This window comes from Staurois parvus, unplaced genomic scaffold, assembly GCF_062004578.1.
Source record: "Staurois parvus isolate SC_StPar_1 unplaced genomic scaffold, SC_StPar_1.0 ptg000078l, whole genome shotgun sequence".
NCBI lineage: Eukaryota > Metazoa > Chordata > Amphibia > Anura > Ranidae > Staurois > Staurois parvus.
In genome coordinates, this window is record NW_028317874.1 from 5614690 (window position 1) to 5686778 (window position 72089).

Genomic DNA, 72089 nt, shown 5'->3' on the forward strand with positions numbered 1-72089 from the left:
GCTGCTAGACGGGTGATACCATAACTTTGGAAATCCTCTCTTATAAGCGATCTCTGAAATCAGGGAAATGGAATATCTTACAGCTCTAGTGGGTGAATACTCAAGTCATTTTCAATCTATTTGGGAACTATGGGATCATTCTCCCTTTCGTAGGCTTCCTTCCTCTCCCCTGCTCCCCCCCCCCTATATAGTCCAGACACCTCTTTATGTATTGAGCCTCTGACAAATAATGTAACCCAAGGATGTGCAGGCTTATGTCATTTTGTGCCTTTGTATTGTACAGTTTACCATGCTGTCTAATTATGTTCACATTTCTTCTGTTTTTGTTTTCTTTTATATTGATTGTGGTTTTCTTTTATGTTTACACCTAATGTTTACAATGTTTACACCTAAAGTGTTGTTTTAATCCTGAAAAAAATGGCTTTAGCCTTTAATAAAAATTTACAATAATTAAAAAAACATAAATAATAATATAAACAAATAAAATTAAAATGCAAAAAAAGTTGAAAAATTATAATTTTTGGTTATAAAATAATTTGGGTTATTTTTTTTTTACTAAAAAGATAGATGAATACATTTTGGGCAAGATTTATGAAGAATGATTATTTATTTGCTAAATTTTATAAGAAAAACACTTCTTTTTCAAAATTTTTGGACTTTTTCTTTTATATAGCAAAAAATAAAATCCCAGTGGTGAATGAATACCACCAAAATAAAGTTTTATCTGTCTAAAAAAAATGCTGAAAAATTCATATGGGTACAGTGTTGCATGACCACACAATTGTCATTCAAAATGTGATAGCACTGAAAGCAGAAAATTGGACTGGACTGGAAGGGGGTAAAAGTGTCCAGACTTGCAGTGGTTAAAGCACAGTTCCAGTGAAAATAGAAAAAAATAAGAGTCAACAGCTACAAAAATGTATCTACTGACTTTTAATAAAATGGACACTTACCTGTCCCTCAAACCCACGGTGTCCCCCCCACAGCCCGTTTTCACTTGCTGTCTGTGTTTCCAGCACCAGCATCTTCAGTGTGGGCACTCAGCTGTGACAGCTTGCAGCTTCACAGCTGGGTGCTCACTGCGCATACGCAAGTAGCGCTGCACTTTGTGAATGGTCCCGTAGTCTTCTGGGGGGGGTGATCGCCAATCGCCTAGGTGATTGCAGTGGAAGTGGGAGTGGGTAGAAGTCAATTTTGGATACCCACTCCCCAAAGGTGCCAATCCTTAACGGGGAACTGGGAATCAGTCCTTAAAGCGGAACTTCCCCTTTTGGGTGGAGCTCTGCTTTAAGTGTATGTAAATTGAGTATTTGTAATCCTTATGCTGTTAACATTAGTAAATAGATAGGAAAGTATATTTACTGGTTTCAAACTTTTTTTTTACATCTTTTCAGTTTCTTTCTGGCCAGTTTCAAGGCATAGGCAAATGATGCCTTACATCCCATGGGTTTTCAGAAAGGGAAGAGAGGAGGAGGGGGTCTTCTCAGCTAAGCACAATCTCTTGTCTGCATGCCTGAGCTAAGGATGCTAGGGTTTTTTTTCCAAAGTGATTTCTAAGCAAAATAAAGCATGGAGACATGGATGAATGAGTGAATTTGCTTTAAAGTATTACCATTAAATTGCATTTTTGGTTTGTGGTACTCAGATGCAGTGTAGTTCGGCAGTAAATTGTGAATGTGTAAAATTGTATATATATTAGGAAATATGTCAGAGACAGAAGGCGGTCTCCAGTGTGTATGTTTTTGGGCCCCTTTCCTATGTCACAAAAAGATAAGCTAAAGGAGGATTCACAGGTTTCCAGCTTATTAACGAAACATAATGTGGGCACTGTTGCATTATAGCTATGTTTTAATGTCTTATTAAATGGACACACATTTTTGGTTTTCTTTTGCACAACAGCAACTATTGGCGGTAGAGCTATTGCTAATATAGTATTTATTTTCTGTATTTTTGTGCTTTGGGCCCCCTATACCCTTAAACCCTCTCTCATATATCTGAGTTCCGCTATAAACAGAACCTGAGGTGTTTATCAAAAAATATATTTTGTCTTGTGGAAAGCTCAGAAAATGTAGCTTAGAGCACTAAGTTCTTTGAGGAGCCAATAGGTTCTGCATTAGTTTGGCATGTAAAGCATTCACATTTCCACAAACAACCTGCCCTGCGGAAATATGTAAAGGCTGCTTTTTTAAATTATGAGTGTTAGTCATCTTGCAACATTCTATAGAATATAGAAAAGTAAAACATAAGATTAAGTGATGCCCATAATATTCTAAAATCATCAATTTCAGCAGTAGGTAAATGTGTTTGATCTCTGCTTGCTTTAGACATCTAGCCACAGTCTTGGCAACAAACATTGGTAAATTCAAAGATAAATTCTAGGCCAAGCATCTTGGAACAGAAAACTCAACTATCTAATAAAGCTGCTGAAAACATATTGCTCACTATCATTAAATTCTAACAACCAACTTAAATAATAATAAAACTAAAGGAAAGCAGGCTTGGATTGTTTTTCACTAAAGCTGACTTTGCAATCTCCACTAGCTCATCACATAATAAATAATACATTTCTTTAATGGGCAGTATATAGGTGCTGGCCACAGAAGACATTAGCAATGTACAAAAGTATAACTGTCTGGATTGGTGGTCACGGTGGTTGTAAAGGCATAAGGTTTTAACTTTTATTCATTCTTTGCATTAAGGTGGAAACAAAATAGGGAATTTATTTACCTGAAGTGGTTGTGAACCCTTACATATATTCACTGAAGTGACTAGCCTCAGGTGACACACATAGATAAGACAAAACTTCCTGCATAAAGTATGTTGTACCTGTCTATCTGCAGCCATCTCTCCTCTACATCCATTTAAAGTCTAGAATTTACACAGCTTAAGCATCCAGAGGCAGAGTGCAGGGATCTGACATCACACACTGCACAGCTCAAAGAGGAGATCTGAGTGTAAACTGAGACCTGAGTGGAGATAATGGACACACCCCCTCTACGCATAGAGAAACATCCACAGGTGAGGATGTCAATCACAGGCTGCGTGTTGGAGCTCCAATCTTCCACCACGCCTGATCCCTTGGCATCAGCAAAACCTCACAGAAATGACTCATGCAGATAGCAGAGGAATGAAGAAGCAGACAGAAATCACACTCAGAGCTTTGGCTTTAGGTAAGTACACACACTATAAAAGGATATGCTTTGTTCATTTTTCATGTCATAGATTTAATGTGTAGATTCGGTGGTTTGGTACTGAGATTCTTTTAACCATTTTTGTCCTAGACACTGAGCTACTAGTGCCATTATAAAAATAGAGTGATGTTCTCTCATTCACTTTATACTCTGCAGGCTGTTATGGTCTTAGACCAAACAGTCTGCATTAACTACACTAGAGGAAAGAGAGGTCAGATTCTGTCTGTGCTGTCTGGCAGGAATGTTCATATTAGAAACATGTTGAAAGCAATTACTATTTGTTTGGCAGATAAAATAAATGTAAGTTTACGTGTTTGTATTTCAACTGTGTATTTGGATATTTATCCACACTCCCCACTTATATGTTGTGGCTGCTCTTTGCCCATTTGAAAATACATTTTCAGATTTTAATCTAAATTTTGCTATTGCATAGATATTTATGTCTCTCTTTCATAAGGTTTAGGACTTCTTCCACCTATATTTTCATTGAAGGAACCTGCCTTAATAACAGAAAGCCATTTGTGATCAGAAAAGGAAAACAAATTAGGAACACCTATAAATGAAGCAATCTTGAAATGCAAATGTTCTTTTTTCATATATAGGGGTACTTTTCAGTTTCATCCATGCATATGGCATATGCATATTTCCCATGCATATTTATTGCTGTACTTATTTCTCAAACTAGAGGTAAGAGCTATAGACAGAACACTATAGACAGAAGGGTCTGTTGAGCCTCCCTACCAGTTTAAACTTCCTTGTGGTTACATACATTATCAGGACCTCCCAACTCTCATAAACTACTGGCTGCAAATCCATTATAGCAGCTGAAAGCTCTTCTTAACTTTTCATATAGACTTTTGTGCTTCTAAATAAAAAGTAAATACATAGTATACATAATCAAATACATACATTCAGTACAGATTGTATCCTTGACTTGAATTCTCCCGTAAATAGTTTAGATAACCAGTATGGGATACACTTAGTAAAATTGGCCTGTTATTTTTACCAACTGTAGATATTTGTTATTTTAAAAGCAGAGTTTTCAAACTTTAGCTTTGCCTAAGAAATGTTTTAGACAGTGATTGATCGTAGCATTTATCTTTTCAGGAAGATTCTGCACTTTCATTGTCTGGCATGCCAATCACTTGCAAGTAACACTATTCTGGAACTTTATGGAGCAATGCTAACTTTTTGTTATTGAGAACTTGTACAATGTGTTACTGAGAACTTCAGTGGTCCTCATGTGCTTTTGCCTCTTGGTACTTAAAGTGTTTCCTAAAATTGTAAAAATATAAAGACATGCCATATTGAGGAATTTTGATGGATGTTTTCCAATGTATTGGGTGTATGTCACTGATAATAAGCTTTCTTTAGGCCAAAATATAAAACTTTTTTTTACCTTTGGAAAGAGTAGGAGAGGCTTATAATCCCCCTTGGGTTTTAATTGTTTTCTCTGTTATTTTTAGGAAGATTCAGCCTCTACATTTTTGAAAATGAGGGAAAATTCAAATTGTCTAGTTCTCGCCAGAGCAGTCAGAGAGGGAAAATCTTCCATTGGGACACTTTTTCTGGTGACCACTGCTTAAGAGGATTAAATTATGCAATTTCCTTTTGCTTTCTGGTGTGTCTACAGACTGAAAAGAAACCTGAGATTAGCTATTCTGTATTCTATTACAAATGTAAAAACAGTTTTGACTTTAATAGAGATGATACACACCATGGCCCAGATTTTATGTGTGGTCTGGCTTTGTTAGAGAATATGCTAACTTGTGTGATCTAGCTGTGAGAAATTCTAAAGAAATGTTGTTTTATGATGTGTACTCACTGTACATTTACACAAGTCAGAGGACTGCATGCTGGAACAGAGAGAAGTGCATCAGCCACTTTGAAAAAAGTAAGAAGAAGTGGGATCTTGTGGGTATGCTAGTGATTATGATTGTGTAAAAACATCTTGCATGGCTAATATAGTAGTATAGTACTTTAGGGTACGTATAACCCATGATACTACTTAATTGCACTCCATGTTGGTTTTGCACATGATTTAATTCTTAATTTATTGTGGTCAAGACTAAAATTTTAAATTAAAAAAACATATTTCTTTTAAGTAAGTATGAAATCATATCAATAATCAAATCAATATAATATCATACAAACATCATATCATAATGGACTACATAAATGAAATATTTCACAATATTATTATACACTCTCATTTTTTGCCAACAAGCTTTAGGCTCCTTTCCTCCTGCTGAAAAAAAGCCTGTTGTTAACAGAACTCAACAGCTAAAGCTGAAATTCACACATAATGGTGTCATTCAATACCTTGGAAGGTCTCATCTGATGAATCCATCATACAACCAATAAGAATCATCCATGTCACCATGGAGTAACATGGATGCCTAAAGAAAGACCCTTTCATGCTGAAGTCCAGAAGAACTTCACTATGATTTCAAGTAAGAAATCAGATCGTTACTTTACTTTTTTAAAATGTAACCTAGTAATTAGTTAGAAGGGGTGGATGTTAATAAGTAGTGTGTGTTTAACCCAGAGATAAGCTTCAAAGGATCAGTTCACCTTTCGTAATATGTTACATGTTAAACCCATATTCAGGGTGTAATGTATAACATGTTACTGTAGGAGAGGCCCCTACACCCACCCCTCCCACCCAATCCCCCATTGTGACAGCTAGCTGTCACAAATTTAAAAAAGAACAGCTTTGCTGGCCGAGTCATTCATTCACAGAGTACTGTGAAGGAGAAACTGCAAGTCGCCACAGCCTTTGTGACTGTTGGCTTGTAGTTTGCAATGAACTACCATGGTGTTGTTGAGTACTGTGGTAGTTCAGTGATTCTTCTGATAATGTAACACTACCTGTTCGTAAGAGGTATGAGCAGACAGATTACACTGACAGTCTGCAGGAGACCTGCATGGTACCAGAGATCTGATCGCTGGTACAATGCTTTTCAGGCTCCTAAAACAAAAAAATTGTAAAAGCATACATTTTTACCTGAAAAAAATGTGCATTTATTATTTTTTGTTTAACTTTTAAATACATATTTTCCAATACTTTTGCAGATTTGTCGTTCTTTGAAATCTGTAAATGAAAGCTGTCCACTAACAACATTACTACATTGGGAATTATTCTGTTAGTTACTTCCCAATTATTATCCTGTCACATTAAAGGGATCTTCTCCCAAGCAGTTCTGCATGTATTATAGGATCCACAAAACTTTATAATGGGTTCTTCAATGTGAAAGTACAAAGATTATAGGTACAGTGTTGCCATCTTCTATGGTGATTTTTAATTAATGAAAAATGTTTGAGTGAAAAGACCTTTTAACACTACCATATTCTTGTGAAAGAAGTATGTAGGTTTCCAATCCTGACATCCTTCTCAATATGCTACCGTATTTTTTGCCGTATAAGACGCACCTGACCATAAGACGCACCTAGGTTTTAGAGGCAGAAAACAGGGGGAAAAAAATTCTGAACTAATGGACTGCAGACACAGTACAGGAGATGACCAGAGACTGCGGACAGCACAGGGATGACCAGAGACTGCGGACAGCACAGGGATGACCAGAGACTGCGGACAGCACAGGGATGACCAGAGACTGCGGACAGTACAGATGACTGCTGACCTTTGGGGAGGTGGGGAGCGGGTACCTGAATTTGACAGGTACCCGCTCTTACTTCCGCAGAGTTTTTGTTTGATCTTACCTGTTCCTCGATCCAGCCGCGCGCTGTCTTCCCGGCTTCTGCAATGGCGCTCGGCATCACAACCGGGTGCCCAGTGCGCTTGAGCGAGAAGCACTTGCGCTTTGTGATTGGTCCGGTGGCTTCTGGGATCTGTCATGTGTCCCAGGTACCGCCTTACCATTCACAAAAAGCACCGCTTCTTGCGCATGCGCACTTGGCACCCGGCTGTCATGCCCAGTGCCCACACTACAGAAGCCGGGAAGACAGCACGCCGCTGGATAGAGGAACAGGTAAGGTCCCGCTGCAGAGCTGAGCGGCCGGCCCGGTATTCTGCACGGCCGCAGTGGAAATACCGGACCGGCCGTTCCATATTCGCCCTATAAGACGCACTGACATTTCCCCCCCAGTTTTGGGGAAGAAAATGTGCGTCTTATACGGCGAAAAATACGGTAGTTCTCTGACTGTCTTGCTGATTCAAAGGCTTCAATGTTTTTCCCACTCATGAACCCAAAGAAGTTCTGAATTCACTTGGAGAATGCTTGTTCAAGATCATTCAGATAATACTGAAGCAAGAAAAAGAAGGTCATTAAATACCTTGGAAATTATTTCTGTGTATTGGTAGGAATCCTCTTCCTCAGGAAAAAGCATGAAGTCATATTTGTTTTAGACCAGTGCCTCATTAAATAGTGAAACATAGACAAAAATGATGGGCCTGAACCATATATATATAGGTCAGAAATGCTAGTCCTTTGTGATACAGTCAGCTGTTGTTGAGCATGAGGCAGACATTAGAAGTTCAGCTTATTTATAAGGTTTATGTTACAAAATTGCCAATTTACCTGACTTTTCAACTATATTTTAAAGTCAGCATTATTAACCTAAGCAATTTAATACTTTCAAAACTAAAATCAAAAAACATTATCGCCTTAATGACTATTTACACTTAAAAGGAGCATGAGAGCTGGCAGACTGTTAAGTCGTATTTTAAAACAATATATTTTCATGCAGTGCAGAACTATTTCTTGGTTACCTTTTTTGTCACCACGCACCAACTACTGATTACCTCAAAGACATTCCATTAACAATGAAGAATACATGGGCCATAATATTAACAGTGATCTGGCAGTTTGTAATATATTTAATACAGCTGTTCTCCATGGATAAAAATTCTAATATTCAGAGACAATGCATGCAAATTGAATTTATGAAAAGCAGCTTTTAAGCTAAAATGCAATTTTCCAGCAATTTAAATAAATTGCTTTAGTTTTATAACAAATTATCTTCGAGTGCATGCGTTTCAAAAGCACACAAAATACTTGCTTTCCTTTTTCCATGTAAATATTTTAGACATGCCATTAATTCTTAACAGGAGCTGTTATTTTTTTAAGTAGTGAGCAGTTGCTTTTCTATAACTCTTGTCTGTTTGTAGATGTTTATTTCTTGCTTTGTTTACCATGCAGTAAATGTGTTTGTTGTGTGGTGGGCACACTATGACCACATTTACCAACTTATATCTATTGTTTACATAGAAATGATGTGATGTATTGAAATGTATGTTGAGCTGAACACAGAACATAGAATGTTTAACAAATACTCCAGATATGTGAGGTGGTATAAAAAAGGTTTTGATACTAGTTTTGTAATACACCAACAGATTGCAGAACAAAGCTGCATGTACAGTTACAGGGAGTATTGACTTTCATAAGTCAGTGTGCCAAAAGTCATCGTCCTGTGTACATCAGGAACTGTGCAACTGGTGGGTGCTATTCTGACCATGTGCGTTACTACGTCTGCTTTTTCATCATGTACAGCAAGTTAAAACAGAGAGCAAATGTGAAATTCTGCGTGAAACTGGGCAAATCTGCCACAGAGATGTTTGACATAATTCAGTAAGTTTACAGCGATTCTGCAATGAGTCGTTCGAGGTGTTTTAAGTGACGCGCATGCTTTGAGAATGGAAAAACATTACTGGAAGACAACTTGGGCTGTTCCAGACCCCCCAGACTGTCCAAGTTGCTCTAGTCCCGGGGGCCAGGTTGTCATTCTCAGTTATTCCTTTTTTTCCTTCTTCTATTCATTCCAGCTTTTATTTTTATTTTTTCCCTTTGTGTGACTTCTTCCCCTTCCCTTCCCTTTTTCCCCTGTCTCCTCTTTCTGGGTCCGCCCCCCTAGGATTTATCTTGTATTTTTATAAATTATTATCTGTACTCTGCAAGGATGTATCTTGTATTTTTTATAAATTATTATCTATACTCTGCAAGGATTTATCTTGTTTTTTTATAAATTATTATCTATACTCTGCAAGGATTTATTTTGTATTTTTATAAATGATAATCTATACACTGCATTCTATATATTAACAACTATTGTGATTTACATACTGACTACCTTTGTAGATTTACACCATTTTTGTATTATATTGTTATTGTCCACATATAGGTAAAGGATCAGGTGTTAGCTGCATCAATATAGGTATATTTAAACCTCTCAGCAGCGCAGGGGGATTTTCACAATATTTTTCACCCCCCCTCAGTGCTCCGCTTTAGATCAAATTTCCCTTAGCAGCCTTCCTACCTCCAACATGTGACCCCTAAATATTTTCACCCTGAACATCCAGGGTCTTAATATCCCCCAAAAGCGAAATAGGCCTTCCAATTTTTTGCATCTCAGAAAGCACATATCGTTTGCTTACAAGAAACCCACTTCACCCCCACTTCAATACCTACATTTTTTGACCCCCTCTACCCGCAAAATTTCACTGCTTCTGCGAAAACTAAGTGTAGGGGAGTCCTCGTTGCCTTTCATCGCACAGTCCCTTTTGTACTCCAAACTGAACTTGGAGATCCAGAAGGTCATTATCTTATCTTATCAGGATTGCTCTTGGACAATTTAGTTACAATAGTCTCATATTATGCCCCTAATCAGGATCCCCTCCCGTTCCTCTCCCACCTGCTGACTACTATAGACTACCACAAGCGCGGTACCCTGCTCATCTACGGAGACTCCAATCTAGCAATATACCCCTTTCTTGACAAATCTCCTCACCCATCCCTTCCTCCAGCCGCTTCACACTCTTTTCAACAACTTCAATCGCCACTCCCTAGTGGATTCTTGGAGAGAACTCCACCCGATAAAACGTAGATACACTCACTTACTATTTCCACCCTCATAAATCGTTCTCACGCATTGATTACATATTTATTACCGTTGGCACCTCCTCCAGACTTCTAATCTCTGACATTCTTCCTATTCCTTGGTCTGACCACTGCACAGTCTTTGCGTCCCTCTCATCCCTGTCCCCCCCAGCTTCTAACAGTGTTTGGGTAGTAATTAATGACAACTTACTCTCTCACCCTCAACATAGTCTTGACCTCAAGAATGCTCTTAAGGAATACTTAGATTTGAATTCTACCCCAGATATCTCCCCTGTCCTGTTATGGGAAGTGCATAAGCCCGTCGTCTGAGGGCTTTATATTAGTAAATCGTCTTTCCTCCGCAAAGAAAAGCAGCAAACTCGCCTCCGCCTTGAGGCGGCCTATAATCAGTCCCACCTCCTGTTTCAGACCAATCCTTCCCCTTCTCACCGCAAAGCTTTGGAACAAGCCTGCGTTGAACTCGACCTCTTTCTGACAGATCAAGCTGAACTCTCTCTGCGCAGGGCACGACACAAATACTACACCAAAGCAAATAAACCTGATACTTTCCTAGCTCTTTCACTTCGTAGATTAGACCATACCACCAAGACTATTCGCCCTAAAGTTTCCTGCCGGGATTATACCAGTAACCCTGTCCGCATACTCCACGTTTTCCGCAAACACTTAGCCTTACTGTACTCCCAGACTGAGCCTTTGGACTAATCTTGAGCTCAGAATCTTCTCGCCCACCTCTCTTTTACAACTTTAGCTGTTAAACACCTTGAAACACTGGAGAAGTCGATCTCGCAATCCGAAACTGTGTCCGCAATCAAAGACCATAAGCTCAGAAAACGCCCCGGCCCAGATGGCTTTTCTCTTACTACAAGACGTTCGCTCATTTAATTTCCCCTGTTCTCACCAAAGCTTTCAATGCCATCCTCTCAGGCCATTCCTTCACTCCAGAAACTGTCTCCGCCATCATAATGACTCCAATCTGTCCTTCCAGCCCCAGGTCCAATCACTGACAAACTCATGTAGACTCCACCTCCACAACATCTCCAAAATATGTCTGTTCCTAACCCCGGAAACTACTAAGCAACTCATTCACTCCTTTATCATATCACGACTTGACTACTGTAACTCCCTCCTCACGGGCCTACCTCACCACAGGCTATCCCCACTTCAGTCTATCCTGAATGCTGCAGCCAGACTCATCCACCTTACTAACCGCTTCGTATCCGCCACCCCCCTCTGCCAATCCCTCCACTGGCTTCCGATTGCCCAACGGATAAAATTCAAAATGCTAACACTGACGTTCAAAGCTGTCCATAACACTGCCCCAAACTACATCACCAACCTGATATCCAAATACCACCCAAAATGTACTCTCCGCTCCTCACAAGACCTCCTTCTCTCTAGTTCCCTGGTCTCCTCCTCCCATGCCCGTCTCCAGGACTTCTCCAGGGCTTCCCCCATTCTCTGGAACTCCCTACCCCAATCCATCAGCCTATCACCTACTCTTCTCTCCTTTAGGCGCACCCTGAAAACCCATCTCTTCAGGGAAGCCTACCCCACCCTCAGCTAATTGCCGATCTCCTCCACTCTTCCTACCACTCCATCCCCCACAGCTATTCCTCCCGTACCACTATCCCCTCCCTCCTAGATTGTAAGCTCCAAGGAGCAGGGCCCTCAAACCCCTCGTGTATCGCATTGTATTGTTATTGTACTGTCTCGTGTTTTTGCTCCCATTGTAATGTACAGCGCTGAGCAAACTGTTGGCGCTATATAAATACTGTGTAATAATAATGATGATACCTAAACCCCACTCCGATGACTCAGCCTGGTCCAATTATAGACTGATCTCCCTTCTTAATATTGACATTAAGCTCCTTGCCAAAATCCTCTCTAGTCGCTCAAATCCCATAATAGGCTCTCTAATTCATAATGATCAGACGGTTTTATTCCTTTCCGACAAGCTGGTGACAATATACGCCGTGCAGCTCTTCTTTCCCACATTGCACGCGCACGTAACATCCCTACTTGCTTCCTATTTTTAGATATTAGAAAAGCCTTTGACACTGTCTCCTGGCCCTTTCTTCATTTTATTTTACATCAATTGGGCTTTGGTCCTCATTTCCTGACTTGGATCTCTTCACTTTATTGCAATTCTTCCGCTCAGGCTCGTTACCTGGGGCATAAATCGGCCCCCTTCGTCAGGGATGCCCTGTCACGATATAAGGTCAGGTTCAGAGACCAGTTGCTATAGCAGTTGTAAGGCTTACCTGAAACCAGCAGGATAGGTACACCAGTGGATCCCCCTGGGAATGATGCAGGCTCACCTGAGGTGCGGGGTCTAAGTATTAACTGGTATTCACCAGAGCTCCTAATGGTGGAGATGGATTGGGCTGCGTGTTAATACCAGGTCGCAGATCTCAGGATCACCCCACCAGGGAATGAGCAGACTGGGAACCAATAGTGGATCAACAGGTTAGGGATCAGACGAAAGCAGAGTCAGTCACAAGCCAAGGGTCGGTCACAAATGGTAGCAGATCAATCGTAGTACGTTAGGATGAGATGAAATCGTGGTCAGGAACAAGCCAAAGGTCAGTAGCGGAGGTGTAGACAGCAGCAAGAACAGTAGCGGGATATTGGCTGGAAAGGCACACTAATCTGGCAAGGAGGAAGTACATGGACATGGCTTTTATAAGGAAGTTCATGGGAGGAGCAAGGAGTTCAAGGTTCAAGAGTAATCAAGGCACAAGGCAGGATTATCCAAGAATTGTCAAGAGAGCTGTCCAGCATTCCAGATAGCTCAGTGAGAACAGACATTGCCTCTCACTGCAGAAGGACCAGATTCAATCCCAGGCTCTGACATGCCCGCTCTCGCCAATTATTTTCCCCCTAGTAATTGAGCCATTAGCCCTACTGATTAGAGCAGACCCGGATATCCGAGGCCTAGAGGTTGGTGAGTCACATCACAAACTTTGCTTATTTGCGGACGATTTGCTTCTTTTCTTGACCTCGCCACTTACCTCTGCCCCGCCTCTGCTTCGGCTCCTTCATGATTTTGGTGCCATCTCAGGTCTCCAAGTTAATCCCCAAAAATCTACGGTCTTAAACATTTCTCTTTCACCCCAAGAATCCCTTCATCTTCAACAAGTTCTCCCCTTCCCATGGTCCCACCACGCTATTTCATATCTAGGTATTAAGTTGATGGCGTCTTTATCTGATCTATACTCCGCTAACTACCTTCCTATGCTTGCCCACCTTACTAGTTTAATGCGCAACTGGTCCTCTCTTCCGCTAGCATGGCTGGGTAGAATAGCAGTTGTTAAAATGTCTATTCTACCCAAGATCCTCTATCTTTTCAGAGTCTCCCCATTCGCAAGGACATCGCCACAACTCACACTCCCTCTCAACCCGTCCCCTCTCACTCAGCTACCCCCTCACCCCCCCTCTCCCTCGACATAACCCGCAGGGACTTCGTCACTGCTCAAACTCCCTCCAACCCCATTCCCGCTCACTCAGCTACCCCTTCATCACCCCTCTCCCACGGCCCCACCACTGCTCTGACCCCCACTTCCACCCCACCCTACATTCCTCATACTGAAGCCCCCCCAACACTCCACACCTTTGACCTTACTACCATCGAGGAAGTCTCCAAGATCTTCTCTGATGCCCGCCTCACCACCTGCCCCCTTGACCCTATCCCCTCACAACTCCTACGACCTCCCTCCCCCTCCATCCTACGCTCCCTCACCCACATCTTTAATCTCTCCCTCTCCTCTGGCACTTTCCCCTCCCCTGTGAAACATGCACACATCACCCCCATACTTAAAAATCCCTCCCTGGACCCCAATGACCCGAACAACCTCAGACCCATCTCCCTGCTCCCATTTACATCTAAACTCCTCGAGCACCTAGTCTACACCCGCCTAAGCTCTCACCTCAACGACAACAACCTCCTCGATCCCCTACAGTCCGGCTTCCGTCCTCTACACTCCACCGAAACTGCCTTACTCAAACTCTCCAACGACCTGCTAACCACCAAAGCTAATGGCCACTATTCAGTGCTCCTACTCCTTGACCTCTCTGCGGCCTTCGACACAGTCGACCACCCCCTCCTCCTCAAAAAACTACACTCCCTCGGCCTCAGAGATTCTGCTCTCTCCTGGCTCTCATCCTACCTGTCACAACGCTCTTTCAGCATTACCTATAATGCTACCACCTCCCCCTCACTCCCCCTCTCTGTTGGGGTCCCTCAAGGCTCTGTCCTCGGGCCCCTTCTCTTCTCCATCTACACCTCCTCCCTTGGCCAACTCATACACTCTCACGGCTTCAACTACCAACTCTATGCCGACGACACACAAATCTATCTCTCAACCCCCCACCTCACCCCCTCGGTCTCCGCCCGAATCACACACCTACTGAGCGACATATCAGACTGGATGTCGCTCCACTTCCTTAAACTGAACCTCTCCAAAACCGAGTTTCTTGTCTTCCCCCCAGCCCGGACACCACCCCCCATTGACTTCTCCATCACATCCAACAACGCCACCATCAAACCCGCCCCGCAGGCCAGAGTACTTGGTGTCATTCTGGACTCCAACCTATCCTTCCAGCCCCAAGTCCAATCTTTAACAAACTCGTGCAGATTCCACCTCCGCAACATCGCCAAAATACGCACGTTCCTAACCCCAGAAACCACTAAACAGCTCATCCACTCCCTCATCATATCACGACTCGACTACTGCAACTCCCTCCTCACTGGCCTGCCTCACCGCTGGCTATCCCCGCTTCAGTCGATCCTGAATACGGCTGCCAGACTCATTAACCTTTCCAACCGCTCCATTTCTGCCACCCCCCTCTGCCAATCCCTCCACTGGCTTCCGATTGCGCAACGGATCAAAATTCAAAATCCTACCACTGACGTACAAATCTGTCCACCATACTGCCCCGTACTATGTTCTGTCCCCCTTTGTAATGTACAGCGCTGAGCAAACCATTGGCACTTTATAAATACTGTATAATAATAATAATAATATCTGTCTCGGCACACTATCTCCGCGCACTTCAACGTCGAGCTCACACGTACATCTGGGGTTCCATTCGTCCCTGAGTTCCCCGTTCTACCATCCATATGCCAAAGTTAAAGGGGGGTCTGGCTCACCCAAATTTCACAAAATATTATCAAGCGGCCCACTTGGCACAACTGTCAAAATATCATGCATCCTTTGAAATCCCACAATGTAATGGGTAATCTTAGAGTCAATTGATATTGATCCCCTCTTATTAGCTAACCTACTCTGGCTCCACCCTTCTAATCGCCGCGCGATCCGGAATCCAATCACCTCCCACTTTGTAGCACTTTAGGACAGACTCAAATCCCAATACCCACTCCAATTGCCCCACAACCCTCTTCTCTCTCATCTTCGCAACCCAGCTTTCCCCCCTGCTTGGACTTCCCCACGTTCCTTTCAACTCTGGTCCTCAACTAATCTCCTTTGAGCCCACCACTTCTTGACTAACTCCGGGGTCTGTTCCTTCCCGTCCCTCCGAGAATCTCACATTCTTCCCACGTCAGAAATTTTCTGCTATCTCCAATTAAAGCACTTTTATTCCCCTCTTTCCACCACCACTAGCTCCACTAGATCTCTGACCCCTTTCGAAAGTGCATGCATAAAAGATCCGCATAGGCATGGTCTTATCTCTATTCTTTACGCTCAACTCTTGACTCCCGTATCTTCCCCTTGCCCCTCATACGTCACCAGGTGGGAGAGAGATCTGGCCTCACAACTGAGCTTCGAGGATTGAGATCATATTTGGCAGGCACCTAAATCCTCTTCGCAGAATGTAGTGGCAGTTGAGACGAACTACAAGGTTTTATCCCGATAGTATTTGGTCCCGACTAGGGTCGCTAAATATACACCCAGATACTCCCCTGATTGTTTTCGAGGCTGTGCAATGAGGGGCACCTACCTTCACATTTGGTGGTCCTGCCTGATAGCCCACACTTTCTGGGATGATATCTTCCACATGTTATCCACCCTTTTCCAAAAACCTATTGTACCAACACCAAACATCGCCTTGCTCAATTTCCGACCCCTCTCTATTTCTAAAACTCAGTTTAAGCTTCTCTTGCAGATCACAACCTTCGCTAAGCAAGTCATCAAAATCTTGGAAGACCTTATCTCTTAGCATACAGGCGGTTCGGAATAAGGTGATACAAGCCATGATACACGCTTAAGTGGAAGCCACCATCACAGACACAATTCCCAAATTTTTATTGACCTGGTCCCCCTGGGTTGACCACTTCCTCCCTCAGGATTTCGATAAGTTGCTGTTTCTTCCTTAATACTCCCCCACCCTGAAAGTTGCTCCGGAGCAATACTTCCCGACCCTGGAAGTCACACATTCTATCCATCCCCTTCTCTCTTCTTCCTTCTCTATTCTTCCTCACCTTTCTTATTCCTTCTTTCCCCTACTTTTTTTTCTGGTTATGTTATTCAGTTTTTAAAGTTGTTATAACCATACAGATGCTCAAAGGCCCCAGTGAAGCAACTGCTCATTAGCTACACAAGGAAAACAAAAAATTCCATGCTTAGCAGATAAACTGCTATAAATTCTTAACATTTTATTGTCTATTCTTTGCATTCTTATTAATATATGGTGGTTGTATGTGTACATTAGTCTTTTATATGAAACAAGCAAAATGTTCTTATGATGCAAAAACACACTCTGCACACATATCAGCAACCAATTTATTTCTCCCCAGACCCTTACCCATAACTCCAGCTAGTTGTTTATTACAGGTTAGAGAAAAGAGACAGCATGCTGTAGTTCAACTAATGGGATATTGCCTTTTAATTAACTCATCTAGTTTGGTTGTTTTGTGTAATGAGTTTCCAAGACTTATTTTAGCCACTTAATTTAAAAGGGCCACAGATATAAATTAGTGCAAATGAGATAAAGGATTAGAGAGTAGTTTGGGGAATATGTTGAATGATATATTATGTAAATGCAAAACAAGGTTACTGAGCTAATTCCCCCAATTTCACAGCAACCATAATTACCCAGAAGCATCAGAGCCTATCAAAGTGTATGTGCATCATGGATGTGGGGGAAATATGCCTTAGAAGCTTAGGTTACCCGGTCAAATAATATATTTCTTAAACATGCAATAAAATGCAGTAAAGCTGTCACAAACCTAGCCAATCATACAGCACATAGAATGAGAAAATACATAAGATGTGATTTTTTTAGTAGAAACTAAATGTCAAGCGATCCAGGAAAATAGAAGTTGAAGTTCTAAGCATATCTCAACTTTCCCTGGTACTAGGTCAGCCCAAGTCCCTTCTTGCCTCCCAAACTTTCCTGTTGGTCAGGTGAGACCACCCATCACAATAAAGAATGGATTGCTAAGATAAAAAAAAATATTAGAGGCTGGGGCCAAAGTTGACTTTTTACTGGATAAGTCACAATTTATATCTGTCTCTTGATCTTCTGACCAACTTCACTGAAGATAAGCTCTGTATTTGTTAATAAAATGCTTACACTAAATTTCTTTTCAAGCAGTTATAATTCATCATGAAATTTGCAGAGGAAGGATTTACAGATTAACAGTACTACTGTATGGTCACTATAGTCATCTGTAATGCAGCCTCTCTCTGGACTGCAATGAACAGAGCCTTCCAGGATTCCAGCCACAAACCTGCAAACAGACTTATTTCATCTGAGAGTACAAAATGCAGTGAAAATGTACATTGTGCACTAAATGTCATAACTTTGTTTTCATATCACTTTGCTACCCTGTTACATAACCCCTACTGTGTTTGGGGTTCTAGCAGCCATTACTGTTTGCCTATATTTCAGTAAAGGGTTTGCCCAGAGTTCAAGTCAGCATTTTGCACATAAGGCACACATCATCCATAATTCTACATTCATGGCTAGCCCACAGCAAGTATATAAATGTGCCATCTGCCAGTTTATAATTTGTTTTATTATTTTTGAACAGGCATCAGATTTAAGTTCCAGAAAGGGCAATACAGGTGTCTTTATTATGAGCACACTGATGTATGCAGCACAGTATTTTTTAACATTTATGCATTTCGGGTAGAATTTGCCATTTACATTACATTTGTTCTAATATTAAGGGCTTGAATGTTTAATCATTTATTATTTTTACAGGCACTTTGACCTTTTTAAGTACGTTCTGAATAGGTTACTGTCTCTATTATTGATGCAAAGAGGCCATCAGTGATAAAAAAGGTGTCATCATATAATGAAGCCAAATTTTTCAAATATATTGGGAAGTAAAGTGATGCCAAACATTGTGTGGTTTCACCTAGGGGATATTCATGATTTTGTGTTTGCATTTTTTTGCTAACAGTGGACATTTACCAGTAAATCCTGTGAAAAAGCAGCCTGAGAAACATAAACTAGTTACTAGTATTGCTTGTGGTTTCCCTGTAGCTGACCCTTCCCCAAATAAAAATATAAATAATAACACCCATCATTGCTGGCAGTGAGATAAAATAAGTCTCAAGTCCCAGAACTGGTGTCAGTGGAATTGAAACAAACTCCACCTCATTGGTATCATGGGATAAAACAAACTTCAAATGATTCCTGTCAGAGTGAGCAACAACTCAATTGGAAAGAGCTGTCACTTTCTGTAATATAGAAACTTCAATCTGCAGCTAAGACCTGACAAAAGTGTACTGCGCACATTTGCAGACTTACAATGCAATTTTGAGCTTCCCAAAACTGATTTGTACAAATATCTACTCCTCCGGTCCATCTTTATAAATCTTGTAACAAGAGAATTCCTCATTCCCAATAATATTGTCTTCTGTTAAGATAGCGCAACTCATAAAAGAAAGGGCATCTCCTTCTTCTACCGCACCATTTACCACATTCTCTGCTCATGTAAATCTTCCTCTATGACAGTCTGGGAATCTGATCTCTTGCAAACCTTTCCTTTGTCACAATGGCATAAAGCCTCTAATTTACTTCTGGCAAATGTGTCTCCCACTGAGAAACCTTCCTAAAAATTTTGCATCAATGTATTATTCTACCCCAGTCGAATTGTCAAAAATGTTCCCCTCTAATTCACCCAACTACTGGAGAGAATGTGGCAACACATCCATTTTGCACATCTGGTGGTCATGCCCTAAGGTACTTACCTCTCATCATAGCCAGAAGATCAATTGCCATAGCCTGGAAGCAATTATCACCCCTGAACTGGTCACTCTTCTTACAGCAATTTAACACGCAAACACAATTTGTGTTTACACAAGTGTAATAAAAGCGCCACACCCTTAATACTTTAAAGCAGCAATTCCACCTCAAAGAAACCAAATAAATTTCTTAGTGCTATAACTTAAATAAAGGAATGCGCTAAAACCACAAACTATTCCTAATTTAGTGTAGAAACATTAGTGCAAAAGATATATATATCTATTCTCAATTAATATCAAAAAATATCAAAATTATGTGCAAAACTATTTTTTAGTGCATAAGTAATTTAAATAATTAAATTTGTGAATATAAAAAAATGTCCAATTCTGAATTTCTTCAAATGTCCAAACAAATCCTTTTCAAATTCAGGTGCTCTCAAAGAAATTGTGCCAAAATCCACCACCAAAGTAAAGTTGGGTAACTCACCAGAGCTCTATGCTGATCAATCTCTAGATCAGCAAAAAACGCTTTTTGCTCTGGGAGCAGATGCAATGAATCAACTTCTCACGTGTGATGATCAATAACTACACAATCATCCATAAGGTAGGTATCCACCACTCAATATAATGGTTCCAGGAGCATTATATCACTCTCTCTTTTTATATCTCTCCACCGAGGTCATGTTTGGGAATGAAAGAGAAAATCATGGTGCAGCCAGTTTTTTTATAAAAGTATCCAACAATTTAATAAAGATTTACACTCACAAAAAGGGTGTCTTCACCGACACCAGTATAACAGCATAAAACAGCAAATGGTATAACAGTCTCCTGTTCCCCTCACACTCACTACAGCGCTCGTGGCTCAATTTTCTCCACAGACGTCAACATCCAGCAAGCCAAGCCCTACTAGTTTCGTCATAAATGACGTCTTCACCGCCCCTTGACGTCTTCAAGGGGCGGTGAAGACGTCATTTATGACGAAACTAGTAGGGCTTGGCTTGCTGGATGTTGACGTCTGTGGAGAAAATTGAGTCACGAGCGCTGTAGTGAGTGTGCCGGGAACAGGAGACTGTTATACCATTTGCTGTTTTATGCTGTTATACTGGTTTTGCACATAATTTTGATATTTTTTGATATTAATTGAGAATAGATATATATATCTTTTGCACTAATGTTTCTACACTAAATTAGGAATAGTTTGTGGTTTTAGCGCATTCCTTTATTTAAGTTATAGCACTAACAATTTGTGTTAATGTTTGCCATCAAAAACAGCAAAGGCAATTCCTTTCTGCAACAGTGGCGAACATAGTTGACCCATATGGTTGACCCACCGGACTGCATGGTGCATACCTAATTCTTACCTGTTATTGTTTTCATAGGTACTAGTTATGCTACGGTGAGGTTAACTGATAGTTATCTTCACTTATCCTAATATTTCCATTTGTGTACCCCTTAACTGTACATACCATATTCACATCTGCTTTTTTTCTCATTATAACCTGTTTTTGTTCACTTTACTATCACAAATTAATTTTATATGTGATTACCCAATTTACACAGCTTTATAGCCATACGTACAAATTTTTGTACAATTTGAGTCTTGTTGTGTACCTGCTTTTGCTCATTTTTTTGCCAAAGTTATGTAGTTCTCCCTTAAAACTCCAATAAAACATGTATGCTTTAAAGAAGGAAAAAAAACCTGACATGGGGGGGTTTCAGGCTCCTCTTCTGTGGCTTCCTCTGCATACCCCTTTTTGCTGGTTATGTGACATGCAGGACCCTCTCCTGGTGGTGGGTGTTCCTCAATAATGCACTGTTTAAAATATCTTATTATCACAGCTGAATCCTTTGCAGGTCACTATAAAAGCAAACCTCTAAGAACTGCAACTGGGGCCAGAATTCTCCTCATTTCTGGTCCTGCTGACATGGTTTTCCTCAGACAAGGAAATTCTGCAGTAGCAACTCAGATTTTTTTTCTTTTTAATTAGAGCAGGAAAAGGCTAGAAAGATCAATTTCTGTCTGGTAAAAATGTCATCTGGATAGAAAGAAAGTGATTATCTCACCCCAGATAGCAGAAAAAGTGCTGGCAAATTGACAACCCCCTGTCTGTAAACAGAATGGCCAGGGATTATCATCTTTAACCAGACCCTCATCCTGATATAGATGTTAATGGGGATCCTATGCAAAAAAGTCATGAGGTTCCCCTAAGTCATAACAGGCCCTTGCTGCATAGCTGAGGTCCTCACTGCCTGTTTGGTTGCTCTTATTTGCACTGCTCTTGCTCTCCACTATCTTTCTTCTGAACTGGTGGCCAAAACTGAACTGCATATCCTAGATGAGATCTACCAATGATGTGCACAATTGCAAAATTGTGTCTCTCTCGTCTATGCCTCTGTTAACCACTTGTCCTCCGGAAGATTTACCCCCTCACTGACCAGACCATTTTTTGCTATTTGGCGCTCCGCTATTTCAACTAATAATTGCGCAGTCATGCAATGCTGTACCCAAACAAAATGTATGTCCTTTTTTTCACACAAATAGAGCTTTCTTTTGGTGGCATTTGATCACCACTGGGTTTTTTATTGTATGCGCTATAAAAAAAAAGACCAAAAATTTAAAAATATATATATTTTTTACTTTTGGTTATAAAAAAATATATAGTGAACTCAAAGTTAGTCATAAATTTAGGCCAAAATGTATTCTGCCACATGCCTTTGGAGAAAAAAAATCCCAATAAGTGTATATTAATTGCTTTATGTGAAAGTTATAGTGTCTACAAACTGGTATAGATACTGGAATTTATGTCATTTTTTGCTATACAATGCTGCGCTGGTTTTACTGACAATCGTGCAGTCATGCAATGCTGTACATAAATGAAATTTATGTCATTTTGTTTCCCACAAATAGAGCTTTCTTTTGTTGGTATTTTCACCTCTGGGGGTTTTTTTTGCTCTATAAACAAAAACAAGACTATAAATTTTCTGTTTTAAAAAATATCCAACAAACTAAAATTTCATCATACATTTAGGCCAAATGTATTTTGCTACAAGTCTTTGGTAACAAAATCCCAATAAGTGTATATTAATTGGTTTATGTAAAAGTTATAGTGTCTTCAAACTATGGAATAGATACTGGATTTTATGCCATTTTTTGCGGTGCTGCGCTGGTTTAACTGACAACTGAGCGGTCAGGCAATGCTCTACATAAATGAAATTTATGTCATTTTTGTTTATCCCACAGATAGTTTTCTTTTGCTGGTATTTGATCACCTCTGGGATTTTTATTTTTTGCACTATAAAAAAAAAATCCTGAAATTTTTTAAAACAAAATATATTTTCTAATTTCTGTTATAAAAAATATCCAATAAACTCAAAATTTGTCACAAATTTAGGCCAGAATGTATTTTGCTACATGTATTTGGTAAAAAAAATCCCAATAAGTGTGTATTAATTGGTTTGTGGTATAGCTATAGCGTTTACAAACTATGGTATGGATACTGGAATTTACACATTCTGACATTTATTGAGGTGCTAAAATGCCAGGGCAGTACAAACATCCCCAAATGACCCCTTTGCGGAAAGTAGATGTGGTTGAGTCCATCGAAGATTTTTTTTTTCACAAATTTTTGGAAAATGACAGTTTTTTTTTTTTTACACAAAATTGTCATTTAAATGGTATATTGCTCACACATGCGATAGGTATATTTGCAATTGCACCCCAAAATATATTCTGCTACTTCTCTTGAATATGGGGATACCGAAGCCCAAAATCCAGTGACCACTTTAAAAGCCTTATGGTGCTTAATTCCCTCATTTCACTTCCTCACTACCTATCACAGTTTTAGAGGCTCTGAAATTCCAGGATAGCATAATCCCCAAAAAATGACCCCTTTTTGGAATGTAGACACCCCAAATAATTTAATAAGAGGCATGGTGAGCATTTTGCAGTTCTCATTTTTTTCTCACAAAGCTTTCTTTCTTCATTTTCCAAAAATTTGTGGCAACAAACAAGATCTGCAAAATACTCACCATGCCTCTTATCAAATTCCTTGAGGTGTCTACTTTCCCAAAAGGGGTCATCTGGGGAAGGGGGGGGAGTTGTAATACTCTGGCATTTCAGGGCCTACGAAACTGTGATAGGTAGTCAAGAAGTGTAATGAGGAAATAAAACCCTTTAAAAGCCTGAAGGTGCTTATTGGATATTGGGGTCTTGTGCACGGCTAGACTGCCAAAAAGTCTCTCACATGTGGTATCCCCATACTCAGGAGAAGTATCAAAATGTATTTTGGGGTGTAATTCCATATATACCCATGGCATGTGTGAGCAATATATCATTTAATTGAAAACTTTGTGTAGAAAAAAAAAATTTAATTTTCCAAAAACCTGTTGTAAAAAATAAATTCTTATATTGACTCAACATACCTCTCAGCATAGTTTGGGGTGTCTACTTTTCAAAAAGGGGTTATTTGGGGGGGGTTATATTGGCATTTTATGTCCAGCACTAGAAGCTTATGCTACACATCACTCACTCTTCTAACCACTTGAAGACCAAGCCTTTTCTGACACTTTTTGTTCTCATGAAATAATCTGTATTTTTTGCTAAAAAAGTACTTCAAACCCCCAAACATTACCGTATTTGCCGGCGTATAAGACGACTTTTTGACCCTTGAAAATCTTCTCAAAAGTCGGGGGTCGTCTTATACGCCGGTACACATGTTTAGGGGGGCTGCGGCATTAAGTACAGGGGTTTGCAGGGGCTGATGTCTCTTACCTGGATCCAGTCCCACGACGATCCGGTCCAGGAAGCGCGGCGTCTCCTTCAGTTCGGCCACTGGATGTTCGTGCGGCTGCTCGGCTCCGCCTCCTCACCGGTGATTGGCCGCCAGAACTGTAGCTCAGGAAAGGCACACAGGCGGCCAATCACCGGCGAGGGGGCGGAGCCGAGCAGCCCCGCGAAAATTGAGTGCCGGAGCAGCAGGTAAGTGTTCTGTGTAGAGGTGCTGCTGCAACCACATATGCTGGCTGCAGCAGCACCATACGAGAACAGGGTCAGCAAGTCTCAGTGGGAGGAATAGTGCCCCATCATTGCTGTCACTGATACCAATGATGGGGCACTATTCCTCCCACTGACACCAACGATGGGGCACTATTCCTCCCCCCCACTGACACCAATGATGGGGCACTATTCCCCCCCCACTGACACCAACGATGGGGCACTATTCCACCCCCCACTGACACCAATGATGGGGCACTATTCCACCCCTCACTGACACCAATGATGAGACACCATTCCTCCCACTGACATCAATGATGGGGCACTATTCCTCCCACTGACACCAATGATGGGGCACTATTCCTGCCACTGATACCAATGATGGGGCACCATTCCTGCCACTGATACCAATGATGGGGCACCTATTCCCCCCACTGATACCAATGATGGGGCACTATTCCTCCCACTGATACCAATGATGGGGCACTATTCCTGCCACTGATACCAATGATGGGGCACTATTCCTCCCACTGACACCAATGATGGGGCACTGTTCCTCCCACTGACACCAATGATGGAGCACTATTCCTCCACTGATACTAATGATAGGGCACTATTCCTGCCACTAATGCCAATGATGGGGCACTATTCCTGCCACTAATACCAATGATGGGGCACTATTCCTCCCACTGACATCAATGATGGGGCACTATTCCTCCCACTGGTGTGCATTGGAAGAGGGGTAGTCTTATACGGCGAGTATAGCCCAAACACTACATTTTAGCAGGAAAAGTAGGGGGGTCGTCTTATACGCCGGCAAATACGGTATATATATTTTTTAAAGCGGATGCCCTGGAGAATAAAATAATGGGTGTTGCAATTTTTAACGTCATATACTGTAGTACTTGCGCAGTGATTTTTCAAACACAAGTTTTTTTGAAAAAATGCACTTTTGTTTAAATTTTAATGTGCAAAAACACGATATATTGGCCAATTGTTTGGTAACATATAAAATATGATGGTATGCTAAGCAAATAGATACCAAACATGACATGTTTTAAAACTATGCACGCCCTGTGCAACTGCGACAAATGACATACATTTTTAATATCCACAGGCAACGTTTAAAAGCCTTTACAGGCTACCATTTTAGAATTCCATAGGAGGTCTAGTGCCAGATTTACTGCCCTTGATCTGACGTTTGTGGCGATACCTCACATGCATGGTGCAAAGGCTGTTTACATACCGACATGAGGCCAGCGCTCGCGTATGCCATTGCGCACATGCTTTTTAAAGTTCTTTTTTTATTCGTTTTACACTGTCCCTTTAATTTTTTTAAAGCGCTTTTATTGTTAGCACAGGGATATGTAAATATCCCCTGTGATAGCAATAGGCAGTGACAGGTATTTTCTGAGAAATCTGGGGTCTCTTAGACTCTCCTAACTTTAAAAAAAATGTGAACTCTGAACTATTCTTTAGGCCCCACATCCAATCACTGCCCAAAGCTTGCTGCCTTAACCTCTGATACATCTCCAAGATGCGTCCCTCCCTAACTAATTACACCATAAAGCTTTCTAAATCACTCCATGGTCATCTCTCGCCTAGATTACTGCAACACCCTCCTCACTGGCTTACCTTTACATAGGCTATCCCATCTTCAGTCCATCATGAATGCTGATGCCAGGCTTATCCACCTTACCAACCATTCAGTGTCTGTCACCCCTCTCTGCCAATCCCTCGATTGGCTTCCGCTCACCCAACAAATTAAATTCAAGATACTTACAGCAACTTACAACGCCATCCACAACTCAGCCACCAGCTACATCACTAACCATGTCTCAAAATACCAATCAAATCATTCTCTTCATTCCTCCCAAGGCCCCCTGCTCTCTAGCTCCCTTGTTACCTCCTCTCATGCTCACCTCCAGGACTTCTCCAGAGCTGCTCCCATCCTCTGGGGCTCTCTACCCCAATATGTTCCACTAACTCCTACTCTGTCCACTTTCAGGTGATCCCTGAAAACTCATCTCTTCAGGGAGGCCAAGCCTGCCCCCACCTAACAACTGTACCTATATTTTCTCCATCAGCCCATCCCCCACAATTATTGCCTTTTTGCATCTCTTGACCCTTGCTCTTAGATTGTAAGCTCTAATGAGCAGGGTCCTCTGATCCCTCCTGTATTAAATTGTATTGTAATTGTACTGTACGCCCTTATGTTGTAAAGCACTGAGTAAACTGTTGGTGCTATATAAATCTTGTATAATAATAATAATAATAATAATACAGGTGAAACACCTTGAGCCCACACATGAGCTTACTTGTTATTATGAATAGTTGAACTCCTTGTTCAAAATTGCTTCATTGCAATATATTGATTTCAGTTAAATTCTCAACAAGGGAATGGGTCTCCTCCTAAAAATAGTGTATAGCTCTGTAGCCCCAGCCTTTAGACTGACTATGCAACTTTTTGTTGGCTGTTACCTCATATACATTGTCATTTAATGACTTCAATAAAAATAGGGTATTTTCATCCTATTCTTCACTGTGAGTAATCAAAAACAGACAACTTATTAATATTCGGGGACAATGGCACAATCTTCTTCAATGTTAGAATGTATTTCACAATTTACCAAGTTTAGTTGTACGGTTTGGTCAAACCTATATTAGTATAACCTTTAAACATCCTAGTGCTACAGGCAAGTAGGCAAGTCTGCAAATTTAACATTTCAACTTTTTGCATCTTCCTGCCATCCAGATAGCTCTATTCAGATCTTCAAAGCTTTTTTGTCAGTTCATGTTTCTAAGCTAGATTGTGTCCCAAAATTTGGAAGACATTAGATTTGGATGAAAGTTCATGAATTCAGACTTGCAGAGGCAAATCTGAATTTCAGTGTTATATTTAGCAATTAAGATTATATAAAGGCTCTTGGGAAAAAGGGACTTAAAAGCAAATGAGTGTGTTTTTAAATTAAACTGAAAATAGACTGTAAGTAACATCTGTTCTTGACCATGTACTTGTTTTATTCCTAGGTGTGGCGAAAAATCTCCCAAAGGGGAACAACAGTTATTGGAGCACATTTTTATACTGGTCATTTAGCTCAACCCATAGACATAAAATCTTTTATTTTTCAGCCAAAAAAAGTCTATGGGCATCAAAAGCTGACCACACGTCCCATTTTAATGAAAAAACAAGAAAAGAAAAGCAATTTCCTTGCCTTCTATAAAAACGATATCTAGAAAAAAAAAAAAAATTTCTGAATTTTTAGTACTATGAGCACAATCATTTATACTTGTTTTAATAGCTTTATTTTCTAAGAAAATCTTCTTATCCCAAATCTCCTAACTAGGATATGAAACATTGCAACGGTATACTTTTACAATCTTGTTAAATTAACTAATTGTTTCTTCTGCTTAAGTTTTCAAAAAGTGTCAACTAAAAAAAAAAAAACAACAGGGAAAGAGAAAAAAGCATATGTTTCTTTTACATAGCAAGCAAGATTAAAAACTTGAGATATTGTAAAATAACATTTTGGGACTTACAGCCAAATAGGGACATTTCAGTCAGAAAATTTATCTTCAAAGAGTGAAAGTCTTTTATAGATAGAATCCATTGATGATAGAAAAGTGCTAAAACATGACAAGACACCTTGTGATGTATTTTTTCATGTCTTAGAACTTTGTTTCATGGCCCAGAGAAGCAGAACCCCACTCATGATTATTTTGCCATTCTACACTTTAGGAAGGTAAATGCCAGACTTTTCCCTGCATTTCTCAGGCAATGTCTTCTTCAAACTAATTTCAGACTAGAATTCCTTCAGTTGCAGTGCTTTTGACATTTACTTACATGTGATCCTTTATAGCAGTCATTGTATGCATCAGTTTGCACAGAATGTTCTCAGGACAGCTACTCTGATCAGCACATAAATATTAAAAATTCTGTCAGTAAATGATGCCTTTGGAAAACTAGGGTGGAAACAAAAGTTTAGTCTGTTATTAGACAGAGAATATGTTGTGTTTGCTCTGTTCAAGTTTAAAATTTACTTGCTGTCGGAACTAAGTGTATTACTGCTGAAGAAAAAAATGTAGTGATGTCATATCACCTCAGAAACACGTTATGTAGCTATGTACTTCATTTTTCTATTTTTTTTTGTGTATAGTGCTCTGTGCATATTGCCACAGAGATTTCTATGTACAGATATTCATATGATTTGTGTCTGGGCTTTCCTGCCCCTCCAGAGGCTAAGAATGAATACGGGGTGGTTTGTGTGCACCCTACTTAGCAGCAGTACTCCTCTCAATACCCAATAGCCCTAATGCAAGCAGTGGACTGGCTCTTGGGAAAGGCTATGTAATATAAAAAAAATTTTGATGGGTGGCTATCAGTCTGGAGGAGTGGATGTTACTAGGTAGACTGCATTTGCTAGAAGACCACATTAGGCAAAGCCTACGTGTGATACTGAATCTCCATGACTGAAAGAACCGAAATTCAATGGATGAGAGGAGAAGGTCAGAGAAAGTAAGGCCAGAAAGTAAAGGGCTAAATGATTCAGAATGTCCTTCAGCCAGGAAATAAGGTGGGTTCTGTCTGATTTTCTGACGCTTCTAATACACACTTTGAGAAGAAGGATAGGAGTCTGTACAACTGTGCAAGACTGAAGGTAAGACTGGAGTTCAATTTAAAGTGGACCTTTTCCCCCAAAGCAAAAATCACAGGGGCTTGCAGCCCCTGTTTATTTACACTGATTTGATTTTCACTTTCTGGTATAGTGAGGCACTGGTGACTTATTCAGGGCCTTACAGTTGACTCTGTGAGGATAATGAGGTTGCAGGACCTCAAATTGAATGGGAATGGGTCAGCAATAAAATTATAGGATTGAACAGTTCTGTTTTAGACCCAAGCAGGGTATAATAATTGTCATTAGACTTTGGTAGCAGAAGAAATCCCAGGAGTATCATAAGTCCCAATGAAATAGATAACCAGAGCAGAGGGTCTGTAAAGTTTTAAAGGTCTGCTAATTAAGCCTTTGTACTTGAGGGTAATAGTTTCCATTTGGCAAAGCTCATTGATGGCTATCTACAAGATGTGTTCAAACATTCCTTGGTCTGGTATTTTGTTAATGGCTGACTGGATGTCATTAGTAGGTATATGGGAGGCAGAAGATTCATTTTCATTGTAAATAACATTAAGAAAGAGCCTAGATAAACAGATACCTTTTAATGGACAGAAGATCAGAAGATCTAATAACAGAGGTCAGAATGCACAATAAAAATTGCTTTCAACAATCCACATTCCTGTCTGAGATTGTTAACTGCTGATCTCACAATTCAGTCATAATTCATAAATCCTAAGATGATAAAGTTGCATCAAGAACAAGAATAGATCTAATTAAATCATAAAAGACAGGCGGGGAGAAATGCATCAGGGATGGGGCTCAGGAGGATCTCAAGGCCGAGGCCGTTCATATTTCTTTTCACCTGTTAAGCTATTGGTGTATGGCTTCTCTCATCCTCTCATATATCATGAAAGGCTAGTTACATAGATACCATACACCCTTGTGAGGTGCAAAGGGCTAATGGGGCTCATTATGTCTTCTACAGGTAATTTTCTGGGGGTATTAGATTGTTGTATGTGATCATACAGAAATATTTGTACAGTTAGGAGAACTGTATCTAAGGAAGGGTCTACTGACTACTATGAAACACTCTAACACCCAATGTCATTTCTACAACCACACTCTATATTAATAGTAAAAAGGTCGGGTCCGAGCAGGTAGGCCCTTTACAAAATAATCTAGAGTGGGTGACTGGGGACAAAGAGAAGGCAAATTTATTAAATACTGTATTTTTCGCCCCATAAGACGCACCTGACCATAAGACGCGCCAAGGTTTTAGAGGAGGAAAACAAGAAAAAAAATATTCCATGTTTGCTCCATAAGACGCATTGACCTTTCCCCTCCTTTTTTTGGGGGAAAAAAGTGCGTCTTATGGAGCGAAAAATACGGTACCTTCTTCAGCTCTGTGTACACAAAGAAGCATGGGGGAGCTCTTGTTCATAATGGACATGGTATTGATACACCTCCAGATGATCCATATTGACTCACAACTGATATGATCCAGAAATATTTAGACAGAATAAAGGTGAATAAAGCACCTGGACCAGATGACATACAGCCACAGGTCCTTAAAGAATTGAACTCTGTCATTTCAAAGCCATTGTTTCTAATTTTTATGGACTCTTTAAAAACTGTCATAGTACCACTGGATTGGCATAAAGCCAATGTGGTGCCAATATTTAAAAAGGGATCAAAATCTTTACCAAGTAATTAAGGAGCCACAGATTTTAAGCGACAGACAACATAAATTCATGAAAGACAGAATTTGTCAAACAAATCTGATTTCTTTTTATGAGGAGGTGAGCAAAACCTTGGACAGAGGGGTGGCAATGGCCGTGGTATACCTGGATTTTGCAAAAGCGTTTGACACAGTTCCCGACACACAGCTAATGTGTAAGGTAAAGTCTACAGGCTTGAAAAAAATCAGTATGTAAATGGATTGAAAACTGGCTAAAAGATCATATTCAGAGTGGTTAATGATTCATACTCTGAATGGTCTAGGGTTGTTAGTGGTGCACCCCAAGGTTCAGTGTTGGGACCCTTACATATTAATATACAGTATATATATAAATGATATAGGGTCTGGTATTATAAATCCCATTTCAGTCTTTGCAGATGACACCAAGCTGTGCAGTTGAATAACGTCCTTACAGGATGTCTCCAATTCATAAGCTGACCTCAATGCAGTTTAATTGGGCAACTATGTAGCAAATGAGGTTTAATGTTGATAAATGTAAGGTTATGCACTTGGGGGCTAAGAATATGCATGCATCATACATACTAGGGGGAGTACAACTGGAGGAATCAATGGTGGAGAAGGATCTGGGAGTTCTGGTAGATCACAAGCTTAATGCAATGTCAAGCTGCGGTTTCTAAATTGAGCAAAATCTTCCCTTGTATTAAAAGAGGTATAGACTCAAGAGAGAGAGTTCATTTTACCCCTGTAAAAAATCATTACTAAGACCTCATCTGCAATATGCAGTTCCATTCTGGGCACCAATTCACAAAAAGAAGATTGGGGAACTGGAGAAAGTACAGAAGAGAGCAACCAAACTGATACGAGGCATGGAGGAGCTCAGCTATGAGGAAAGATCAGAAGAACTGAATTTATTCCCTCTTGAGAAGAGGAGATTAAGGGGGGATATGATCAACATGTAGAAATACATCAGTGGTTCATATAGTAAACTCGTTGTAGAGTTATTCACCTTGAGGTCATCACAGAGGACAAGGGGGGCACTCTTTACATCTGGAGGAAAAGAAATTTAATCTCCAAATATGGAAAGGTTTCTTCAAAGTAAGAGCTGTGAAAATGTGGAATAGATTCCCTCAAGAGTTGGTTCTGGCCAGCTCAGTGGATTGCTTTACAAAAAGGCCTGGATTATTTCTTTAATACACAGAATATAGCTGGTTACTAACATTTATAGGTAAAGTTGATCCAGGGAATATCCAATTGCCTCTTGGGGGAACAGGAAGGATTTTTTTCCCCTGCAGGAGCAAATGGTATCATGCTTTGCTGTTTTTTTGCCTTCCTCTGGATCAACTGTGGGTGTAGGATTACAACTTTTTTTTTATGGTTGAACTGGATGGACGTTTGTCTTTTTTCAGCCAGACTAACTATGTAACTATGTAACTCCACAAAGGTCACACAAAGCTAGTGCAACCTTAGTGCTCTTTTCCATTCAAATTATGCAAGCATGATGAGGTTCATTTTGAGGGTCATTGTTTCTGATCTATTAGGTTTTGAATCAAAGACCAACAATTTTCTAAAGCACTTTTTTCATTCTTCATTCCATTTATTTTTGCTAATATTACTGTTGTCTATTTTGTATATTATCTTTTTTCTGCAAATATTTTTGTTTGCACTGTTTATTTTTCAATTAAAATTGCTAAGCCTTTTCTCTAATGCACTAGACCAGAACTTAAAGGATTTGTGGCTTTTTTAGCAGATTAGGTTAATGTATTAGGGTACATTTGTGCAATGAGGTGCAAATGTAATCGATGAGCTGGCAGAAAAGAAGGATAAGAAAGCTAGCCACTGGTGCTTTTTTTTATTTTTTAATAGCAGCACAGCAATTTTATAAAGAATTTTTTAAAATTCTTAATTCCATTTATTTTTGCTAATATTACTGTTGCCTATATTGTATATTATCTTTTTCGACAAATATTTTTGTTTGCACTGTTTTTTTTTTTTCAATTAAAATTGCTAAACCTTTTCTCTAATACACTAGACCAGAACTTAAAGGATTGGTGGCTTTTTTTAGCAGATTAAGTTAATGTATTAGGGTGCATGTGTGCAATGAGGCGCAAATGTAATTGGTGAGCTGGCAGAGAAGAAGGATAAGAAAGCTAGCTACTGGTGTTTTTTTATTTTTTAATAGCAGCACAGGTTTGCAACCTGGGAGGGGGGGGGGGGGTCAAAGTGCTCAGTCTGGGGAAATAGAGCAGGAAGAAGGTTAGGTTTCTGAAATTAGGGGAGGTCCGCTTTAAGCAGTCAGAGTATGTGAATCTACTAGAATTTCACAATCTGGCATTTAGTAGGAATCTTTACAGAGATTCACCTCAGCTAAAACATTTTTAGGGGTTAGCATATACTTTACATTGTGATATGGGGGATGTTTAGCTCCGTGATAGATGTGTTTCAGTGAAGTTCAAAATAGTCCGAACTGTGTTTTAAAGGCTCGTCAGACCACTTTTATTTAAACAAACAAAAAGAAAAGTTCAAATAAAGTTGCCCATGCAGCGGTTTAACTTCACAAGGAAATCGCTCAACTGAAAAATGCTTTGCTACCCAGCTCTCATGTCAGCTGCACTGTTGCTCATGTCGCTGGTCTCCCAGACCATAGGCTCTTCAGGCTCACTCAGTCTTTAGTTACAGACCCTTGCTGCATGGGCCCACTCCTGGCCTGTAGATAGAGGTTCTTCTGACACTCTGGGCTCTCTTACTTCTCTGAGGCTTGGGTTCCCTCAGTCAAATGGACTCACCTTCTCTCCCAGACTCTCTCTTGGTCTCCCAGATGAGTGTAGCTGCCTTGACTCTTTCAGTCTGGTAAACATAGATCTGCTCCAACATGGAGTGCAATCTCTTGAATAGAGCACCTTTCTCTCCAGACAGGATAATATACTTGTCTTCACACAAAGCCCCTGGGCTATGGATAGTTCCTGGCTTATAACGAGCATGCACACCTGTGCATCCACATGACCTGCAGGTATCAAGCAAGACCTTGACACAGGATTGAAGGTTACATCCCAAATTTTGGAGCCTTCAAGCTTCAGATCCAATCCAGCACTACAGAAACTGAAGAAAGCTGAAAACACAGTTTTCTCCTCTCACAATATATGTGTCAGTGCTTCTCATACTGTAACTTTGAGAATCCTGTGTCATTTTCATTTATTAGGGCCTAGCACTTTAACAACACGCATATTTGCATTTAACAGTATTTAAGTATTTTTATTTCAGTATTGCAGGTTTGATTTCTGTTAGCAGCCTGCTTTCTTTAGTTTTGTTTGAATCATACCATATGGTATCCAGTCTGCACAACATGGTGGTGCATGCTGATTGATGTACTATGTGGGTCTTGGAAACAATAACTCTCAGCATGGTTTCATTAAAAAAAAAGCATAAAACAAGTATAACATTTGCTTGTCTAAGCCACTAACTGAAGATCAGTTCCTGACCAACAGGGTGCATCCCTAATGGGTTCTCCACTCCAACTGTCACAACTTGTACATTTTTCTTGTGTTCTACCAGCACTTAAGTTTGTATCTGGCAGTAGTCAGCTACAGCAAACGAGAGAGCTATAGAGCCCTGAAAATTAATCAGTTCATATTTGTAAGGCCTGTTGACAGTTAAAGTGTTACTAAACCCACAACAGTAAAAGCAGTCTGTATATACAGTCAAGCAAGCTTGTCATACTCACCGTGGAACCTAAGGGGTAATCCCCTGCATTGAGTAAAAAGGCTGTTTGATACTTTCCTCTTTGCCCCTCCTCTTGTTGAAATGACCACCTGATACAGACTGAACCCGTGGTCACATGTGCATACTCAGTTTGGTGTGTATTGCTAGAGAGGTTTTTTTTTTTCCTGGGAGGGTGCACGTGATCAGCACAGGGGCAATCAGCACTGTCCAGACAGAGCATCAGTGCTTTCACATCCTCCTAGAGCAGAAAGAAAACTCCTACAAGCTTTAACCAGTGCTCTGCTGAAGTCACAAGACTGCTCTAGCTGCTGATGAAAAAAGGTATTTAGCAGTGTAAATTTACTATAATTATTGCATTTCCATGTTATGTGTACTGTGGGAGACCAGATATAGTGAATGCAGGGTTCTGAGTTTAGTTACACTTTAAGTCTAATAATGAGGTCTGTGCTACCAGGACCCAAAAACAAAAGCTATTAATCTGAGGGAAAAAAAATATTTTTCCACATCAGTCAAAAACCCTGGAACCCCTCACTCTTTGTATGTGAAATACCTAGGTGACACATACACACATTGTGTCAGAGGACCAATACTCACACAGCTAATGCTAATGCTACAACTAATGCTCATTGCCATGCAGCTAATGCTTGTGCACACAAACCAGCACACAGATGCGCTTGGGCTAATATCTAGCATGCACTGACACACAGGTGCATTTGTGTGCACCAGCACACATACTAGAAATTCTGGAGAAACCATCTGCACACTGCTAATTACCCTTTCCAGCAAATGTTGCAATAAAAACAGAGATGTTTAGTTCACACATATTGCAATACAGACTACCAGACTACCACCTCGGCTCCTGGTCCATCGACAGGTGCAACTGCACCAGTTTCCACTTCCAGAAACTCTCAACCTGTGACTCCTACTGTGGTTATACCACCACCAGAACCTCGAGTGACAACCCCTGAATGCTTTTCAATCACAGGAAATTTTGTGTGTTTAAAAATGCATTTGAACTGTACTTTGTTTTGCAACCTCAGAAATTCTCATTGGAATCAGTAAAAGTTAGGTTCAGTATCTCCTTGCTTACTGATGAGGCCCAGTTATGAACACACCACCTGCTGGAACAATGCAATCCTGTCCTTAATTCAGTAGCAACATTCTTTGAATCCATGGTTCACCTTTACGATGATCCTCAACACACAGCTACAGTAGAGGCTGCATTGTATGCACAACATTGCTCCTTCAGACCTACATGGATGATGCCCAAGATCCAGCCCACTTTGTCTACTAATATATACTGTATATACACACAATACACACACTATATTGCCAAAAGTATTGGGATACCCCTAAAAATCATTGGATTCAGGTGTTCCAATCACCTCCATGGCCAGGTGTATAAAATCAAGCACCTAGGCATGCAGACTGTTTCTACAAACATTTGTGAAAGAATGGGTCACTCTCAGGAGCTCAGTGAATTCAAGCGTGGTATCGTGATAGGTTGCCACCTGTGCAGTAAATCCACCTGTGACATTTCCTTGCTACTAAATATTCCACAGTCAACTGTTAGTGGTATTATAACAAAGTTTAAGCAACTGGGAACAACAGCAACTCAGCCATGAAGTGGTAGGCCACATAAAATGACAACGGGGTCAGTGTATGCTGAAGAGCACATTGCGTAGAAGTAGCCAACTGTCTGCAGAGTCAATAGCTAAACACATCCAAACTTCATGTGGCCTTCAGATTAGCACAACAACAGTGCATAGAGAGCATCATGGAATGGGTTTCCATGGCCAAGCAGCTGCATCCAAGCCTTACATCTCCAAGTGCAATGCAAAGCTTCGGATGCAGTGGGGTAAAACACTGCTGGATTCAAACAGTGGAGTCGTGTTCTCTGGAGTGATAAATCATGCTTCTTTGTCTGGCATGTCTGGGTTTGGCGGTAGCCAGGAGAACAGCACTTGCCTGACTGCATCGTGCCAAGTGTATGGTTTGGTGGAGGGGGGTATTATGGTGTGGGGTTGTTTTTCAGGGGTTGGGCTTAGCCCCTTAGTTCCACCTGCCCGATGAAGGGGTCCTGTGAGACTCTGAAATGTTGCCTTGCTGTAACTATGTGATCGTTCATTAAAACTTTTGGATCCATATTGGTGATCCTCAGTGTGCTGGTGACATTTTCCCTTGTTAGTTCCAGGGAACTCTTAAGGCACCAGTATACCAAGACATTTTGGACAATTTCATGCTCCCAACTTCGTGGGAACTATGAAGCAGAGACTGCCAGCCAAGCCTTCTCGTCCAACATCAGTGCCTGACCTCACAAATGTGCTTCTGGAAGAATGGTCAATATTCCCGTAAACACACTCCTAAACCTTGTGGACAGTCTTCCCAGATGAATTGAAGCTGTTATAGCTGCAAATGGTGGGCCAACTCAATATTGAATCCTACAGACTAAGACTGGGATGACATTAAAGTTCAATTGCATGTAAAGGCAGGCTTCCCAATACTTTTGGAAATATAGTGCAGTGTATATATATATATATATATATATATATATATATATACTGTATATATAATCTTTTACCTTCAGGCTGTAATTTAATAAATTGATTTACTGATGGAATCTTACTTGCAGTGTCCAGGTTCTTTGGTTGACCTCAGTGATCTTTTCTACTGTCAGGCTAAGAGCACCTCATAATTATCCAGGTGGATAACAAGTATAGTGCAATGATGGTGAAAGGCCTGATTTTTCTACTAATTATACTGTAGCCAAAAGGATAATTATATGTTAAAGTTAAAAATAATGAAGAAAGAAAACGAGTAGAAATAGGAGTTATTTTGAGTTCATGGCTGCAAGGTTTAAGAAAACTGCTCAGAGATATGTTGATGATGAATAAGGAAAAGACCATGAAATCTTAACTGTTATCAGATATTTGAAAAATAATACACACAAAGGTTGATGAGAAAATACTGGATGACAATAAATTTGAGGTTTGGGCAATACATAAGTACTAACCATTCAAATTTCAGCAACCACACCTACTAAACAAGTGAGCAAAAGTGGTTCCCAGATTACCAAAAAAATCACTAGGATAGATTGGTGCACTTGTCAAATGGAGTTAAGCACTACATCATGGGTAAAGGTCACATGTTCCCTCATACCTAGTGGTAAAGGGTAAAAGAGTCAACATGGTAGCAGGTCAACACACCTGCAGAAAGGGAGAGTATCAGTAGGAGGGGGGTCTTTTCAAGAGGGCATGCCATTTGAATCTGAAAGATGGAATAGGCATCTTTATTTTAATTATCCAACCTTATAAGAGGACAATACTTTAAATATCTCACCCTTGGCCGTATAAAGAGAAAACAAATCATGCAGTGTAGGCACTGCATGCCTGGAGGACCTGAGTGAGTTTGCATGTCTGCCCAATGTATAACTGATCTCTATAAACCTCAGCTTTAAGTTGTGTTTTTTATTTAGCTTGCTAAAGATGTGGGCATGCCACTAATAAATTATCACCTGTTCTGAGCCAGCTGCTATGGCTGCCATGTCTTTATACAACTTCAAGCATGCAACAAAATATATGACAAGTATACCTATAACATTAATTGTAGCAATAGGACTTCTGATATATTATGAACCAACATTCATTTGTTTATATAATATCAAATTTGGACAAAATTTGGACAAAGTCTAGAAGTTGACATCACTCTGTCTGTCACATACAGTATCAGCCTCACAGTGCATGTACCCAGATTAGGTAAAATGTTTTGTTTTGTAAATTATTTCTGCTGTTATTAACCCATATTCTACAATAACTGTCATTAAAATGTATTTGAAGCAAAGCAGAGACTTAAAATAGAAGTAAAGTTCTTTAAAAATAAATAAATACAAATAATGCATATGTTTCATGTGGTATTCTCAACAGATGTCCTGGCTTGATATCTGTTGGTGGCCAAAGTCATTGGCTTGCAACACCTTCTTCCTATTATCTCATATTTCTCCTACATTTGCATAAGGCCAGAACACATCAGTCCTGACTTGTGATTTGCATTCACATTTGACAGCATATTGAAAAACAATAAGTGGCCAATAAAAGACCTGGAGACAGGCAGGACTGGGGTAGGCATACAACAGTTATTACAAGCCCAATTCCTAGCAAAAAGTAGTACTAGTTCTTACAGAGAACTTCCTTTGAAAGAATTATTATATCACTTAACTTGGACAAAAAAAACCCCTTCCTTTATCACTTTCCATTACTACTGAGAAGAAGTAATGGAACAGATCAAGCAAAAAAGGTAACACATATTTGCAAGTAGGTCAGTCGGTACAGTATTTTTGTAAAGATCTGATATGTGATGTATATTTCGTTTTTTCCCAATGGGTTAAATCTAACGAGGGCGTAATGGAGTGTAGTATGTTGAGTGGGGTATGCAGTTGTTTGGAGTCTGCGTAATCTGTGGATAAAAGATCTTTCCAAGCTTGAAGAGTGGCTTGGATGCATGGGTGTTTTAAGTGATATGTGGTTTGTGAGAATATTGTGGTTAAGAGTAGATGTTGTGATTTAAGTGGAAGGAAGGGTGAGGTTTCCATTATGGACCAGGATTTTTCTCTGGTTTGGTGCCACCAAAAATAAATTTGGTCCATGAGAGTGGCATTATAGTAAGATTTGAGGTGTGGTAGGCTAACCCCTCCTTTGGAGGGTGGTCTGATTAGAAGATTGGTAATACATCAAGGTTTTTTTGGAATTCCATAAGAATCTGGGAAATATCGATTGAAGTTTGGAGAAGAAAGTATTGGGGATTGGTATAGGGAGAGTGCGAAAGATATAAAGAATTTTCAGTAGGATGAGCATTTTTAGTTTCGCTACTCTGCCTATTTTAGATAATTCTGATGTACGAAGGTTGGAAAATTCTTGGGGTATAGTTTCAAGTACTTTTTTATGATTCTAATTAAATAGTTGGTCTGTTGTAGCAGAGAGTTTGATTCCCAGATATGGGATGGTATTTTTTTCCCACGTGAAGAGGAATTGTTTAGCAAGGGATAGTTGAGTGAAATATGGTGTGTGGAGGTTTAAAATTGAGGATTTGGGCTCGTTTAGTTTATAATAGGAGATTATCGTATATTGCTGGAGATGGGTACGAAATGTTTGGAGGGATTTGAGTGGGTTGGTAATCATCAATATGATGTCGTCTGCAAATAGGCTAATTTTGTGCTCAGTGTTAAGGTGCCGTATGCCAGTGAACATTGGGTCATCCCGGAGTTTAGATGCTAGGGGTTCAATGAGTAGTGCGAATATGATAGGAGATAGAGGGCAGCCTTGTCTGGTGCCATTGGTAATATCAAAGGGATCTGATAGTGTTCCATCTGTTAACACTCTGGCTGAGGGGAGGGAGTATAGTGCCAAAATGGCTGTTAACATTCAACCTGTGATGAAAAATTTTTGTGGGGTCATTTGCAGAAATAGAAAGTGTATGCGGTCAAATGCTTTTTCGGAGTCTAACGATAAAAGCAATGAAGGTTGTTTGGTTTGCTCTAAGCGATGGATGAGGGATATGAGTCTTCAAGTAGCGTCAGGTGCTTGACGGGCCTGGTATGAATCCCACCTGGTCTGGGTGTATCAAAGTGGGAATATAGGGGAGTAGTCTGCGCGCTATAATTTTTGCATAAAGCTTGACGTCTGTGTTAAATAAGGAAATTGGTCTATAATTTTGGACATATTGCGGATCTTTGCCAGGTTTTGGTATTGAGGTTATTGTCGACTGTAGCATGTCTTTGGGGAATGTGCCGTTGATGGCTGCGTGGTTAAAGAGTCTGGTCAGATATGGTGAAAGCTTAGGGGCAAATTGTTTGTAGTACTCGTTTATATAGCCATCATTTCCTGGAGACTTATTAAGGGGGAGTGTTTTAATGACGGATTCTATTTCAGTGGAAGTGATTGGTATTGATAGGTCATCAAGTTGGGTTGAAGAAAGTTGAGGGAGTTTAATTGTGTGGAGGAATTGTTGTATGGACGTGGGTGTTGGTTGGAAGGTGTTAGGGTCATCTTTAAGGTTATATAGTTGTTGGTAGTAGGTCGCGAAGGCATTAGCTATATCTTTGTGGCTAAGGTTCTTGAGGATGGATGATAAATTGTGGATATTTTATTTTTTAGTCGTCGTTGTTTAATCATTTTGATTAGTAAGGAGTTGGCTTTGTTGCTAAGGGAGTAAAATGTAGTTTTTGTTTTTTGAAGGTTGAGGTCATATTTGTAGAGCAGGAGGGTTCTAAGTTTATTTCTGTCAGTGGTGAGTTGGGCGGCTGTTGTAGAATTTGTTTTTTGTTTAATTTTTCTTTTGTTTTAATTGAGAGGAGAAGTTCCTCAATTTGTCGGTTTCTCTGTTTGGAGGTACGGGAGTTTAATTGTATAAGGATACTTCTCATGTATGCCTTATATGCAGAGCATAAAGTGGATACCGATATTTCAGGAGAGTCATTTATGTCAAAAAACATGTTGTGTGCATCTAATATAGCTTTTTTGTGGTCTGGGTTCTTCAATAAAAGAGCATTAAGTCTCCAGATACGGGGGATTGTTGAGTGTTGATTGTGATCTAAAGAGATGGAGATTGGAGCGTGATCAGACCAGGTTATGGTACCAATTTTGGAAGATGTGGCATGTTGCAGCGTCCACTTGTCCGTGATGAAAAAGTCAATTCTGGAGTATGAGAGTTGAGAGGAGGAATAGTAGGTGTAGTCTTTTTCCGTACTGTGGTGTCAGCGCCATATGTCATAGTAGTCATTGTTATGTAGAAAGACGCTAAGAGATTGTTTGGAGGAGCGTTTGCTGGAAGAAGAGTCCAGTAGAGGGTTGCCGATGATGTTGAAGTCTCCTCCTATAATTTGTCTGCCTTGTTTTTGAGCAGAAATTGTGGAATTGATTTTATTGTAGAATTGCAATTGGTTGGTGTTCGGACCATAGATGTTGACCAGGGTGTATAGAATTCCATTAATTTTGCATATCAGGATATGGTAGCGACCCTGTGGGTCTGCGACTTCTGAAATGTAGTGGTATTGGAGAGAATCTTTTATGGCCGTGATGACGCCTTTTTTCTTTTTGGGGTTGGTTGCCATATAAATTGGTGAGAAATGGTGTATGCGGAAGTTGGGGATTTTGTTGGTGGCAAAAAGGGATTCCTGAAGGAATATGATATCAGCTTGCAAGGAGCGAGCCTCTTTTTGTAGTAGAGATCTTTTGAATGGCAAGTTGAGGCCACGGACATTTAAAGATGAGATTTTAATCATAGTTCTGGATGTAGGCGAGTTAATCAGAGTAGCGGAGGTATTTTGTGAGTCATGCAGAGTGAAGGCATATCTTTTTGTCGTTTTGGAGAAGTTTGCACAAAGAAAGGATATCGTGCTGGATGCGGTCGCTGGTTTGGTGTGGAGGTTCCATCTTGTAGGTCGGCATTTAGAGTGAGGAGGGGTTGAAACGATCGGCTGGTAGAGGTAGGAGGGAAAGGGGGTAAAAAAACTTGTTGAAAATACAAGTGGTATGTGTAGCACTTATTGCTACTGAATGACGGGGGAATTGGAGCATACATGACTCGCGTAGCAAGTCATGTTGCCGAGCAACTTGGGGTTCAATGATGGTCGTAATGGGGCCGTCTGCCAGCCATTAGTGGTTGATAGAGTCCAAGCTTGTTGGGTGGTTGTTGATGGTGATGATCTCAGGATCCTGACCATTCAGCTTCCATGCGCTGTATATGGTTAGAGGCGGGTTGGTGAGATTCTGCCGGTAGGATATTCCAGGCTTTCAGGAGATCAATGCCTGCCTCAAGGGATTTAATCGTAAAGAGCCTTCCTTGCTGTTTAACAATGAGCTCTGTGGGGAAGCCCTATTGGTAGCCAATTCCGTGGTTCTGCAATGGTTTTGTAATAGTAACAAGCTTCTTGCGGTTGAGAAGTGTGGCTTTAGATAGACCTGCAAATAATTTTATATTTGCTTGGTCTGGTGGTAATGATTAGAGATGAGCGAATTATTCAAAAATTCGGTTCGGCTGATTCGCCGAATTCGCGGAATAAATTCGCTTCGAGCCGAATATATTCGCTGCGAATTTAACTTATAAAAAGGGTGTTTCTAGGCTTCAGAGAGCCTTTATATTAGTGCAGAACACTGTACCTTTAATTTAAATGCCCTTGGAGTCTGCTGGGGAAGAGAAATAATACTGTCAGTCAGTATGACATGCAGATGAGTGCCGTCGATCTTAGAATCACCGCACACTTCACTCATTTGGGCAGTCACGGGGCCAAAACCAGAGTGTGGAGCCACAGTGTGGCGGTGGAGGCAGCAGCAATGGGAGGCCATACAGCACCCTATGACAAAATGGAACCCACCAGCAGTGTGAGGAGACCTGAAAGTGGCACATGGCAGAGTGTGGCGATGGAGACAGCAGCAATGGGAGGCCGTACAGGGACCCATGACACACTCTGGACCTGGCAGCAGCATGAAGAGGCGGTACAGGGGCCCATGACAGATTACGGGCCTGGCAGCAGCATGAGGAGTCGGTACGGGGGCCCATGGCAGATTACGGGCCTGGCAGCAGCATGAGGAGGCGGTACAGGGGCCCATGGCAGAGTGGCGGAGCGTAAGCAGCTAAAATTGAAGGCCATACAGAGGCCTATGTTAAAAAGTCCCCCCAGCAGCAGCGTGGGGAGACGACTATCAAGAGTCCAATGGCAGAGTGGCGGAGCAGAAGCAGCTTCAATTGAAGGCCATACACAGGCCTAGGTTTAAAAGTCCCTCACAGTTAATTCCAATAACGAACTCTACTCCTCCGTGCAATCTACTTACGAGACCCTGGGCAGGTCTGGGTCCAATTTGTGGTAGAGACTGGTTTTGTTCAGCCATGCTTGAGCGAGTAATAACAGGTCTGTGCTGCCCTTTGGTGTCTGGCTTAATGCGCACAACACTGAACGTCCCAGCGTTTGTCAACGATTTGCCGTTAAGTGATGCAAACCCGCTGAACCACGTTCATGAGGAGCCGGTACAGGGGGCCATGAATCAGTATGGACCTGGCAGCAGCGTGAGCAGACGACAGAGGCACATGGCGCAGGGTGGCGGTGTAGGCAGCATTATTCTGAAGCCATACACAGGCCTAGGTTAAAAAGCGGAAGCCGTCAGCAGCGTGAGAAGACGACAGGGACACATGGCGCAGGGTGGCGGTGGATGCAGCAGTATTCGGAAGCCAAACACAGGCCTCGGTTAAAAAGTGGAAGCCGTCAGCAGCGTGAGCAGACGACAGAGGCACATGGCGCAGGGTGGTGGTGGAGGCAGCAGCAATGGAAGGCCATACAGCACCCTATCACAAAATGGAACCCACCAACAGTGTAAGGAGACCTGAAAGTGGCACATGGCAGAGTCTGGCGATGAAGTCAGCAGCAATGGGAGGCCGTACAGGGACCCATGACACACTCTGGACCTGGCAGCAGCAAGAGGAGGCGGTACAGGGGCCCATGGCAGAGTGGCGAAGCGTAAGCAGCTTAAATTGAAGGCCATACACAGGCCTAGGTTAAAAAGTCCCCCCAGCAGCAGTGTGGGGAGACGACTATCAAGAGTCCAATGGCAGAGTGGCGGAGCAGAAGCAGCTTCAATTGAAGGCCATACACAGGCCTAGGTTAAAAAGTCCCCCCAGCAGCAGCGTGGGGAGACGACTATCAAGAGTCCAATGGCAGAGTGGCGGAGCGGAAGCAGCTTCAATTGAAGGCCATACACAGGCCTAGGTTAAAAAGTCCCCCCAGCAGCAGTGTGGGGAGACGACTATCAAGAGTCCAATGGCTGAGTGGCGATCCGGGAAGTCAGCGTTGTGATTGCAGATGCAATGCAGAGATTCTATGAGGTGATGCCGTGGGTGCGAAGAAGATCATATACCGTCGTACTTCCATCCATAAGACGGAACAACCTGCGAACCGGGAGCTTTATTGCCCTGACCCGCTGAGCAGCTTCTGGGATACCCAAGAGGCCCATGGCAGAGTGGCGGAGCGTAAGCAGCTTCAATTAAAGGCCATACAGAGGCCTATGTTAAAAGTCCCCCCAGCAGCAGCGTGAGGAGACGACTATCAGGAGTCCAATGGCAGAGTGGCGGAGCGGAAGCAGCTTCAATTGAAGGCCATACACAGGCCTAGGTTAAAAAGTCCCCCCAGCAGCAGTGTGGGGAGACGACTATCAAGAGTCCAATGGCTGAGTGGCGATCCGGGAAGTCAGCGTTGTGATTGCAGATGCAATGCAGAGATTCTATGAGGTGATGCCGTGGGTGCGAAGAAGATCATATACCGTCGTACTTCCATCCATAAGACGGAACAACCTGCGAACCGGGAGCTTTATTGCCCTGACCCGCTGAGCAGCTTCTGGGATACCCAAGAGGCCCATGGCAGAGTGGCGGAGCGTAAGCAGCTTCAATTAAAGGCCATACAGAGGCCTATGTTAAAAGTCCCCCCAGCAGCAGCGTGGGGAGACGACTATCAAGAGTCCAATGGCAGAGTGGCGGAGCGGAAGCAGCTTCAATTAAAGGCCATACACAGGCCTAGGTTAAAAAGTCCCCCCAGCAGCAGTGTGGGGAGACGACTATCAAGAGTCCAATGGCTGAGTGGCGATCCGGGAAGTCAGCGTTGTGATTGCAGATGCAATGCAGAGATTCTATGAGGTGATGCCGTGGGTGCGAAGAAGATCATATACCGTCGTACTTCCATCCATAAGACGGAACAACCTGCGAACCGGGAGCTTTATTGCCCTGACCCGCTGAGCAGCTTCTGGGATACCCAAGAGGCCCATGGCAGAGTGGTGGAGCATAAGCAGCTTCAATTAAAGGCCATACAGAGGCCTATGTTAAAAAGTCCCCCCAGCAGCAGCGTGAGGAGACGACTATCAGGAGTCCAATGGCAGAGTGGCGGAGCGGAAGCAGCTTCAATTGAAGGCCATACACAGGCCTAGGTTAAAAAGTCCCCCCAGCAGCAGTGTGGGGAGACGACTATCAAGAGTCCAATGGCTGAGTGGCGATCCGGGAAGTCAGCGTTGTGATTGCAGATGCAATGCAGAGATTCTATGAGGTGATGCCGTGGGTGCGAAGAAGATCATATACCGTCGTACTTCCATCCATAAGACGGAACAACCTGCGAACCGGGAGCTTTATTGCCCTGACCCGCTGAGCAGCTTCTGGGATACCCAAGAGGCCCATGGCAGAGTGGCGGAGCGTAAGCAGCTTCAATTAAAGGCCATACAGAGGCCTATGTTAAAAGTCCCCCCAGCAGCAGCGTGGGGAGACGACTATCAAGAGTCCAATGGCAGAGTGGCGGAGCGGAAGCAGCTTCAATTGAAGGCCATACACAGGCCTAGGTTAAAAAGTCCCCCCAGCAGCAGTGTGGGGAGACGACTATCAAGAGTCCAATGGCTGAGTGGCGATCCGGGAAGTCAGCGTTGTGATTGCAGATGCAATGCAGAAATTTTATGAGGTAATGCCGTGGGTGCGAAGAAGATCATATACCGTCGTACTTCCATCCATAAGACGGAACAACCTGCGAACCGGGAGCTTTATTGCCCTGACCCGCTGAGCAGCTTCTGGGATACCCAAGAGTTTGGCTTCTGTGGGGAATATGGTTGAAAACTGAAACTTAAAGGCATGTTGACGGAAGGGCACCAGTGTCAGTGCTCCGGAGGGAATATAGCTTCAAAGCTGACACTTAAAGGTATATCGATGGTCAGAGACCACAGGAAGTGGAGCTTGCGTCTTAAATCGACTGAATGTGGCAGACGTGAAACGTCTGCGGGCCGTATATGAAACGGGTTGTTCCTCTTTCTGGAATAAGTGTTGGAAATGGCCACTCTTTTTGGTGTGGCGTTTTGTCTATTTAATTCCGATAACGGACTCTACTCCTCCGTGCAATCTAGTTACGAGACCCTGGGCAGGTCTGGGTCCAATTTGTGGTAGAGACTGGTTTTGTTCAGCCATGCTTGAGCGAGTAATAACAGGTCTGTGCTGCCCTTTGGTGTCTGGCTTAATGCGCACAACGCTGAACGTCCCAGCATTTATCAACGATTTGCCGTTAAGTGATGCAAACCCGCTGAACCACGTTCATGAGGAGCCGGTACAGGGGGCCATGAATCAGTATGGACCTGGCAGCAGTGAGAGGAGACCCGAAAGTGGCACATGGCGCAGGGTGGCGGTGGAGGCAGCAGTATTCGGAAGACATACACAGGACTAGTTTAAAAAGCGGAAGCCGTCAGCAGCGTGAGCAGACGACAGAGGCACATGGCGCAGGGTGGCGGTGGAGGCAGCAGTATTCGGAAGCCATACACAGGCCTAGGTTAAAAAGCGGAAGCCGTCAGCAGCGTGAGCAGACGACAGAGGAACATGGCGCAGGGTGGCGGTGGAGGCAGCAGTATTCGGAAGCCATACACAGGCCTAGGTTTAAAACTGGAACCCAGCAGCGTGAGCAGACGACAAAGACGCACATGGCAGAGGATGGATCTGGCAGCAGTATGAGAAGGCGGTACAGGGGCCCGTGGCACAGTGTGGTGATGGGGGCTACAGCAACTGGATGCCAGAAAGTGGCCGATAGGGCTATATACTGCATGGAATTATAAAGTTGTAAAGACAGCGGCCTATAAGGCTATACACACTATAACAATCATGACTTGATTGACCATTGGCCTATAAGGCTATACACAGCATGAATATCATGACTTATTCTGAGAGTGGTTTGGAAGGCTATATACAAAAAGTAATTCATGAGCTGTCCGGACAGCGGACAATAAGTACATATATACAAATCAATTCATCAGCTGTCCAGCCAGCGGCCTCAAAGGCGACACATATAGAAAGCAATTCATGAGCTGTTCAGACAGTGGCCTCTAAGGCGACAGATATACAAAGCAATTCCCGAGGTGTTCAGGGAGCGGCCTGAACGGCTAGGTTATTACTAAATATATTTTTGTGGCCAAACATCGGCCTATAAATAGATGTCTACACAGTGACAAAAAATTATGTCGCCAGACAGCGGCCCCTAAGGCGACAGATATACAAAGCAATTCCCGCGAGCGCACAGGGCCCACAGTGTCTGAGGATGGACGTTGGCGCACAAAGGCAGAGACCAACTGACTACATAGGTGGTTTTTATAGTACGTTATTTTGGCCTCCCTCTCAGCAGGTGTGAAAAAGGCCACCATTTTTGAACGGTAGCGAGGGTCCAACAAGGTGGACAGCCAAAAGTCATCCCTCTGTCTGATGGTTATTATTCGGCTGTCGCTACGCAAGCAACCGAGCATGCTATGGGCCATTTGTGCCAAGGAATGCGAGGGACTCCCTGCCTCCATCTCCACAGCATACTGCCACGGTGCGTCTGGGTCCTCTGTCTCCTCCTCCTCCTCTACCAGATGCTCCTGCTCCTCCACTCCTGTCCGCTGAGTGGAAAAACCACCCATTTCACTCAATAATTCCTGAGCACCAATGTCCTCCTCTACCTCCTCCTCTTCTTCCTGTCCTGCCCCCACAGGGGTCATGTGGCGTTGAGATCTGTGCGCCACGTCTACCGCACCCTGACCAGCCATTGTTAACAGCATTTGTTCCAGGACGTGCAACAGAGGAATGACGTCGTTCATCCCATAGTCCTGCCGACTCACGAATAGCGTGGCCTCCTCAAAGGGCCTGAGCAAGCGGCAGGTGTCACGCATGAGCTGCCAATGGCTGACATCTAAGTTACACAGGGGAGTACCTTTATCCGCTTGTAACATCAGGAAATCGGTGATGGCCTTTCGCTGTTCGTAAAGGCGGTCTAACATATGTAGGGTTGAATTCCACCTTGTTGCAACGTCGCAGATCAGGTGATGCTGTGGAATTCCGTTCTGCCGCTGCAGCTCAAGGAGGGTGTGCTTTGCGGTGTAGGAATGGCTGAAATGCATGCAAAGTTTACGTGACATTTTAAGGATGTCTTGCAGTGGGATGGTGGATTTTAGGAACCGCTTGACAACCAGATTGAACACGTGAGCCATGCATGGCGCATGGCACAACCTTCCTTGACGCAGAGCAGACACCATGTTCTTTCCGTTGTCGGTCAACATGGTTCCGATTTTGAGTTTGCGCGGAGACAGCCATCTGTCGATTTCTCTGTTCATTACACTGAGAAGTTCCTCCCCTGTGTGACTACGTTCGCCAAGGCATACCAGGTGCAGCACAGCGTGACACCGTTGCGCCCTGCACATGTAATATGCCGGTCGGGTAATGGGACTTGGCACGGGGGTGGCGGCTGAGGACACGGCGGAAGAAGAGGTGGTAGAGGCGGACATCTTTGCTGGACCAAGGACGTGCAAACGTGGAGGCAAAAGCGGCGTGACCTGTCCAAGTTGCTGGTGCGGCTGTGCCGGCACCACGTTCACCCAGTGGGCCGTAAATGACATGTACTGTCCCTGACCGTAGTTACAGCTCCACACGTCGGCGCTGCCGTGCACTTTGGCAGAGACCGACATGCTCAAAGACTGGCCCACCATCTCTTCTACATGTGAATGCAGGGCTGGCACTGCCTTTTTGGTGAAGAAATGCCGGCTTGGCACTCTCCACCGTGGCTCGGCACAAGCCATCATTTCTCGGAAAGGTGCTGAGTCCACCACTTGGAAAGGGAGGGACTGCAGCACCAGCAACTTGGACTGGAGGACGTTCAGCTTCTGCACCGTCGGGTGCGTGCTCGCAAACTGTTGTCTCTTGGAAACGGATTCCAAGAAAGACTGCTGACGGAATCCGTGAAGAGGAGTAGCAGGAGAAGGAGCATCCGAACGAGCGGAAGATGCCAACGAGCGACAACTCCCCTCAGCAGAGGTGTTGGAGCCTTGACTGGCTGATAGAGGGCGATTGACGTCGGGTGACGGAGCAAGTAACGGAGCGGGTGATGGAGCGGGGGCTGGGGCAGGCAGAACCGCCGTATCTTTAGCACGGTTTTCCCAGGCCACCGAATGGCGACGCTGCATATGCTGACGCAATGCTGTAGTCCCAACATTGGCCCCCTGGCCACGCTTGACTTTCTGGCCACATAGTCGACATACGGCTACGTTTACTTCCTCGGGCGGCTTGACGAAAAATTGCCACACCGCCGAGTAGGAAACTTTGCCCCCGCTACTCCTCACTGGCTGACTGCTACTTCCTCCGTGCACACCGGCACCACTACTGGCCGTGGTGGTAGGCTGCAGTGGAGCTGGTGCTCTACTCCGTGGCAGTTTGGCTCCACTGACACTGCTGCGACCCTGCTGCTGTCTCCTGGGCAACCCACCGACTGTTTTGCTCGCTGGCAAGCTGGCACCCTCTTCTCCTGATGATGCGGAAGCAATAGCCTGATGACGACGAGGCTGCCAAGTGCGATCAGCCTCATCATCATCAATTAGGGTCTCCGCGTCACTACTAGCCCCCTCGGCTGCGTGTGGGTCAGGAGACAGACCTGTCTCTAGACTGGCTACCGAGCCACTCTCCTCGCTAGTACTTCTTCGCCTGGCTGCTGAAGAGGCGGATGTCTCCCCCCGTTCCTGACCGCCCTCTGTTAGCTCTTCCTCACTGTACAGTGGGGCTGAGCCCACAGCATGCGATACTTCGCTTGGTGAGGGAACACCAAAGGACAGGGGCAGGTCGAGGACACGTGATTTCAGTGGGCTTGCTCCCGGGCCATGCCAACTAACGGTTGTGTCTGACGTACCCACCGACCGTTGGCTGTAGGTGTCAGAGGTGACCTGGGAAGAGGAAGACGACCGAGTCAACCAATCGATGACGGCAGGGTTGTCGGTGGAGACACGACCGCTGGATGACACCGGGAGCACTGGCCTCTGGCTGCGACAAGTGCTGCCTCGACCCCTTCCTCTGCTGCCACGTCTGCTCGCTCCTGAAACATTGCCTCCTCTGCCACTCCTCTGCGTGTTGTCTGACATACTCTTTAATTCAATAAGCACCCCAAAAATAAAAATGGATTTAACTCTTTGAACGTACAATAGTGGTTGTGAAGCAGAAAGTCAGTTTATTTAGCACAATCGGTCAATTGCAGCTTGCCGTTGGCTGGAAACTGTACGTTTATGTCACTGGAATGCACTAATCACCCAAAAAATATTACCGCCACCCGGCGTGTATATGGATTTAACTCTTTGAACGTACAATAGTGGTTGTGAAGCAGAAAGTCAGTTTATTTAGCACAATCGGTCAATTGCAGCTTGCCGTTGGCTGGAAACTGTACGTTTATGTCACTGGAATGCACTAATCACCCAAAAAATATTACCGCCACCCGGCGCGTAAATGGATCTAACTCTTTGAACGTACAATAGTGGTTGTGAAGCAGAATGTCAGTTTATTTAGCACAATCGGTCAATTGCAGCTTGCCGTTGGCTGGAAACTGTACGTTTATGTCACTGGAATGCACTAATCACCCAAAAAATATTACCGCCAGCCGGCCTGTAAATGGATTTAACTCTTTGATCGTACAATAGTGGTTGTGAAGCAGAAAGTCAGTTTATTGTACACAATCGGTCAATTGCAGCTTGCCGTTGGCTGGAAACTGTACGTTTATGTCACTGGAATGCACTAATCACCCAAAAAATATTACCGCCACCCGGCGTGTAAATGGATCTAACTCTTTGAACGTACAATAGTGGTTGTGAAGCAGAAAGTCAGTTTATTTAGCACAATCGGTCAATTGCAGCTTGCCGTTGGCTGGAAACTGTACGTTTATGTCACTGGAATGCACTAATCACCCAAAAAATATTACCGCCAGCCGGCCTGTAAATGGATTTAACTCTTTGATCGTACAATAGTGGTTGTGAAGCAGAAAGTCAGTTTATTGTACACAATCGGTCAATTGCAGCTTGCCGTTGGCTGGAAACTGTACGTTTATGTCACTGGAATGCACTAATCACCCAAAAAATATTACCGCCACCCGGCGTGTAAATGGATCTAACTCTTTGAACGTACAATAGTGGTTGTGAAGCAGAAAGTCAGTTTATTTAGCACAATCGGTCAATTGCAGCTTGCCGTTGGCTGGAAACTGTACGTTTATGTCACTGGAATGCACTAATCACCCAAAAAATATTACCGCCACCCGGCGTGTATATGGATTTAACTCTTTGAACGTACAATAGTGGTTGTGAAGCAGAAAGTCAGTTTATTTAGCACAATCGGTCAATTGCAGCTTGCCGTTGGCTGGAAACTGTACGTTTAGGTCACTGGAATGCACTAATCACCCAAAAAATATTACCGCCAGCCGGCGTGTAAATGGATTTAACTCTTTGAACGTACAATAGTGGTTGTGAAGCAGAAAGTCAGTTTATTTAGCACAATCGGTCAATTGCAGCTTGCCGTTGGCTGGAAACTGTACGTTTATGTCACTGGAATGCACTAATCACCCAAAAAATATTACCGCCAGCCGGCGTGTAAATGGATTTAACTCTTTGAACGTACAATAGTGGTTGTGAAGCAGAAAGTCAGTTTATTGTACACAATCGGTCAATTGCAGCTTGCCGTTGGCTGGAAACTGTACGTTTATGTCACTGGAATGCACTAATCACCCAAAAAATATTACCGCCAGCCGGCGTGTAAATGGATTTAACTCTTTGAATGGACAATAGTGGTTGTGAAGCAGAAAGTCAGTTTATTTAGCACAATCGGTCAATTGCAGCTTGCCGTTGGCTGGAAACTGTACGTTTATGTCACTGGAATGCACTAATCACCCAAAAAATATTACCGCCAGCCGGCGTGTAAATGGATTTAACTCTTTGAACGTACAATAGTGGTTGTGAAGCAGAAAGTCAGTTTATTTAGCACAATCGGTCAATTGCAGCTTGCCGTTGGCTGGAAACTGTACGTTTATGTCACTGGAATGCACTAATCACCCAAAAAATATTACCGCCACCCGGCGTGTAAATGGATCTAACTCTTTGAACGTACAATAGTGGTTGTGAAGCAGAAAGTCAGTTTATTTAGCACAATCGTTCAATTGCAGCTTGCCGTTGGCTGGAAACTGTACGTTTATGTCACTGGAATGCACTAATCACCCAAAAAATATTACCGCCACCCGGCGTGTAAATGGATCTAACTCTTTGAACGTACAATAGTGGTTGTGAAGCAGAAAGTCAGTTTATTTAGCACAATCGTTCAATTGCAGCTTGCCGTTGGCTGGAAACTGTACGTTTATGTCACTGGAATGCACTAATCACCCAAAAAATATTACCGCCACCCGGCGTGTATATGGATTTAACTCTTTGAATGTACAATAGTGGTTGTGAAGCAGAAAGTCAGTTTATTTAGCACAATCGGTCAATTGCAGCTTTCCGTTGGCTGGAAACTGTACGTTTATGTCACTGGAATGCACTAATCACCCAAAAAATATTACCGCCACCCGGCGTGTATATGGATTTAACTCTTTGAATGTACAATAGTGGTTGTGAAGCAGAAAGTCAGTTTATTTAGCACAATCGGTCAATTGCAGCTTGCCGTTGGCTGGAAACTGTACGTTTACGTCACTGGAATGCACTAATCACCCAAAAAATATTACCGCCACCCGGCGTGTAAATGGATCTAACTCTTTGAACGTACAATAGTGGTTGTGAAGCAGAAAGTCAGTTTATTTAGCACAATCGGTCAATTGCAGCTTGCCGTTGGCTGGAAACTGTACGTTTATGTCACTGGAATGCACTAATCACCCAAAAAATATTACCGCCACCCGGCGTGTAAATGGATCTAACTCTTTGAACGTACAATAGTGGTTGTGAAGCAGGAAGTCAGTTTATTTAGCACAATCGGTCAATTGCAGCTTGCCGTTGGCTGGAAACTACGTTTGTGTCACTGGAATGCACTAATCACCCAAAAAATATTACCGCCAGCCGGCGTGTAAATGGATTTAACTCTTTGAACGTACAATAGTGGTTGTGAAGCAGAAAGTCAGTTTATTTTGCACAATCGGCAAACTGCAGCACCAACTGTGCACGACAGCCACCAAAAAAAAAAAAGGGTGTATGTCACTTTAAATTTTCGATTCTTTGATAGCTGTGGCCCTAAGTAATGATTCTGTGTCCCTGAGTAACGATTCTGTGTCCCTGAGTAACGATTCTGTGGCCCTAAAGTCTCTGTGGCCCTAACTCTGTCCCTTAATACAGACAGGTCTGTCTCTCTTGAATGACCGGAGGCTAATGGAGAATTCTAAGATGGCCGCGATTTATAGTGCTGGCTGGCTGCTGATTGGCTAATGCGATCACATGTCATGAATGCATTATGGGTCAGCGCGCCTTGTCTGCGCGCCTTCCCAGAGATCCCCGCCCCATCTTCTCTGTCCATTTTCTCCGTGGCCACACATGTCGCCGCCATTTTTGGGAAAATTCGATTCGTGCATCCGAAGTTTGCTAATCTTCGGATTCGTCGCGAATAGAATTTTTCCAAATCTTCGGAACGAATTCCACTTCGTCATGTTCGATTCGCTCATCTCTAGTAATGAGGCAGTGTTTCTTGCCGCACTAATAATTTTTTATTTTACATGGTAGAAGTGGATGCGTGCTAGTATGTCCCTAGGTACTGCAGCCGATAGGAACGACGGTTTAGGTAACCTGATAAGGAGGGGACGAGGTTTTTCATGTATGTTTGTAAGTACGGTACTATGGCGTCCGAATTAGTGGTTTCTGGGATTCTGCGGAATTTGATGTTGTTCCGCCTTTAGCGGTCTTCTAGATCTGCTAGTTTAAGCTTAATCTGTTCTATGTTGGTGCCTTGGTCGGTGTATGCATCTTTGAGGTCGTTATGGGCGGCGAACATTTCTCCCATTTTACTTTCAATATGGTGGATACAGTTGTCATGTTGTTGTACTGCAGATGAAATTTGGGATAGCGTCGTCGTCAGGTCATCATTAGAAATGAGCGAAGTATTCAAAAATTCGATTCGACTGATTCGGCGAATTCGTGGAAAAATTTTGATTCGAGTCGAATATATTCGCTGTGAATTTAACTTAAAAAAGGGTGTTTCTAGGCTTCAGAGAGACTTAATATTAGTGCAGAACACTGTACCTTTAATTTAAATGCCCTTGGAGTCTGCTGGGGAAGAGAAATAATACTGTCAGTCAGTATGACATGCAGATGAGTGCCGTCGATCTTAGAATCACCGCACACTTCACTCATTTGGGCAGTCACGGGGCCAAAACCAGAGTGTGGAGCCACAGTGTGGCGGTGGAGGCAGCAGCAATGGGAGGCCATACAGCACCCTATGACAAAAATGGAAACCACCAGCAGTGTGAGGAGACCTGAAAGTGGCACATGGCAGAGTGTGGCGATAGAGACAGCAGCAATGGGAGGCCGTACAGGGACCCATGACACACTCTGGACCTGGCAGCAGCATGAGGAGGCGGTACAGGGGCCCATGACAGATTACGGGCCTGGCAGCAGCATGAGGAGTCGGTACGGGAACCCATGGCAGATTACGGGCCTTGCAGCAGCAATGGGAGGCCGTACAGGGACCCATGACACACTCTGGACCTGGCAGCAGCATGGGGAGGCGGTACAGGGGCCCATGACAGATTACGGGCCTGGCAGCAGCATGAGGAGTCGGTACGGGGGCCCATGACACACTCTGGACCTGGCAGCAGCATGAGGAGGCGGTACAGGGGCGCATGACAGATTACGAGCCTGGCAGCAGCAACTTGGACAGGAGGACGTTCAGCTTCTGCACCGTCGGGTGCGTGCTCGCAAACTGTTGTCTCTTGGAAACGGATTCCAAGAAAGACTGCTGACGGAATCCGTGAAGAGGAGTAGCAGGAGAAGGAGCATCTGAACGAGCGGAATATGCCAACGAGCGACAACAGGGGCCCATGACAGATTACGGGCCTGGCAGCAGCATGAGGAGTCGGTACGGGGGCCCATGGCAGATTAGGGGCCTGGCAGCAGCTATGGGAGGCTCATAATCTGCCAGCACCCTATGACAAAAAATGGAACCCACCAGCAGTGTGAGGAGACCTGAAAGTGGCACATGGCAGAGTGTGGCGATGGAGACAGCAGCAATGGGAGGCCGTACAGGGACCCATGAGAGACTCTGGACCTGGCAGCAGCATGAGGAGGCAGTATAGGGGCCCATGGCAGATTAGGGGCCTGGCAGCAGCTATGGGAGGCCCGTAATCTGCCAGCACCCTATGACAAAAAATGGAACACACCAGCAGTGTGAGGAGACCTGAGAGTGGCACATGGCAGAGTGTGGCGATGGAGACAGCAGCAATGGGAGGCCGTACAGGGACCCATGAGAGACTCTGGACCTGGCAGCAGCATGAGGAGGCGGTATATAGGGGCCTATGGCAGATTAGGGGCCTGGCAGCAGCTATGGGAGGCCCGTAATCTGCCAGCACCCTATGACAAAAAATGGAAAACACCAGCAGTGTGAGGAGACCTGAAAGTGGCACATGGCAGAGTGTGGCGATGGAGACAGCAGCAATGGGAGGCCGTACAGGGACCCATGAGAGACTCTGGACTTGGCAGCAGCATGAGGAGGCGGTATAGGGGCCCATGGCAGATTAGGGGCCTGGCAGCAGCTATGGGAGGCCCGTAATCTGCCAGCACCCTATGACAAAAAATGGAACACACCAGCAGTGTGAGGAGACCTGAAAGTGGCACATGTTTGGGGCATGATTCATGGCGGATTTAGTCAGTTGTGTCAGGAACTGGTGGTTTGAAATCCAGACTAATCCACGCCTGATTCATTTTCACAAACGTCAGTCTCTCCACACTTTGGGTGGACAGTCGTGTCCTCCGCGGAGTTGCAATACCTCCTGCCGCACTAAACACGCGCTCCGATGCCACGCTACTGGCCGGGCATGACAGCCTTTCAAGGGCAAATTCAGCTAGTTGGGGCCAAAGGTCAAGTTTCGTTGCCCAGTAGTCAAGGGGATTGTCTACCTCGGTTGGCAGGGTGCTGTCCAAGTAGGCCTAAGCCTGTTGTTTGAGGTCCTGCTCCAGGTCCACCTGATGCTGCTGCTGCGGCTGGTTAGTAGTTTCCTCACTGCGCTGGTGAAGAAAGCTACTCATCATCGACTGCAGACTGAGGCAGCCGCTGCTGGTGGAGCTGCCACTGCTCCTACCACCCCACCCCTCCCCTGCTGCCATGGCAGCGGAACGCGAGCGCACAGGGCCCACAGTGTCTGAGGATGGACATTGGCGCAGACAGGCAGAGACCAGCTGACTACATAGGTGGTTTTTATAGTACGTTATTTTGGCCTCCCTCTCAGCAGGTGTGAAAAAGGCCACCATTTTTGAATGGTAGCGAGGGTCCAACAAGGTGGACAGCCAAAAGTCATCCCTCTGTCTGATGGTTATTATTCGGCTGTCGCTACGCAAGCAAGCGAGCATGCTATGGGCCATTTGTGCCAAGGAATGCGAGGGACTCCCTGCCTCCATCTCCACAGCATACTGCCACGGTGCGTCTGGGTCCTCTGTCTCCTCTTCCTCCTCCTCTACCAGATGCTCCTGCTCCTCCACTCCTGTCCGCTGAGTGGAAAAACCACCCATTTCACTCAATAATTCCTGAGCACCAATGTCCTCCTCTACCTCCTCCTCTTCTTCCTGTCCTGCCCCCACAGGGGTCATGTGGCATTGAGATCTGTGCACCACGTCTACCGCACCCTGACCAGCCATTGCTAACAGCATTTGTTCCAGGACGTGCAACAGAGGAATGACGTCGTTCATCCCATAGTCCTGCCGACTCACGAATAGCGTGGCCTCCTCAAAGGGCCTGAGCAAGCACAGGTGTCACGCATGAGCTGCCAATGGCTGACATCTAAGTTACACAGGGAGTACCTTTATCCGCTTTTAACATCAGGAAATCTGTGATGGCCTTTTGCTGTTCGTAAAGGCGGTCTAACATATGTAGGGTTGAATTCCACCTTGTTGCAACGTCACAGCATGAGGAGTCGGTATAGGGGCCCATGGCAGATTAGGGGCCTGGCAGCAGCTATGGGAGGCCCGTAATCTGCCAGCACCCTATGTCAAAAAATTCAACACACCAGCAGTGTGAGGAGACCTGAAAGTGGCACATGGCAGAGTGTGGCGATGGAGACAGCAGCAATGGGAGGCCGTACAGGGACCCATGAGAGACTCTGGACCTGGCAGCAGCATGAGGAGGCGGTATATAGGGGCCTATGGCAGATTAGGGGCCTGGCAGCAGCTATAGGAGGCCCGTAATCTGCCAGCACCCTATGTCAAAAAATTCAACACACCAGCAGTGTGAGGAGACCTGAAAGTGGCACATGGCAGAGTGTGGCGATGGAGACAGCAGCAATGGGAGGCCGTACAGGGACCCATGAGAGACTCTGGACCTGGCAGCAGCATGAGGAGGCGGTATATAGGGGCCTATGGCAGATTAGGGGCCTGGCAGCAGCTATAGGAGGCCCGTAATCTGCCAGCACCCTATGTCAAAAAATTCAACACACCAGCAGTGTGAGGAGACCTGAAAGTGGCACATGGCAGAGTGTGGCGATGGAGACAGCAGCAATGGGAGGCCGTACAGGGACCCATGAGAGACTCTGGACCTGGCAGCAGCATGAGGAGGCGGTATATAGGGGCCTATGGCAGATTAGGGGCCTGGCAGCAGCTATGGGAGGCCCGTAATCTGCCAGCACCCTATGTCAAAAAATTCAACACACCAGCAGTGTGAGGGGACCTGAAAGTGGCACATGGCAGAGTGTGGCGATGGAGACAGCAGCAATGGGAGGCCGTACAGGGACCCATGACAGACTCTGGACTTGGCAGCAGCATGAGGAGGCGGTATATAGGGGCCCATGGCAGATTAGGGGCCTGGCAGCAGCTATGGGAGGCCCGTAATCTGCCAGCACCCTATGTCAAAAAATTCAACACACCAGCAGTGTGAGGAGACCTGAAAGTGGCACATGGCAGAGTGTGGCGATGGAGACAGCAGCAATGGGAGGCCGTACAGGGACCCATGAGAGACTCTGGACCTGGCAGCAGCATGAGGAGGCGGTATATAGGGGCCTATGGCAGATTAGGGGCCTGGCAGCAGCTATAGGAGGCCCGTAATCTGCCAGCACCCTATGTCAAAAAATTCAACACACCAGCAGTGTGAGGAGACCTGAAAGTGGCACATGGCAGAGTGTGGCGATGGAGACAGCAGCAATGGGAGGCCGTACAGGGACCCATGAGAGACTCTGGACCTGGCAGCAGCATGAGGAGGCGGTATATAGGGGCCTATGGCAGATTAGGGGCCTGGCAGCAGCTATGGGAGGCCCGTAATCTGCCAGCACCCTATGTCAAAAAATTCAACACACCAGCAGTGTGAGGGGACCTGAAAGTGGCACATGGCAGAGTGTGGCGATGGAGACAGCAGCAATGGGAGGCCGTACAGGGACCCATGACAGACTCTGGACTTGGCAGCAGCATGAGGAGGCGGTATATAGGGGCCCATGGCAGATTAGGGGCCTGGCAGCAGCTATGGGAGGCCCGTAATCTGCCAGCACCCTATGTCAAAAAATTCAACACACCAGCAGTGTGTGAGGAGACCTGAAAGTGGCACATGGCAGAGTGTGGCGATGGAGACAGCAGCAATGGGAGGCCGTACAGGGACCCATGAGAGACTCTGGACCTGGCAGCAGCATGAGGAGGCGGTATATAGGGGCCTATGGCAGATTAGGGGCCTGGCAGCAGCTATAGGAGGCCCGTAATCTGCCAGCACCCTATGTCAAAAAATTCAACACACCAGCAGTGTGTGAGGAGACCTGAAAGTGGCACATGGCAGAGTGTGGCGATGGAGACAGCAGCAATGGGAGGCCGTACAGGGACCCATGACAGACTCTGGACTTGGCAGCAGCATGAGGAGGCGGTAAATAGAGGCCTATGGCAGATTAGGGGCCTGGCAGCAGCTATAGGAGGCCCGTAATCTGCCAGCACCCTATGTCAAAAAATTCAACACACCAGCAGTGTGAGGAGACCTGAAAGTGGCACATGGCAGAGTGTGGCGATGGAGACAGCAGCAATGGGAGGCCGTACAGGGACCCATGAGAGACTCTGGACCTGGCAGCAGCATGAGGAGGCGGTATATAGGGGCCTATGGCAGATTAGGGGCCTGGCAGCAGCTATAGGAGGCCCGTAATCTGCCAGCACCCTATGTCAAAAAATTCAACACACCAGCAGTGTGAGGAGACCTGAAAGTGGCACATGGCAGAGTGTGGCGATGGAGACAGCAGCAATGGGAGGCCGTACAGGGACCCATGAGAGACTCTGGACTTGGCAGCAGCATGAGGAGGCGGTATATAGGGGCCCATGGCAGATTAGGGGCCTGGCAGCAGCTATGGGAGGCCCGTAATCTGCCAGCACCCTATGTCAAAAAATTCAACACACCAGCAGTGTGTGAGGAGACCTGAAAGTGGCACATGGCAGAGTGTGGCGATGGAGACAGCAGCAATGGGAGGCCGTACAGGGACCCATGACAGACTCTGGACTTGGCAGCAGCATGAGGAGGCGGTATATAGAGGCCTATGGCAGATTAGGGGCCTGGCAGCAGCTATAGGAGGCCCGTAATCTGCCAGCACCCTATGTCAAAAAATTCAACACACCAGCAGTGTGTGAGGAGACCTGAAAGTGGCACATGGCAGAGTGTGGCGATGGAGACAGCAGCAATGGGAGGCCGTACAGGGACCCATGAGAGACTCTGGACCTGGCAGCAGCATGAGGAGGCGGTATATAGGGGCCTATGGCAGATTAGGGGCCTGGCAGCAGCTATAGGAGGCCCGTAATCTGCCAGCACCCTATGTCAAAAAATTCAACACACCAGCAGTGTGAGGAGACCTGAAAGTGGCACATGGCAGAGTGTGGCGATGGAGACAGCAGCAATGGGAGGCCGTACAGGGACCCATGAGAGACTCTGGACCTGGCAGCAGCATGAGGAGGCGGTATATAGGGGCCTATGGCAGATTAGGGGCCTGGCAGCAGCTATAGGAGGCCCGTAATCTGCCAGCACCCTATGTCAAAAAATTCAACACACCAGCAGTGTGTGAGGAGACCTGAAAGTGGCACATGGCAGAGTGTGGCGATGGAGACAGCAGCAATGGGAGGCCGTACAGGGACCCATGACAGACTCTGGACTTGGCAGCAGCATGAGGAGGCGGTATATAGGGGCCCATGGCAGATTAGGGGCCTGGCAGCAGCTATGGGAGGCCCGTAATCTGCCAGCACCCTATGTCAAAAAATTCAACACACCAGCAGTGTGTGAGGAGACCTGAAAGTGGCACATGTTTGAGGCATGATTCATGGCGGATTTAGTCAGTTGTGTCAGGAACTGGTGGTTTGAAATCCAGACTAATCCACGCCTGATTCATTTTCACAAACGTGAGTCTCTCCACACTTTGGGTGGACAGTCGTGTCCTCCGCGGAGTTACAATACCTCCTGCCGCACTAAACACGCGCTCCGATGCCACGCTACTGGCCGGGCATGACAGCCTTTCAAGGGCAAATTCAGCTAGTTGGGGCCAAAGGTCAAGTTTCGTTGCCCAGTAGTCAAGGGGATTGTCTACCTCGGTTGGCAGGGTGCTGTCCAAGTAGGCCCAAGCCTGTTGTTTGAGGTCCTGCTCCAGGTCCACCTGATGCTGCTGCTGCTGCTGCTGCGGCTGGTTAGTAGTTTCCTCACTGCGCTGGTGAAGAAAGCTACTCATCATCGACTGCAGACTGAGGCAGCCGCTGCTGGTGGAGCTGCCACTGCTCCTACCACCCCACCCCTCCCCTGCTGCCATGGCAGCGGAACGCGAGCGCACAGGGCCCACAGTGTCTGAGGATAGACGTTGGCGCACAAAGGCAGAGACCAACTGACTACATAGGTGGTTTTTATAGTACGTTATTTTGGCCTCCCTCTCAGCAGGTGTGAAAAAGGCCACCATTTTTGAACGGTAGCGAGGGTCCAACAAGGTGGACAGCCAAAAGTCATCCCTCTGTCTGATGGTTATTATTTGGCTGTCGCTACGCAAGCAACCGAGCATGCTATGGGCCATTTGTGCCAAGGAATGCGAGGGACTCCCTGCCTCCATCTCCACAGCATACTGCCACGGTGCGTCTGGGTCCTCTGTCTCCTCCTCCTCCTCCTCTACCAGATGCTCCTGCTCCTCCACTCCTGTCCGCTGAGTGGAAAAACCACCCATTTCACTCAATAATTCCTGAGCACAAATGTCCTCCTCTACCTCCTCCTCTTCTTCCTGTCCTGCCCCCACAGGGGTCATGTGGCGTTGAGATCTGTGCGCCACGTCTACCGCACCCTGACCAGCCATTGTTAACAGCATTTGTTCCAGGACGTGCAACAGAGGAATGACGTCGTTCATCCCATAGTCCTGCCGACTCACGAATAGCGTGGCCTCCTCAAAGGGCCTGAGCAAGCGGCAGGTGTCACGCATGAGCTGCCAATGGCTGACATCTAAGTTACACAGGGGAGTACCTTTATCCGCTTGTAACATCAGGAAATCGGTGATGGCCTTTCGCTGTTCGTAAAGGCGGTCTAACATGTGTAGGGTTGAATTCCACCTTGTTGCAACGTCGCAGATCAGGCGATGCTGTGCAATTCCATTCTGCCGCTGCAGCTCAAGGAGGGTGTGCTTTGCGGTGTAGGAATGGCTGAAATGCATGCAAAGTTTACGTGACATTTTAAGGATGTCTTGCAGTGGGATGGTGGATTTTAGGAACCGCTTGACAACCAGATTGAACACGTGAGCCATGCATGGCGCATGGCACAACCTTCCTTGACGCAGAGCAGACAACATGTTCTTTCCGTTGTCGGTCAACATGGTTCCGATTTTGAGTTTGCGCGGAGACAGCCATCTGTCGATTTCTCTGTTCATTACACTGAGAAGTTCCTCCCCTGTGTGACTACGTTCGCCAAGGCATACCAGGTGCAGCACAGCGTGACACCGTTGCGCCCTGCACATGTGATATGCCGGTCGGGTAATGGGACTTGGCACGGGGGTGGCGGCTGAGGACACGGCGGAAGAAGAGGTGGTAGAGGCGGACATCTTTGCCGGACCAAGGACGTGCAAACGTGGAGGCAAAAGCGGCGTGACCTGTCCAAGTTGCTGGTGCGGCTGTGACGGCACCACGTTCACCCAGTGGGCCGTAAATGACATGTACTGTCCCTGACCGTAGTTACAGCTCCACACGTCGGCGCTGCCGTGCACTTTGGCAGAGACCGACATGCTCAAAGACTGGCCCACCATCTCTTCTACATGTGAATGCAGGGCTGGCACTGCCTTTTTGGCGAAGAAATGACGGCTTGGCACTCTCCACCGCGGCGCGGCACAAGCCATCATTTCTCGGAAAGGTGCTGAGTCCACCACTTGGAAAGGGAGGGACTGCAGCACCAGCAACTTGGACAGGAGGACATTCAGCTTTTGCACCGTCGGGTGCGTGCTCGCAAACTGTTGTCTCTTGGAAACGGATTCCAAGAAAGACTGCTGACGGAATCCGTGAAGAGGAGTAGCAGGAGAAGGAGCATCTGAACGAGCGGAAGATGCCAACGAGCGACAACTCCCCTCAGCAGAGGTGTTGGAGCCTTGACTGGCTGATGGAGGGCGATTGACGTCGGGTGACGGAGCAAGTAACGGAGCGGGTGATGGAGCGGGGGCTGGGGCGGGCAGAACCGCCGTATCTTTATCACGGTTTTCCCAGGCCACCAAATGGCGACGCTGCATATGCTGCCGCAACGCTGTAGTCCCAACATGGGCCCCCTGGCCACGCTTGACTTTCTGGCCACATAGTCAACATACGGCTACGTTTACTTCCTCGGGCGGCTTGACAAAAAATTGCCACACCGCCGAGTAGGAAACTTTGCCCCCGATACTCCTCACTGGCTGACTGCTGCTTCCTCCGTGCACACCGGCACCACTACTGGCCGTGGTGGTAGGCTGCAGTGGAGCTGGTGCTCTACTCCGTGGCCGTTTGGCTCCACTGACACTGCTGCGACCCTGCTGCTGTCTCCTGGGCAACCCACGGACTGTTTTGCTCGCTGCCAAGCTGCCACCCTCTTCTCCTGATGATGCGGAAGCAATAGCCTGATGACGACGAGGCTGCCAAGTGCGATCAACCTCCTCATCATCAAGTAGGGTCTCCGCCTCACTACTAGCCCCCTCGGCTGCGTGTGGGTCAGGAGACAGACCTGTCTCTAGACCGGCTACAGAGCCACTCTCCTCGCCACTACTTCTTCGCCTGGCTGCTGAAAAGGCGGATGTCTCCCGACCGCCCTCTGTTAGCTCTTCCTCACTGTACAGTGGGGCTGAGCCCACAGCATGCGATACTTCGCTTGGTGAGGGAACACCAAAGGACAGGGGCAGGTAGAGGACACGTGATTTCAGTGGGCTTGGTCCCGGGCCATGCCAACTAACGGTTGTGTCTGACGTACCCACCGACCGTTGGTTGTAGGTGTCAGAGGTGACCTGGGAAGAGGAAGAGGACCGAGCCAACCAATCGACGACGGCAGGGTTGTCGGTGGAGACACGACCGCTGGATGACACCGGGAGCACTGGCCTCTGGCTGCGAATAGTGCTGCCTCGACCCCTTCCTCTGCTGCCACGTCTGCTCGCTCCTAAAACATTGCCTCCTCTGCCACTCCTCTGCATGTTGTCTGACATACTCTTTAATTCAACGATTCTGTGTCCCTGAGTAACAATTCTGTGTCCCTGAGTAACAATTCTGTGTCTGTCCCTGAGTAACAATTCTGTGGCCCTAAGTAACGGTTCTGTGGCCCTCAGTAACAATTCTGTGTCCCTCAGTAACAATTCTGTGTCTGTCCCTGAGTAACAATTATGTGGCCCTAAGTAACGGTTCTGTGGCCCTCAGTAACAATTCTGTGTCCCTGATTAACGTTTATGTGGCCCTAAGTAACGGTTCTGTGGCCCTCAGTAACAATTCTGTGTCCCTGAGTAACAATTCTGTGTCTGTCCGAGTAACAATTCTGTGGCCCTAAGTAACAGTTCTGTGGCCCTCAGTAACAATTCTGTGTCCCTGAGTAACAATTCTGTGGCCCTAAGTAACAGTTCTGTGGCCCTCAGTAACAATTCTGTGTCCCTGAGTAACAATTCTGTGGCCCTAAGTAACGGTTCTGTGGCCCTCAGTAACAATTCTGTATCCCTGAGTAACAATTCTGTGTCTGTCCGAGTAACAATTCTGTGGCCCTAAGTAACAGTTCTGTGGCCCTCAGTAACAATTCTGTGTCTCTAAGTAACAAATCTGTGGCCATAAGTAACGGTTCTGTGGCCCTCAGTAACAATTCTGTGTCCCTAAGTAACAATTCTGTGGCCCTAAGTAACGGTTCTGTGGCCCTCAGTAACAATTCTGTGTCCCTAAGTAACAATTCTGTGGCCCTAAGTAACGGTTCTGTGGCCCTCAGTAACAATTCTGTGTCCCTCAGTAACAATTCTGTGTCCCTCAGTAACAATTCTGTGTCTGTCCCTGATTAACGTTTACGTGGCCCTAAGTAACGGTTCTGTGGCCCTCAGTAACAATTCTGTGTCCCTGATTAACGTTTATGTGGTCCTAAGTAACGGTTCTGTGGCCCTCAGTAACAATTCTGTGTCCCTGAGTAACAATTCTGTGTCTGTCCGAGTAACAATTCTGTGGCCCTAAGTAACAGTTCTGTGGCCCTCAGTAACAATTCTGTGTCCCTGAGTAACCTTTCTGTGGCCCTAAGTAACAGTTCTGTGGCCCTCAGTAACAATTCTGTGTCCCTGAGTAACAATTCTGTGGCCCTAAGTAACGGTTCTGTGGCCCTCAGTAACAATTCTGTGTCCCTGAGTAACAATTCTGTGGCCCTAAGTAACGGTTCTGTGGCCCTCAGTAACAATTCTGTATCCCTGAGTAACAATTCTGTGTCTGTCCGAGTAACAATTCTGTGGCCCTAAGTAACAGTTCTGTGGCCCTCAGTAACAATTCTGTGTCCCTAAGTAACAAATCTGTGGCCCTAAGTAACGGTTCTGTGGCCCTCAGTAAAAATTCTGTGTCCCTAAGTAACAATTCTGTGGCCCTAAGTAACGGTTCTGTGGCCCTCAGTAACAATTCTGTGTCCCTAAGTAACAATTCTGTGGCCCTAAGTAACGGTTCTGTGGCCCTCAGTAACAATTCTGTGTCCCTCAGTAACAATTCTGTGTCCCTCAATAACAATTCTGTGTCTGTCCCTGATTAACGTTTACGTGGCCCTAAGTAACGGTTCTGTGGCCCTCAGTAACAATTCTGTGTCCCTGATTAACGTTTCTGTGGCCCTAAGTAACGGTTCTGTGCCCCTCAGTAACAATTCTGTGTCCCTCAAGAAACAATTCTGTGTCTGTCCGTGAGTAACAATTCTGTGGCCCTAAGTAACGGTTCTGTGGCCCTCAGTAACAATTCTGTGTCCCTGATTAACGTTTATGTGGCCCTAAGTAACGGTTCTGTGGCCCTCAGTAACAATTCTGTGTCCCTGATTAACGTTTCTGTGGCCCTAAGTAACGGTTCTGTGGCCCTCAGTAACAATTCTGTGTCCCTCAGTAACAATTCTGTGTCTGTCCCTGAGTAACAATTCTGTGGCCCTAAGTAACGGTTCTGTTTCCCTCAGTAACAATTCTGTGTCCCTGATTAACTTTTATGTGGCCCTAAGTAACGGTTCTGTGGCCCTCAGTAACAATTCTGTGTCCCTGATTAACGTTTCTGTGGCCCTCAGTAACAATTCTGTGTCCCTCAGTAACAATTCTGTGTCTGTCCCTGAGTAACAATTCTGTGGCCCTAAGTAACGGTTCTGTGGCCCTCAGTAACAATTCTGTGTCCCTGAGTAACAATTCTGTGGCCCTAAGTAACGGTTCTGTGGCCCTCAGTAACAATTCTGTGTCCCTGATTAACGTTTCTGTGGCCCTCAGTAACAATTCTGTGTCCCTCAGTAACAATTCTGTGTCTGTCCCTGAGTAACAATTCTGTGGCCCTAAGTAACGGTTCTGTGGCCCTCAGTAACAATTCTGTGTCCCTGAGTAACAATTCTGTGGCCCTAAGTAACGGTTGTGGCCCTCAGTAACAATTCTGTGTCCCTCAATAATAATTCTGTGTCTGTCCCTGAGTAACAATTATGTGGCCCTAAGTAACGGTTATGTGGCCCTCAGTAACAATTCTGTGTCCCTGAGTAACGTTTCTGTGGCCCTAAGTAACGGTTCTGTGGCCCTCAGTAACAATTCTGTGTCCCTGAGTAACAATTCTGTGTCTGTCCCTGAGTAACAATTCTGTGGCCCTAAGTAACGGTTCTGTGGCCCTCAGTAATAATTCTGTGTCCCTGAGTAAAGTTTCTGTATCCCTAAATAACAATTCTGTGGCCCTCAGTAACAATTCTGTGTCTGTCCCTGAGTAACAATTCTGTGGCCCTAACTAACGTTTCTGTGGCCCTAAGTAACAGTTCTGTGGCCCTCAGTAACAATTCTGTGTCCCTGAGTAACGTTTCTGTGGCCCTAAGTAACAATTCTCTGGCACTCAGTAACAATTCTGTCTGTCCCTGAGTAACAATTCTGTGGCCCTAAGTAACAATTCTTTGGCCCTCAGTAACAATTCTGTGTCTGTCCCTGAGTAACAATTCTGTGGCCCTAACTAACGTTTCTGTGGCCCTAAGTAACAGTTCTGTGGCCCTCAGTAACAATTCTGTGTCTGTCCCTGAGTAACAATTCTGTGGCCCTAACTAACGTTTCTGTGGCCCTCAGTAACAGTTCTGTGGCCCTCAGTAACAATTCTGTGTCTGTCCCTGAGTAACAATTCTGTGGCCCTAACTAACGTTTCTGTGGCCCTAAGTAACAATTCTCTGGCACTCAGTAACAATTCTGTCTGTCCCTGAGTAACAATTCTGTGGCCCTAATAACGTTTCTGTGGCCCTAAGTAACAGTTCTGTGGCCCTCAGTAACAATTCTGTGTCTGTCCCTGAGTAACAATTCTGTGGCCCTAACTAACGTTTCTGTGGCCCTAAGTAACAATTCTCTGGCACTCAGTAACAATTCTTTCTGTCCCTGAGTAACAATTCTGTGGCCCTAACTAGCGTTTCTTTGGCCCTAAGTAACGATTCTGTGGCCCTCATTAACAATTCTGTGTCCCTGAGTAATGCTTCTCTGTCCCTAAGTAACGTTTCTCTGTCCCCAAGTAACGTTTCTGTGGCCCTAACTCTGTCCCTAATACAGAGCGGTCTGCCTCTCTTGAATGACTGGAGGCAAATGAAGAATTCTAAAATGGCCGCTATTTATAGCTCGACCATTACACAGTGCTGGCTGCCTGGCTGCTGATTGGCTAATGCGATCACATGTCATTAAGGAATGCATTATGGGTCAGCGCGCCTTGTCTGCGCGCCTTCCCAGACATCCCCGCTCCGTCGCCGCACATGTCCGCCGCCATTTTAGGAAAAATTTTGATTCGCGCGTCCGAAGTAGGCTATTTTTCGGATTCGGCGCGAATCGAAAATTTTCCAATATTCGACTCGAATTCCACTTCGCCTACTTCGATTCGCTCATCTCTAGTCATCATGTAAAGCTTGTCGCAGTGAGAGAAGCATACTCGCAGTGAGAGAATCAATATAAAACATAAAGTTCATAAAAGTCTGTGATCTCTTCTGATTGATGCAGATTGATCCATGACAGATATCCAAATTAAATAAACTAATGTTTGAACATGCTTTTATGTATTTATGTATCTTTACGGTATTATAATATAATAAAATATCTAATAATAATAATAAATGTTGCATAAAAATACACATAAAGATGAACAAAAATAAAATGAAAGAACCAGATGAAGTGAGGAAGGAGTCTCAGAAAGGAGGACCCAGGGAAATATACTATAAATCACTGATAAAACAATTTAAATCTATATCCACATTAAGGTCATATGGAACAAGGGTAATGGCCTCTTATATCCACTAGGTCTCCCTCTTTGATAATATATTTTTGCCATTACCTGCTCTGCATGCATAGCACCAGCCACATGAACAGAAACCAATATGGTCAAGTAATGTAGGTTTCAAAGGTCCAGTGACACTGGGAGGATCGATCACTTTCTGAATGATCAAACTACCAAGCAAAGGTGCTTTGAGATAAATAATTTTGGTTTGTCAGGAAGGCTGCTCCCTAGATGTTTATCTTTTCTAAAATATCCCAATTTCTTAAAAAAAAAATTCAACCTGTCTATACTGAATGTTGACATCTAAAAGTAAAGCTAAATTGTTCCCCGTAATTTTCTCTTCTTCCTTTTTATCCTGTAACACAGAACTCTCTATATGCTCAAAATCTTTTCTATGTCAGTATTCAGCTTATCATCTTGATAGCCTTTTTGCAAAAATCTCTTCTTCAATATATCAGGCTGTTTTAAAAAAAAAAGCACCATCATCCTTGCAATTCCTCTTCATCTTGATGCATTGTCCTGTAAAGATATTCGAGAGCCATGCAGGATAATGGCAACTGTATGTGTATGATACTTGTCCTTTATGAGGTTTAAAAAGTTCTGGTTTCTGAATGGTCCCCCTTAACAAATAGCTTTACATCTAGAAAATTGTCATGGGATGTATGTTAGAATTCAAAACAATGTTTTTATTATTATTATTTGTAAGCTGTGTCAAAAAGTGTTATAAATCCTTGCCTGTGCCTCTCCATATCATTATAGCATCATCAATGAAGCAGTTGTAAAACAAGCTGTTCTGGTCTCTCAGTCAATATTGACTCCCAAAGATTCCCATTTTGACATGAAGGCATTGGCCACAATCGGCAAAATTTAGTGAACATCGCCACTCCTGTAGTTTGTCTATAAAATTTGCCACCAAATCTAATTAGTTATATTCAAGACCAATCTCAAGCACTCTCAAAATAAAATATTTTTTAATAGAATCTAACTCATCAGGCAACCATAGAAGCCATTTTACTGTTGATAAGGCTTCTAGATGGTTTATGATGGTGTAAAAAGAACTTGCATCGGCAGTTACAAAGCAAACATTATGAATCAATCGTTAAAGTGGTAGTAAACTTGTTTTTTTAATTTTACCTACAGGTAAGCTTATAATAAAGCTTAACTGTAGGTAAAATGAATATCTCCTTAACGTTTACTGTTTAGGACACATTCTCTCTTTTTTAAAGCCGACACATGAGCTCTAAAGGAACAGCACGGGCATGCTGTTCGTTCAGAGCTGTGTGCCGTGGCCTATGCGCAGGAGTGACATCAACACGCCCCGGCCTGTCACGTGGCCAGAGCTTGCAAACCCAGAAGGAAGATCGGAAGCCTCTGCAGTGGTGACAGTGAGCCACTGGAGGGCTACATTTTAAGGCAAGTTTTACATAATGTGCTAGTATGCGATGCAATACTAGCACATTATGACATTACTTTGAAGGGGACTTTTTTTTCTTTACTGCAGTTTACTACCAATTTTAATCCTTCAATAAATTAAAAAAATGTTTAGTATTTCAAATATGAAGATGTAGTTTGTATAAGTGTTTGAAGAAAATAATCCACATATTCACCATGTTTGCCGGTAATGGAATCATTACCATTCACTATTGGCCTGGTGAATTTGTTTGATTCTAGTGAATCTTAGGTAAATAGTGGATTATAGGAATTTTACATTCTGACGTGACAAAATATATTTTTTCTTTCTTATTCAAAACTCCTGTTGCTTTCCCGCCCTAATCATACTAGCTAACTGTCTCTTATATTTTAAAGTGGGATCTTTTTTGAGGATTTCTTAGGTGGTCCAATAAGACAACAGGCATTCTGTTTATTTGGTATTTTTTTGCTGGTCTGATAACTATGTCTTTGTTTTTCTCCAAGGAACAAATACTTCTCCTGACACTATTAGATCTCTTGTCTATTTTCTTGACTTTCAATAGTTTTGCTCATTCTCTCCCTGTTTTCATTCATCACTCAAACTATTACTAGGGGGGGTTACCCAATTCCTATTCTGTGTCCCTGGGTGGGCCTTTCTTTTTTGTCCAAGAATATCTCCTGGCAAAAGGGGAATGTGTTGGCTGTGGGACTTCAAAAATTAGTAGGCATATCTATTATAGACAGGGGGATAGAAATTGCTATTTTGTATGTCAGAATAATCAGATCCCCTGTGATCTTTTCTGTATGTTTGTCTCCCTCTAGGGGCAGTATTTCTAAGGGGAAAGGATCCATTACTATTAAACCATTCATAAGGATAATTTCCATAATTCATTTTATGCTGATTCTAGGGTTTCTTGGAATCCCCCCCATTGAAGCTTTCTGTGAGCCACAATATTTTCACCAAAGGAGACACCCTGTTTTAATGGGCCCATAAAGTCATCCAGTGGCTCATTAGTCTGTTGTGGTTGGGAGATTTTTATTTTCTCATAGATTTTTTTATTTACTCTTAATTTCACAAGTGTGGAATCAGCAGAAGAAGAATTTTCCACAGAGAAGTGATACGATGGACAGAAAAATGCAGCTCAGTACCCAGAGGCATGGTTTGGAGTTGCGTGCTGTTGGTTGCTTGAGGAGAGGCTGTTGTAAGAATTGAGCTATTTAGACTTTACAAGTGAGAGTGATAGTTCTGTGCCAGCTTCAGAGAGATTGAAAGCTGCATACATGGCTGCTATGTGCTGTCTGTAGGGCAAAGTGTATTGAGAGTCCAAAACCACATGCTGCAAGGATGTTGACAATCAAGCTGCAGAGAGATGGTTCACGGAGAAATTCAGTGGCATAAAAACACAAACACAGGGCAGATTCACAAGAGACCAAGTTCTAGAGTGGTGTGCTGAACTTCCAAGGGGAGTAACCTCTGACTTCTGGTATACAGAACTGTACAGTACTGCTGCAATACGAATCCTAGCTTCAGAGGTGGGCCTCACGTCTTCAATGAACCTATCAGGATCAACTCCTGTGGTGAGAAGCCACTTGGCCACCTGAGGTTGCTGTTTTAAATTGAGCACTTCAACAGAAGAACCAGGACCCCAATGGCAGCAGATTGTATTTAGTTCCACTGGCATAAATAATGTTCCTTGTGTGCAGACAGGTCTGAAAGTTAAGGCCTTTATCCTTTATAGCCTGATTTGTACCTGAAGCTATTGTTGAATTGTTTATTTGCGATCTAACCAAATTTTTCCCCTGCATGACTAATGTCTGTTATGAAAGCCTACTTTACACTATGGGCATGCAGTGATTTCTAGGTGCATCCTCATTGGAACAGTGCAGGAGGACCTAAAACTGTAAGCAGCTCCTCCAGGAGTAGCACTACACAATCAAATTTCAGGGTGTTTGCTTTAAAAAAAAACAGATACTTGAGTCATTTTTAACCCAAAAGGCATCTGCCCTTCTCACTTCTAACACAAGTCTCCAAAATAAAATGTATTTGATTAATGAATACTGAGTGGATGCCAGTCATTCCTTTATGCCCCTGTACCAGCTGTCTATTACAACCACTGTCATACAGTACAGATACAACATAACATTACAAAGCCATTTATTTTATAGATGTTTCATATTTAATGGTCATCATTAGTGATTCATTCATCATTGAGGAAGAGACATTTTCTCTCCTCCTGAAACATGTGTCTATTTTTTGTAATCATATTAGTCACAAAGGAAGGGCAAAATACCTCTGTAATTACTCAAATGCAGAATGCTGCTGAACATAAATAAAATTATAAAAAGTTATCAATATATATCAATAATATTAATAAAAGTAAATATTTGTACTATTTGGCTTCCATTATCTTTGTTAAGTAAGGTACATCTATCATGATTAGTTGGTGCTGAAAAGTAGAGTCATTAGAGTTATGCTTAGAAAAAATAATAATTTAGTAAACTACTGTATACTTTTTCCATCTTAGTATAAACAGAGTTATGATTAAAAATATTCTGAAAAATATGTTTTTAGCTGTTGTGAG